The 72,089-nt window shown below is 37.0% G+C and overlaps 3 protein-coding genes across 3 annotated transcripts; 2 read left to right on the top strand and 1 right to left on the bottom strand.

The window, feature by feature from the left end:
* Positions 1-18,195: 18,195 nt before the first annotated feature.
* Positions 18,196-19,842, top strand: LOC115700247 (uncharacterized). The gene is made up of 2 exons (XM_061105801.1): positions 18,196-18,546; positions 18,700-19,842. The coding sequence occupies exons 1-2, from the start codon at positions 18,196-18,198 to the stop codon at positions 19,840-19,842; spliced, it is 1,494 nt and encodes a 497-aa protein (XP_060961784.1).
* Positions 19,843-30,220: 10,378 nt separating this feature from the next.
* LOC115703241 (uncharacterized) lies at positions 30,221-34,501 on the top strand. The gene is made up of 8 exons (XM_030630759.2): positions 30,221-30,567; positions 30,753-31,034; positions 31,353-31,636; positions 31,868-31,996; positions 32,411-32,533; positions 33,416-33,523; positions 33,821-33,999; positions 34,107-34,501. Exons 1-8 carry the CDS (start codon positions 30,417-30,419, stop codon positions 34,228-34,230), a joined length of 1,380 nt encoding a protein of 459 aa, XP_030486619.2. The 5' UTR covers positions 30,221-30,416; the 3' UTR covers positions 34,231-34,501.
* A 412-nt stretch (positions 34,502-34,913) lies between these two features.
* Positions 34,914-38,911, bottom strand: LOC115703243 (peptidyl-prolyl cis-trans isomerase CYP40). Its single transcript, XM_061107155.1, has 10 exons — positions 38,440-38,911; positions 37,139-37,639; positions 36,847-36,934; positions 36,663-36,715; positions 36,343-36,447; positions 36,036-36,111; positions 35,640-35,677; positions 35,472-35,544; positions 35,287-35,391; positions 34,914-35,164 (listed from the first exon to the last, which is right to left on the bottom strand). Exons 1-8 carry the CDS (start codon positions 38,608-38,610, stop codon positions 35,491-35,493), a joined length of 1,086 nt encoding a protein of 361 aa, XP_060963138.1. The 5' UTR covers positions 38,611-38,911; the 3' UTR covers positions 34,914-35,164; positions 35,287-35,391; positions 35,472-35,490.
* Positions 38,912-72,089: the final 33,178 nt, after the last annotated feature.

The following is a 72,089-nucleotide window of genomic DNA, read 5'->3' as shown; positions in this document are numbered from 1 at the left end:
GTCCTGATTGTTTTAATCCATACAATGATCTTTGTAATTTAATTGAGCATATTTCTCGATTGCATGAATTATATGCATCAGGCATCTTAAATCCTTCAGGGATCTTCATGTAAATATCACTATCTAGTGATCCATATAAATAAGCTGTGACTACATCCATTAATCGCATATCGAGTTTTTCACTCACAGCCAGGCTAACCAAATATCTTAATGTTATTGCATCCACCACAGGAGAATATGTCTCCTCATAATCAATACCTGGCCTTTGAGAAAAACCTTGAGCTACAAGTCTTGCTTTGTATCTCACAACTTCATTTTTCTCATTTCTTTTACGTAAACATACCCATTTGTATCCAACGGGTTTCACACCTTCAGGTGTTTGGACTATAGGTCCAAATACTTTGCGTTTAGCAAGTGAATTCAATTCTGCTTGAATTGCTTCTTTCCATTTTGGTCAATCTTTTCTATTTTGACATTCTTTGATAGATTTAGGTTCAAGATCCTCGTTTTCATTCATAATTTCTAGCGCTACATTATAAGCAAAAATATTGTCGACAATTACTTCGAGTCGGTTCCATTCTTTTCCTGTATTGACATAATTTATTGAGATCTCATTATTGCTAATATTTTCAGGTACCTGAATCTCTTCAAGAGATTTGTTTATGTCAACATCTTCCTCGAAATTTTCAGCCTCTTCATTAGGGCCATCTTGATTATTTGCTCCCTTTCTTTTTCGAGGATTTTTATCTTTGGAACCGACTGGTCTACCACGTTTCAAACGTGCTTTAGAATCATTAATTAATTGTCCTTCTGGGACTTCAATTCGAATTGGAGCATTTTCAGCTGGAATATGTGATTTTGTAATTTTCTTTGGGTCAGTGAATGCATTTGGTAATTGATTTGCAATATTTTGCAAATGAATTATTCTTTGAACTTCAAGTTCACATTGATTTGTACGAGGATCAAATTGAGATAATGATTGTGCATTCCATATAATTTCTTTTTCCAGCTGTTTCTTTTCCCCTCCCCCTAAAGCTGGGAAACTTGTCTCATCAAAATGACAATCAGCAAAACGTGCTGTAAATACATCTCCAGTTGTGGGTTCGAGATATTTAATGATAGATGGAGATTCATACCCAACATATATTCCCAGCCTCCTTTGAGGACCCATCTTTGTTCGTTGTGGTGGAGCAATCGGAACATATACTGTACAACCAAAGATTCTTAGATGGGAAATATTTGGCTCCTGACCAAAAGCCAATTGTAGTGGGGAGAATTTGTGGTATGATGTTGGCCTAATGCGTACAAGTGCCGCAGCATGTAAAATAGCATGTCCCCAAGCTATAATTGGGAGTTTTGTTCTCATAAGTAATGGTCTTGCGATTAATTGGAGGCGCTTAATAAATGATTCTGCTAGACCATTTTGTGTATGTACATGAGCAACAGGATGTTCAACATTTATCCCTATTGACATACAATAATCATTAAAAGCCTGTGATGTAAATTCACCAGCATTATCAAGGCGGATTGTCTTGATTGCATAGTCTGGGAATTGTGCTCGTAATCGGATTATTTGAGCAAGCAATCTTGCAAATGCTACATTACGAGTAGATAATAAGCAAACATGTGACCCTCTAGTTGATGCATCTATCAATACCATAAAATATCTGAATGGTCCACATGGTGGGCAAATAGGCCCACATATGTCGCCCTGAATTCGTTCAAGAAATCCAGGGGATTCAATTCCAACCTTTACCGGTGAGGGCTTAATGATTAACTTTCCTTGAGAACAAGCAGCACATGAGAACTCACTGGATAAAAGAATCTTTTGGTTCTTCAATGGATGACCATGTGAGTTCTCTATTATTCTACGCATCATAATTGAACCGGGATGGCCTAACCGGTCATGCCAAATAACAAATAAATTTTTCTGGTTTGTGAACTTCTCGTTCACAATAACATGAGTTTCTATTGTACTTATACGTGTAACGTACAAACCTGAAGACAAACCAGGTAATTTTTCTAATATGCACTTTTTTCTTGAAACAATAGATGTAATGCAAAGATATTCAAAATTATTTTCATCTATTGTCTCAATATGATATCCATTACGACGTATATCTTTGAAACTCAACAGATTCCTTTTTGATTTGGTGGATAATAAGGCATCATCTATAATAATTTTTGTTCCTCTAGGCATCAATATAATGGCTCTTCCGGAGCCTTCAATTAAATTTGCAGTGCCTGATATTGTATTAACAGTTGCCTTCATTCTTGATAAATTTGAAAAATATTTATCACTTCTAAGTATTGTATGAGTGGTTGCGCTATCCACCAAACACATATCATCACCATTATTTGTAGAATCATGTATAGAATGACAAATGTCCATTACTTCATTAACAAAAAAAACATAATAAGTTCAAAATATAAATGCTTAAATAATAAAAGTTCATTACATAAACATGCTAAATAAAATAAACACCTTAAAGTAAATAAATGATAATAATAAAAAAACATAACAAAGAAAAGTGACTAATTGTGGACATTCACATCTCCATTATCGATATTCATGTTGTTATTAATGAGATCTTCATTAAAAAAATCTGCAACATCTAAGTGCGTAATATCCAAAGGCTCTTTGAGAAAACCATCATCTTGATAGGCAAAATTTGCTTCTATTTTCTCATTTCCTTTCACAGATGCTTGATAAAGATCAGCAAGGTGTTTTGCCGTACGACAGGCACGTGCCCAGTGTCCTTTTATTCCACATCTGGAACATAAATTTTCAGAATTTCTATGATTATTATTTTGAGAACCTTTTCCCTTGTTCTCAGTAGTTGTGCTTTTCATTGGAGTATATGAATTTTTATTTTGACCATTACGGTGCCAAACATTGCTTCGACCGCGATCGCGACCACGACCGCGACTTTGATTATGGTCACGACCATGTCTATTACTTCGATTATGATCACGACTACGACTATGATTATGATTGTCAGCAATTGTAGCATTCACTTCAGGGAATGGAGCAGACCCAGTTGGGTGAGATTCATGATTTTTCATCAAAAGTTCATTATTCTGCTCAGCTACTAGAAGACATGAAATCAATTCTGAATATTTTTTAAAATTTCACTCTCTATATTGCTGCTGCAGGAGCACATTAGAGGCATGAAAAGTAGTATATGTTTTATTCTAACATTTCATAGTCAGTAACTTTTTCTCCACACAACATTAATTTAGAAGTGATATTAAACATTGCAGAGTTATAATCACTTACTGATTTAAAATCTTGCAACCTCAGGTGCAACCAATCATTCTTAGCCTTTGGCAATATGACAGTTTTTTGATGGTCATATCTTTCTTTCAAATTTTGCCAAAGCACAAGAGGATCTTTTACGGTTAAATATTCAGATTTTAACCCCTCATGGAGATGATGGCGAAGGAAAATCATAGCCTTGGCCTTATTTTGTTTTGTTTCAGTATTTTGATCTTTGATGGTGTCTCCAAGACCCATAGCATCTAAATGGATTTCAGCATCAAGAATCCATGACAAATAGTTTTTTCCAGAAATATCAAGTGCCACAAAATCAAGTTTTGCAAGATTTGTCATGGAGAAAATTATATCAATATAAAGTGTAAATTATTAGACATATACATAAATTTTGGAAAAAAAAAATACAACAAAATATAGTACAATATAGAATAAGATAATAAGATTAAACAATATAATATGATAAACAAATCAACACACATATATAATATATAAGCATCTATATAGATATATATAAGCATAGACATATATTGTATAAATATTAATTCATAAAAAAAATGACTATCTCGAATGTGTTTCAGTCAGATGAGTATATATATATATACATATATATATAGTGTATCATGACTTTGAAGCAATTCGAGATCATATAACAAAAACATTGTCATACCTTGGTTAGAGGCTCGTGCTGATAACGTATTATAAAATATTAGTATTATGTAATATTATAATTTAGAGAAAGAAAATAGAGAAGAGATGAGAATTTTCTGAGTGTTTTATTCCAATAGGTGATCTCCTATTTATACACATACAAGAGTCAAATATTAAGAAACTAAGAGAAAGGGAAACTAAGAAAAAGGGAATGTTGATTACATTAATGGTAATAAATAAAAGATTTGGACATCCACATAATTAATACTATTTATAACAACAGGAAAATTATATTATTCTATTTAATTTTTATAATTATTAGTAATGCTTATATATATATATTGAGTAATAATTAATCTTTATTAAATCAAATCATCCACAACTAAGGAAGTAATTACACTAGATAAAGAATCCTTATTAAAATGGCAGTCAGCCTCAAAAAGAGAAGTTTGCGCTAAAGCATGCGCAACCTTATTAGCAGACCGCTTAACAAACTTAAAAGAAATATTATCAAAATCAGAAATTAAAGTCCTACAATCATAAAGAATATGGCCATAAGGAGAGACCATATATTTTGTCTTTTGTAAATCACTAATGACTTTTAAACAATCAGACTCAACTATAACACTTGTCCATCCATTCGTTTTACTCGAGGACAAAGCCTCTTTGATACCAATGGCTTCGACTATATGAGGTTGCAAATCGCCCCCCCCCCCCCCCTTGCACAAGGTTCTTGCCGCCATCACTAAACCAGCAGCAGTTCTAGCAACCAAACCCACTCCATACCTCCCCTCCATCCACGTTGACTTTAACGAATGGAAAGTCTGGTGCCGTCCATTTGTCAACACCACCCACAACACAGCTTTCAGCAGCCACAACAAACTTGTTCCTAGCATCAACCCAGTCCACATAGTTCAGTTTAGTAATGTTTATATTTAAATATAATGTACGCATATTATTTCTATCTATCAATATAATTATTTATATTGAATTATCATGTGATTATTAGGAGATATATAATTATTCGTAATCAAAAACATATTATTATAATTATACAAAAAAAAAATTAGAATATTCTACTAAATTTTTATTATTAATAGTAATGTTTATAGATAAATTATAAAATAGGTATATCTTTTAATAAATACAAATACGATTATTTGTATTGATGAGTTAACTAATTTATAGTTTTTTTTATGATAAAAAACTAAGTGATGAAAAATAAAAAATATCAATTACTAATTCTCTCAAGTATAAAAGTATAATATTTATTTGGATAATAAGTTAATGGAAAAAAGACAAGGGTTAAATGAGTAGTTTAATATATAAAAGTTTAAAAGTTTTTTTTTTTTTTTTTTTTGAGAAATAAAAGTTTAAAAGTTAATATGGTTTTTGGGGATGAAATTTATGGCGTCAAGTCAACCAATAGGGTTTAGGTGTAATTTTTTTTCTAACATAATTTGTGAAAGATTACTTTTTGATTCACTAGAAGCAGAAGAAGAGTTTGTTTTTTTCTAACTATTTAATCCCATAAAACACCGGATCAACACCATCCTAACAAAATATATCCCAAAAGTTTTAAGTCTAAAATAGTAAAACAAAACCTTAATTATCAATTTAATAATTAACACCAACCAATTTAATCATCTTCAATGCACTATATATCAACAATATTAAATAGCATTTATATAAAAACAACTGATAAATAATTCCATAAAAATCCCTCAAAAATTGATAAAAAAACTAAATCATCCTACTAGACGAGGTCAAAACCACATTAATTATAACTAAAAGAAAATTAAAATGGTCAATACTCCTAAAAGTAATAGTAACTTAATACAAATTACACCAAACACCTTAACAAAAATAAAATTCTTTTCATAACACAAAAGTCACCTAGCATGGCACAATGAACCCCAAAAAAGACACAACTCAAAGGCACAGAACTCTCACTTTTCGTGGCACTAACCTCTACCCACCTTACTGCATTTCCATCCAACTATTAATCACCTTCCGCAAACAAATTCCATAACAACCATAAAACTATTTTGAAACCAGGATCATTTTCTTAATTAAACTAAAACAAATAATACCGACAAACTAAATTTCATGTAGAACTACAAAATTATGAGAAAAACTAATAAAGACCAGACAACGAACCTAAGAACAAAAAATTGACTGATTAAGACTAGCTAATACAACTTATTAAACCGAGCCCATCTATGAAAAAACTCAAGGAACAGCATAACTAAGCAAAACGAAAAGAACAACTACTAAACCTCTTAAAACAAATGAATTAACAACTAGACAACCTAATAAACAACCCCTAAAGTATGCCCAGTTAGAAGAAAAAATCCACACAAAACACCATAATCAATTCGAGGAAACATACACATTTAAAAGATAAAACTTAACAACCCATAAAATCACATCTAAACGTAATCTCTCTAAAACAAACCAAAACTGAAAAAGAAACCAGTAAACTTTATAAACTCTCCCTCGAAAAACTAGATGGAAAAAAAAAGTACTAAAAACCAATCAAAAACACACTGAACTTCTAAAAAACACAAACAAAAAATCCTACAACCATTAGAAAATTTAAACTGCACCTAACAAAAAACTACTAAAACACCAACAAGAAAAATAGAGAGAACTGAGTCCAAACGGATCAACACCAAGAGCAAACAACACAATACAAAACTAAATTACAAAATGAAACCTAAAATCCAGCAAAAACCAAAAATTAAAAGACATAAACTTAATAAATACTAAAAAACAAAAAAAAAAAAAACAAGGTTTTTTTGATTTATAGGCAGAGGAGTCGTAGCTAGCCGTCTTGCTAGGAAAGAACGATAACAATTCAATTCTTTTAACAGCAGAAGAATTGGAACAAATAAGTAAGGGAGAAAGTTAGTTTGTAAATCTCTTTAACTATACAAATAGTTATATATATATATATATATGAATAATCTAATAGCAAAAAAAACAAACATAGATGTTCTTTTGAAATTAATAATTTCATACTGAACACTAATAAAGTAATATGAAAGCATTCTTCTATTAGGAAACGATTAAAATTTTTCATTTCAAATAAGAAGAAGAAAGAGACCAAAAATCTGGTTAATGAAAAACTCAGATAAAATCAAGGACCTTTAGAACGAATACGATGGAGATAATTAGTTAAATGACCTTAAAAAGTGTTTTTATTAACTGAGTAACCTTCATTTTAAAATTTTAGCTGCACTAGCCTTCTCCTTTAATAAAACTTTTATATCTCAATAATACCCTTTATTATTTTATATTTATTTTTAATTAAAAATAGAAAAGTGATATCATTAAAAAAAAAAAAAATAAATAAAAAAAAAAAAACACCTCCCCCTTACATGGTGTTTTCATGCTCTTTCAATATTTTTTTAAAAATCTTTCAAAATCTTCTGAAATCTCTTCAAATTTGTAAAAAAAATAAATTTATAATACACTTACATATAGACAAGATATTGTCAAGAGAGCGATTACATTCAAGGTAAGTGTGAATGAACCTTAATTTTTTAATTTTTTATTTTAAATGTAAAAAACAATAAAAGTTATATATTTTTTAGCTTGATTCTTATTTTTTTCATATATATGTGATAGAAACAATAATAAAATATTATACTAGCCATATTATTACTATTTTATAGTTTTTGAGTTGAAAATCTTATTTTTGCAAAGTGAACCTGAGGTTGAAGATGAATCGCAGGGAGCTCGACTATGTCAGTTGAGATAGTGATTTTAGTAGAACTCGACTATGTTAGTTGAGATTACAGATTTAGTAGAGCTCGACTGTTGTCGGTCGAGAAGACAGACGTTAAGGTAGAGCTCAACTAGATTTGATCCCAATTTATATTTTTAATTATTAAACTTTTTTCATCGATGTTTGCTAAAAGAGTAACATTCAATAGATATGATAATTCTAATAAAGCTCAACTAGCTCGACCAAACATGGTCAAGATAGTGTTAATACTCAATTATTGTTAAAACTTTTTGATGGACACATTGATAACACTTAATTAAATTTAGTTGAAAATTGGACTTGTTAATTATAATTTCAACATCAATATATTTTAACTAATATCAACCATCTATTTTTCATACGGGAGTGACTCAAATAGTAATCTATGTTCAGTACGATGGGGAGTGGAAGGATGAATAGGGGTCATATAAGTGGTCGCCAAAAGAAGTTATATATATAATTATCGATGATTCGAGCACTACTTGGATAAATTTATAAGAAAATTAGAGCCAATCAAATTTTCAAAAAATAGCTCAACTTAGAGTGGTTGAGCTCAACTATATGTGGTTGAGATTAGTAAATATTGTAATTATATGACTCGACTATAATTAGTAGAGCTCGACCATTCATGGTTGAGATTCATAATTATTAATCAAATTAATTTTTATATTGATCAAATTTTGTAAAGGTTAGAAGTGACAATAGATATTATACCATTTTGCAAATAGATTAAAATTATCAAGATTATTATGATATGTAAAGAATGTAGCAATAGAAATTATGACATTTATAAAATATATAGTTTTGTCTAAAGTAAACATGAAATGTCACAATAATATTTTAGAAATAAATTTTTTTTTTCTTAAATAGATCAAATCATCAAGATTATTATCAATTTTCTTTATTAGTAGAGAATGTGGCAATATACATTATAACATTTATAAAATGTATAGTTTTGTCTAAAATAAATATGAAATGTCACAATAATATTTTAGAACATAATTTTTTTCTTAAGAAGATTAAATCATCAAGATTATTATTGATTTATTTATTTGTAGAGAATATGGCAATAGTCATTATAACATTTATAAAATATATAATTTTGTCTATGGTAAATATGAAATGTCACAATTATATTTTAAAAACACAATTTTTTTCTTAAATAGATTAAATCATCAAGACTGTTATAATTTTCTTTATTAGTAGAGAATGTGGCAATAGACATTATAATATTTATAAAATATATGATTTTATCTAAAGTAAATATGAAAGCTCGGCCATATTAAATCATATAGCTCGACTATAATGTGTAGAGCTCGACCATTATGTTAATTCTATTTTTGGCATATTTAATTGACAAAAATATTTTATTATTTAATGTATTTTCGGCTGGTATGTATTAATATGGTTTCCTTATTTGTGTGTATCTAAACTTGGAAAGAAAGTTGTTTAGCTTTCCTATTTATGGAAATTGAGGTAAATATGGTAAGTTTTGATTACACATTTATTCTTATCTAACCAGCTGTTAATCTGATCTTGTGTTGAGTTTCCCATTTTCTTAGATCAGGTTTCTTGAAGAGAAAACCAGAGCTAAACTTTCCTTTTATAAAAGGAAAGTTGCAGTTACTGCCCACGATTCTGTAGGTACAGAAACAGAAATTCCTGGACTGATTGAAGAATTATTTTAGGGAAGTTTCTAGTGGGTTGAGGTCTTGTTCAGACCGAATGTAAGCTGTCAATAAGATGTATATTCATTATAAATACATCTTATATCAGCGAGGTTTTGTATCTTTTTCATTCACTTTCATATCTTTAGGAAAGAGTGTCTTTGTTATGTAGAGAAGAGTTGTTCGACTCTTACTCTGTTTATTTGTTGTTTGTATTGTCTTGAGTCTGTATTCAAGTCTACAACGAAGAAGAACATCAGTGCACCTTCGGGAGAAGGGTATTTACAATCTTTCGGGAGATTGCTTTTGAAGTCTTGCATCAGGAGGATACAAGCACACCTTCCGGAGAAGGGTTTTTATAAGCTTTCGGGAGATTGCTTTTGAAGTCTTGCATCGGGATGATACAAGCACACAACCTTCGGGAGATGGTTGTATAGGCTTTCGGGATATAGCCTTTAAGCCTTGAATCGAGAGGATTCAAGCACTCTTTAAGGTGATCGAAGGGAGTTCGAGCTCTTGGAGTTTTATCAAGATTCGGTTAGTAGGTGGAATACATCAAGCTTGCGACATACAATAAGAGGAAGTCTATTTATGCATAAGTCAATTACTTTGTATTTTTGATACCGATCTAATGAATCTTATCTCTGGGCGTGGCCCCGTGGACTAGTAACAATCTGAAAGGATTGTTGAAACCACGTACAAAAATCTTGTGTGTTTTTACTTTTATGCACTGTTTGGTTTTCTGGGTTTCTCTGGAGTTACAGAGTTGTATTCTGTAACTACGGAAAAACTGTTTTCAGTACCAGTTTCATTATTCCGCATTTAATTAATCACTTAATTAAATAATCAAACTAGGGAATATTAAAATACGGAATTTCAATTGGTATCAGAGCAAGTCACTAAATTCTTAGTGAGATCTTGAGGTTATTCCGTTTAACTTGTTTTGTGTGAGATGTCTTTGTTTGCAGAAGGAAGCTCTATCTCTCGACCTCCTCTATTGAATGAGTCGAATTATCCTTATTGGAAGGTCAGGATGAGAGCATTCATCAAATCGCAAGATGAGAAGGCATGGAGAGCTATTCTTACAGGCTGGTCTCAACCTACTGAAAATGATGAAAAAGGTAATACTCAGGTAAAATCTGAACTCAGTTGGACCACTGAAGATGAAAAATTGTCTAATTATAATAATAAGGCTTTACATGCTATTTTTAATGGTGTTGGTGAAGGCTTTATAATAATAAAGCATGGGAAATCCTTCAAATTCAATTTGAAGGTACTGTTGATGTAAAGAGATCACGATTTACCATGTTGCAAACTAGATTTGATGAATTGAGAATGTCAGAAACTGAAACTTTAAATGATTTTTATGAAAGATTATCTGATATTTCTAATGAGTTTTTTTGCCTTGGGAGAAAAATTAGATGAATCTGTCTTGGTTCGAAAGATTGTTCGAGTTCTTCCTGACAGGTTTGACACAAAATTGCTTGCAATGGAAGAGGCAAAAGACTTTGACAAAATGAAGGTTGAGGAACTCATGGGGTCTTTAAGAACTTTTGAGTTGAATCAACAGATCAAGAAAAAGAGTAAGCAAAGTCTCTCGAATGAGAAAATCAAAGGTATTGCTTTCAATGATTCTGAAAATATTGTTTCTGATGATGAAAATGATGATGAAATGGCCTTGTTAGCAAAAAATTTCCAAAGATACATGAAATCTGCTGGAAATAAAATGAACTTTTCAAAGAACTCAAATGGTAACATTTCAGGTAACAATCCCTCTAAACCTTTTTCATCTAACAAAGATATCCGTTGCAGAGAGTGTGAAGGGTTTGGTCATATTCAATCTGAATGTGCCAATACCTTAAAGAAAAATAAAAAGGGATTGAATGTTACTTGGAGTGATGATTCTGAAAGTAGTGAAGATGAAAGAGAAAAAATTGCTCTAACAAGTGTTTTGTCAAGAAATTTGCTGGAAAAAGGAAAATTCATGTGCATGAATAATATCTCGATCGATGACAACAAGGAAGAATCTAGATCCGAATCAGATGAGTCAGAAATTGATGAGAATTCTATGGCTGAATCCTACAAGGTAATGTTTGGTAAGTTGATGGAAACATGTGCTGAAAATCGCTCCCTGGTTAAAGATAATAAAGTCTTGTGTAACAACATTAATGAGTTGGAAGATAAACTTAAATGTTGTGAATCTGAACTATCTTTAAAAGAGTCTAAAATTATTTCTTTAACCAAGGAACTTGATAACATTAAAAAGAATGTGAAAATGCTAAATCCAGGTTCCACCATCTTTGAAAAAATTCAAAAATCTGGCCAAACCAATCTTGTTGGTCTGGGTTATGTTTCTAATCAACCTAATTCTAATACCACTTTTGTTAAATCTAATAGTTTTGTTTCTGGAAGAACTGTTTCTACCTCGCAGGTTTCTGTCTCTACAGCAAAGCACTCTGCTGTTACAGAAAAGAAGCACCACGGTAAGTTTGACAATTCCAAAGGGAATGGAAGACGTTTCATCCCTATTTGCCATTTTTGTGGGAGAAAAGGTCACATTCGACCTAAATGCATCACTATGCAAAACATGTTTAAATCTAATTACCTTGAAAATAAACATGTTTTACAAAAACAAAAATGGGTTGTCAAAAATAAATGCTTGGTAGGTTCTTCTTGTTTTAAAACTATTGCTACTAACATGTGGTACTTTGATAGTGGGTGTTCTAGACACATGACAGGTGAAAAAGAATATCTTGAGAACATTAGACCAATGCAGTGTGAAGAAGTTACTTTTGGTAACGGTCTTGTTGGAAAAGTCATAGGGATAGGAACTCTCAATTTCGAAGGGCTTCCTAGACTGAAGAATGTCATGTTGGTTGATGGACTAAAATCTAATCTTCTTAGCATTATTCAAATTTGTGATCAGGGTTATACTGTGAGCTTTGATAGTAATCATTGTTATGTGTATAATATTCTTGGTGAAATTGTCTTGCAAGGGTTCAAATCTAATGATAATTGTTACACCATCACTACCTATGCTACTTGTCACTCTGTTATTAACACCACTGATTTATGGCATGAAAAACTTGGTCATATTCATTTTAAAAATCTGAGGAGATTGTCTAATGCAGGAATTGTTCAAGGATTACCTAAATTAGGTAAGGAGTCTTTGGGAAAATGTGGACCATGTCAGCTTGGTAAGCAACTGAAAATTTCTCATAAGAGTGTTTCTGATGTGAATACTTCCAGAGTCCTCGAACTCCTACATATGGACTTAATGGGTCCAATCCAGGTTGAAAGCTTGAATGGTAAAAGGTATATTTTTGTGTGTGTTGATGATTTCTCTTGGTTTTCATGGGTAGAATTTTTTAGAGAAAACATTGATACTTTTGATGTTTTTAAATATCTTTGCTTGAAATTAAAAGTTCAAAAAGATTGCAACATTGGTAAGATAGTTCGTGGTAAGAGTAATCATGGAAATGATTTTGAAAATACTGTGTATGGTAAATTCTGTAAATCTTATGGTATTTTTCATAATCTTTCTGCTCCTAAAACCCCACAACAAAATGGAGTGGTTAAGGATTCCCACCTTCTCGATCATGTTTTAGATGAGGCTTTGTATGGCTTGAAAGAAGCACCCTGTGCTTGGTATGAGCGTCTATCTGAGTTTTTACACTCTCATGGTTATAGAAAAGGAAATGTTATTAAAACACAGTTCATCACACACATTCAATTTGATATTATTTTTTCATATGTTGATGATCTTGTTTTTGGATCTACTTCTAACTCTGAAGTGCAGGTTTTTGTTTCCCAAATGCAAAAGGAGTTTGAAATGAGCATGGTAGGTGAACTCACTTATTTTCTCGGTCTTCAAGTGAAGCAATCAGATGAGGGAACTTTTGTCACTCAAAGCAAATATGCAAAGAACTTGGTGAAAAAGTTTGGTCTTGAGAAAGCCAAACATATCAACACTCCCATGAGCACAACTTTGAAACTAAGCAAAGATGAACAAGGAGTAAAGGTAGATCAAACTTTGTATCGAAGTATGATAGGTAGTTTGCTTTATCTTACTGCTAGTCGTCCTGACATTTGTTATAGTGTTGGTGTTTGTGCACGATATTAGGCAAATCCCATGGAATCCCATCTTTCTGCTGTGAAAAGAATTATTCGCTATGTAAACAGCACTATTGATTTTGGGATTTGGTTTTCTAAAGACACTAACTCTAACCTTGTTTGCTTTAGTGATGCTGATTGGGCAGGTAATACAGATGATAGAAAAAGTACTAGTGGTGGATGTTTCTATCTTGGAAACAATCTTGTTTCATGGCACAGCAAGAAGCAAAACTCAATCTCTCTGTCCACAGCTGAGGCTGAGTATATTGATGCGGGTAGTTGTTGTACCCAATTGTTATGGATGAAACAAATGATGGCAGATTATGGGTTTGATTTGAAAACTTTAACCATCTTTTGTGATAACACTAGTGCTATAAACATTTCTAAGAATCCTGTTCAACACTCTCGCACAAAGCACATAGACATTCGTCATCACTTTATTAGAGAGCTAGTGGAAAATAAAATTCTAGTCTTAGAATATGTTGAAACTGTTGGGTTTTATGCCCTAAATAAAACTCATTTCAATATAATCAGATTTACTTATTAATATAGATCAGAAATAACATTTAATGTTGCATGGTTCACATAATTTATTTCATGATTATATGTACATAATGTATAAATTCATCTGAAACCCTTTTCACATACTTGATCCTGTTTATTGTGCCGTCAACACATTAGAAAGTAAACATGACTATGTGAATAAAGTTTCCTAGATTTATCAGACACAGGGTTTTACTGATATGATAATCTACAACAGAGTTTACTAGCATTTGGAGAAGTGCTATGTTCTTTCCAGAGCATTGGTTAAAGTAAAGCTCAGGTTGGATGCATGGAGTATGCATCGGAAGGGACCGATATTGAACTTTGACTTAGATTTATTAAACTTACCGTAATATCTATTCAATTCAATATCGCCTAGTTGATCCTAGATCAAATGTTCTTAATCCTGTTATGATTAGGCTCAATCTTGAAAGGCTATTCGTGTTCTTTGATTTGTTAGTTAAGCCTACTTTTAGGTCAGGGTGATACGTACATTTTGGGAACACGGTAGTGCAATTGAGTGGGAGCGCTATCATAAACATGGAATCTATAGCTTCTATCTGGCGAATAGTAAGCAAAGGATGATCTCCTTCGAGCTTGACCAAACGAACATAAATGGTGGAGTACTCATTTCACATAAGCTGAAATATCATTTATACGGGGTCAAGTGTTTTAAGGATAAAATACATTGTAGGGTGTAACGGTAATCTAATCCCTTTACAGTGTAGATCATTCATATAGAGGATCATTGATCAAATTAGGATTATAACAATGGATAACTAATGATGTGTCTATATGGTGGAACATATAGAGCATTCTATATAACTGAGAGTGCAATTCTAAGTTCTATGCGTGGATTCAACAAAGAATTAATAAGTTAGTAAATTTTAGTGCTAAATTCTTGATCTACTTATTGGAAGCTCGGTTATATAGACCCATGGTCCCCGTACTAGTTGAGATAATATTGCTTGTAAGACTCATGTAATTGGTTTTGATTAATCAATTATAATTCTCAAATTAGACTATGTCTATTTGTGAAATTTTCACTAAGTAAGGGCGAAATTGTAAAGAAAGAGTTTTAGGGGCATATTTTTTAATTATGATACTTTGTATGGTTCAGTTAATAAATATGATAAATGACAATATTATTTGATAATTATTTATAGTTATTAAATAGTTAGAATTGGCATTTAAATGGTTGAATTTGAAAATTGGCGTTTTTGAGAAAATCAGATGCAGAATTGAGAAAACTGCAAAATCCAAGTAAGGCCCATTACTGTACATGGCCGGCCACTTGGTTTGAATTTTTAAACTGATATTTTCATTATTTTAATGCCAAATAATTCAAACCTAACCCTAGTGGAATGCTATAAATAGATAGTGAAGGCTTCAAGAAAATTACACTTCTAATTCAGGAAAAAAAATTGAGCCTTCTCTCTCCCTATCTTTGGCCGACCCTTCTCTTTCTCCTTCCCTCTTCAATTTCGAAAATCTTAGTGTGAGAGTAGTGCCCACACACAGCAAGTGATACCTCAATCATAGTGAGGAAGATCGTGAAGAAAGACTTTCAGCAAGAAGGAGTTTCAGCATCAAAGATTCAGAGAAAGAGATCCAGGTTCAGATATTGATAATGCTCTGCAACAGCAAGGAATCAAGGGCTAGATATCTGAACGAAAGGAGTCATTTAATTCCGCTGCACCCAATGTAAGGTTTCCTAAACTTTATATGTGTTTATTTCATCGTTTTAGAAAGTTCATATTTAGGGTGTTAATCAACATACTTGTGAGTAGATCTAAGATCCTGGTAAAATAAATTCCAACAGAAACTAGCAAACAAATTGCAGATATTTTTACTAAAGCTCTTGACTCGGTCCGTTTTATTTCTCTAAGGAAATCCTTAGGGGTTTGTACTGTTTAATGTTTTTGTTCTTCTTAATCCTTGATATTTGAGTTGTCTTAGAGTTCATAATGTCTTGTCCTTGTCCTAGAAGAAAATCTCAACCTTATAAGAATTACAGTCACTATTTTATTGCTAATGTTGTAATGTTATGGTGTCATACAGGTTTATCAAGAAAATTATTCACTCCTCACAGGAATATTCGGGTTCATCAAACAGTGTTATGTAAGCTATCATTTTTGAATAATGTTGTTTAAAAACTGTGTGTTCAAGCTCCATTGGATGAATAGAGCTACCTATCTCAATGTGTGAAAGCCATCTCTGAGTAAGTTGGAACTATGTAATTAGGAGTTATGTAGAAGATACGCTACCATTGAAAAGGGCTACCATTGAGGTAGTGTGACAGCATCTCCTATGGTTACAATTTATCAGAAAAAGTCTTTTTGACATATTGGGCAATGTTCCCTGCTTACACTTTCACACACTTATGCTTCACACAGTTTGGGGTAAAATATTTCTATCCTCGAAAATGGTGTTATAAAGTTGTTACATGCTGTTTGATTTACTTTAATATTCTTGGTGACGGAGTCAATTTTTCCTGTGTAACCGGTATGACCTCATTCTATTACTTCATTAGCTTGATAAAATAATTTCTGACTATTCTTATGAGTTTGATTTTTTCATCAGGGACAAAGACAAGCGGACATTGTGAATTCTGTTGACCAAAAGTCCATCACTCATTTATTTTGATGATAAACAAATATTTGATTATTATTTGTTACTAATATTTTCTTGATCATTTTGCAAGCAAGTTCACAAAGTATCCATATTTGCTCGGTAAAGTCAAACATAATCAAAGAAGTAGATTCAACAAGTATATAAACTACTTCGTACTTCATAAGAGCAAAAGATTCATCAAGGGATCAACAAGTCAAGACCCTATTCAAAAGAGGTCTTCAAAAAGCTCAAAGTCAAAAGTCAACCCGAAAGTCAAAGTCAAATCAAAGTCAAAAGTCAACTCTCGGGAAAAGTCAACATGGGATCAAAACATGCAAATCAAGCTAGGAAGCTCATCTACATCAAGACTACAAACAATCAAATGGTATAAATTTGCTTTAGTCTTGTTAAAGTGATTTGCATAGTATACTAGGATTTATAAGTTCAAAAGTTTGGCTCACTAACTTGTGCGACAAGTTATTTCACAAAAAATGATATCTAAATTTTCTAAATTGATTTTTAAGATCACATATTATTTAACTAAGAGAACGCAACTGGAATTTTTGAAATCGGATAAACGAGTAAAAAGTTATGCACGTTTTAGTTCGAAAAAATGAACCTTTTGCATCTGGAATTCCGGTTCCCATCCGGAATTCCGGTTGCCAACCGGAATTCCGGTTGTAACCAATCCGGAATTCCGGATCATGGCTGAAGTGGCCTCGAAAAATGTGCTAACGGCTATAAACGGCTAGTTTTCATTCCTACACTATATAAACTCGTTTTTCACTCAAAAATGTAGGTTGGTTGAGCTTCTATTCATCATATAATATCATTCTAAGTGTTCTAAACTAAAGAATTATCATCTTTTCATAAACACACCAACCACACACACTTGAGCCAAACTTGTTCTTATCTTCTCTAGTGTGCTTGCAATTCTCTCTAGGATTTTACTTTGTTTTCCATCTTATTAGAGAGAGTTTGCTTTGTATTTCAAAATTACATATTCATTGTATTGAGAGGTGAGGTTGGCACCGGTAGAAAAACAACTCGGTTGTAGGTGAGGTTGACACCGATTTTGTAAACAACCCGAGAAAAGTGAGATTGGCACTTCAACAATCCGGCGAGGTTGATAGTCCTTGGAAGGAAACTATTGTGAGAGGTTTGGGAAAAACCTTGGTGAAAAATTCCCCGGTTGTAAGGGTTAGTCAAGCCCGTTAACTTGGCTCGATATTGGAACTCAAAGCTAGGTCCATAGCTTTGAAGACCAAGGACGTAGGTGGCATAGTTCTACCGAACCTTGTAAAAATCGAGAGTTTGCATCTTCTAATCCTTAAACTCTTTATTTTACAAGTTTGATTATTTGTCATAATATATTGCTTGCCATATTACTTGCTTTTATTTGATTAAGTGGCTAATTGCTTAATTTTGTGTTAAAAGTTTTGATTTACCGAAATTAGTATAAATTTCCAATTCACCCCCCCTCTTGGAAACATATCTTGGGCTAACAATTGGTATCGGAAGCAAGGGCTCAAATTATTTGATTAGATTTCACAATCTAGAGCATGGCGTTTCCAAGTAATTCACACAATAACATGCTAGAAGGTTTAAGCACAAGTAGAGCACCATTCTTTGATGGGGTAGACTTTCCTTATTGGAAAATTAGAATGGAAATGTATCTTCAATCCATTGATTATGATTTGTGGCATATTGTATGTTATGGTCCTTACATTCCTATGCATGTTGTAGATGGTGTAGAAACTGTAAAGAAATATGATGCATACAATGAAAATGATAAAAAGATGATGTCTAAGAATGCTAAGGCTAAGTACGCTTTAATATGTGGATTAGATAGAGATATATTTAAAAATATTGAGCAAGCCTCCTCGGCTCATGATATGTGGAAAATGTTAGAAGTAACTCATCAAGGAACTAGTGCCATGAAAGAAACTAAAATTCAACTTTTAGTTACTCAATATGAAAATTTCAAGATGTTACAACATGATACCATTGCTAACATGTATACTCGTTTCACAACTATTACTAATGGTTTGAACTCTCTTGGCAAGGTACTTACACAAAAAGATATGGTCACCAAGATTTTGAGAAGTCTCACCAAAGCCTATCAAGGCAAAGTAGTTGCCATCCAAGAAGCCAAGGACCTCTCAACTCTACCATTGGAAGAGCTCATTGGTTCTCTCATGAATCATGAGATTTTCATGAATGCTCAAGAAGAAGAGGAAGTCGATAAAAAGAAGAAGAACACCATTGCATTCAAATCCACTTCACATGATGATAGTGAAGCTAGTGAGCATGGTGATAGTGATATGGAGGATATAACACTACTCACAAAGAAATTTAAGAAGTTTTTGAAGTTCAAGAAGAATGCAAATAGATTTTACAAAGGGAGTAACTCAAGGGAGAGCTCAAGAAAAGATGATCAAATTACTTGCTATGAATGCAAAAAGCCCGGTCATATGAAAACGGATTGTCCCTTGAGAAAGAGGAATAGAAGAAGGGCAATGGTGGCTACTTGGAGTGAAAGCGAGAAAGAAAGTTCCGAAGATGAACAACATGAGATAGCCAACACTTGCTTTATGGCCATTGATGATAAGGTAAGTAATCCTGACCATTCAAGTGATTTTGAAAGTGAAAGTGATGATGATGCACTTGATATGTCTTATGATGAATTATCAAAATCCTTTAATGATTTGTTTGTTGATTTTGAAAAATTGCTTGCTAAGAACTCAACTCAAAGAAAGAAAATAAGTTTATTGCTTGAAGAAGTTGAGGCTTTGAAAGTAAAAGAAAATGAGTTTTTGATTGAAACCCAATGCAAAAAGTGTTCCTTATTTGAAAAAGATGTTGTAAACTTGAAAGCTAAAATTGATGATTTAAACAAGGTGGTTTACAATTTTACAAAAGGAAAAGAGAATTTTGAAATGATGCTTGGGAGTCAAAAATGTGCTTTTTCAAAAAGTGGTATAGGATATAACACTAGTGTGAAACAAAAATTACTTAAGAATTTCTTTGTCAAGTCATCTAGTAATTTGAACTTAATTTGCACTTATTGTAATCAAGATGGTCACACTAAATCCTATTGCCATGTGAAAAAGAATGCCTATTTTGGTAAGGCTATTTGGATACAAAAGGTTTTAAAGACTAACATCAAAGGACCCAAAGTCATGTGGGTACCAAAAAGAAAGATATAAGTTTGTTTTGTAGGTATCAATAAAGAGGAACCAAAGTTGGCTCTTGGGTGTTGATGCTTAAAGAAGAATGCCAAGTTCCTACATTACCAACAAGTCTCAAAAAGCATAGAAAAAGAGCATGTCAATTCTTGAACACAACCCAAATTAACAAATTTGGGAATCGGTAATATCATTCTTATTAATTTTACTTATTTTGATGAGATTAAGATACCTAGATGAAAAGAAAATGAAATTTGAAGTGTTTGGCTAATTGACTTGCTTTTGATCCTTCTTGTTCACTCTCTTATGCATACATACATAATTGGTATGTCACATACTATTTCTATGAATAAAAGTTTTGATTAGTTGAGTCTTGACATTCTTGAACTATACATGCTGAAAAATTCAGATTATAGGTTATTATGCAAATTTTTGGTGAACTTTGGACATACCTTTGAACTAGTGAATATATGAATTTTTACATATTTGGCTAGTATATGTGTTTATATGTTTGAACATGTCCAAATGAGTGTATTTAGCATGCCTAAAGGTTTTTCTTGATTGAAATATACTTTGAACAAAATTTTGGTATGTCATTTGCTTATTTTTAACTTTTTAAGGCCATAATGGGTGAAATTAGCCAAAATTTCATATTGTTGAGAAAATTGTTGTTTTGAAAGCTTGTACATCTCTAAATACTCATATATAAACTGTCTCAAAATGAATTTTTCAAAAATAATGCTCAAATCTTGATTTTGGTACTATCTTGCATAATTTTGACTTTTTGAGACCTAAAAGAGTGTTTTTCTCCAAACGTGCTCAATTTTTATTATTTTTCAATTCCGTAAGTTTGTACACCTCACATTTGATATTTTTGACCTACTGGAAAAAGAATTTTTCAATTTGGTTGCATAGAACTCATTTTTGGTAGATTTCTAGTTTTTAAGCAAATCGAAAAGCTTACCGAAAAGTTAGGATTTTTGACTTTTTTCTGATTTTCTTGTTTGCGCATGTTTGTTTTATCATATATCAGCTGTCAAAAAAGATTTTGCATGAAAATTTTGCATAAAATCAATTTTTAGTAAGTAAGTTGCTTAAAATGACCTTATATGACCAAAATGAGTAAAACTTGCCAAAATCTCTCATTTTTGAAGCTTTTTCTATTTTTCCAGCTTGTACACTTCATATTAATCATGTTTAAGCTGATACAAAAAGAATTTTTCAAAAAGGATGCATGAAACTAATTTTTGGTACATATGTTGTTTTTGCTTAAATTTTTGAAAAACTTACCAAAAAGTCTCAATTCTTGTCATCTTAGTGATTTAAGTGCATGAACACGTTAGTTTTATCATACTTGAGTCATAACCATGCAATTATTTACCTGCATCTCTTATTTTCAAGGTTTTTGACATATTTTTTTGGTAGATGAATGTTTAAACTTGTTTTGACTATATGAACTTTCATCTTTTTATGCATTTGAAATTTCTCTTTACCTATTGTGCTTCATTGATACAAGTCATATCTTGTATAATTAAGGGGGAGAAATAGCTTGACCTTGCTTCCTATCCCACCCTTTTTGATGAAATCAAAAGGGGGAGAAATATTAGAATTGATTATTTTGGCATTAATCATATTATGTTTTCAAGTATTAACAACCTTATTGAGTATATGATTAAGGGGGAGCTTTGTCATGTTAAGAAAAGTTAACAATAAATATGCAAAGGTAAAACGGTATAAACAATATATGCATATGTTAAGGGGGAGCTAAACTCCACATGTTTCAATTTACTTTTTCTTTCCTTTAAAATAATCAAATATTTTGATATCATCAAAAAGGGGGAGAATGTTGACCAAAAGTCCATCACTCATTTATTTTGATGATAAACAAATATTTGATTATTATTTGTTACTAATATTTTCTTGATCATTTTGCAAGCAAGTTCACAAAGTATCCATATTTGTTCGGTAAAGTCAAACATAATCAAAGAAGTAGATTCAACAAGTATATAAACTACTTCGTACTTCATAAGAGCAAAAGATTCATCAAGGGATCAACAAGTCAAGACCCTATTCAAAAGAGGTCTTCAAAAAGCTCAAAGTCAAAAGTCAACCCGAAAGTCAAAGTCAAATCAAAGTCAAAAGTCAACTCTCGGGAAAAGTCAACATGGGATCAAAACATGCAAATCAAGCTAGGAAGCTCATCTACATCAAGACTACAAACAATCAAATGGTATAAATTTGCTTTAGTCTTGTTAAAGTGATTTGCATAGTATACTAGGATTTATAAGTTCAAAAGTTTGGCTCACTAACTTGTGCGACAAGTTATTTCACAAAAAATGATATCTAAATTTTCTAAATTGATTTTTAAGATCACATATTATTTAACTAAGAGAACGCAACTGGAATTTTTGAAATCGGATAAACGAGTAAAAAGTTATGCACGTTTTAGTTCGAAAAAATGAACCTTTTGCATCTGGAATTCCGGTTCCCATCCGGAATTCCGGTTGCCAACCGGAATTCCGGTTGTAACCAATCCGGAATTCCGGATCATGGCTGAAGTGGCCTCGAAAAATGTGCTAACGGCTATAAACGGCTAGTTTTCATTCCTACACTATATAAACTCGTTTTTCACTCAAAAATGTAGGTTGGTTGAGCTTCTATTCATCATATAATATCATTCTAAGTGTTCTAAACTAAAGAATTATCATCTTTTCATAAACACACCAACCACACACACTTGAGCCAAACTTGTTCTTATCTTCTCTAGTGTGCTTGCAATTCTCTCTAGGATTTTACTTTGTTTTCCATCTTATTAGAGAGAGTTTGCTTTGTATTTCAAAATTACATATTCATTGTATTGAGAGGTGAGGTTGGCACCGGTAGAAAAACAACTCGGTTGTAGGTGAGGTTGACACCGATTTTGTAAACAACCCGAGAAAAGTGAGATTGGCACTTCAACAATCCGGCGAGGTTGATAGTCCTTGGAAGGAAACTATTGTGAGAGGTTTGGGAAAAACCTTGGTGAAAAATTCCCCGGTTGTAAGGGTTAGTCAAGCCCGTTAACTTGGCTCGATATTGGAACTCAAAGCTAGGTCCATAGCTTTGAAGACCAAGGACGTAGGTGGCATAGTTCTACCGAACCTTGTAAAAATCGAGAGTTTGCATCTTCTAATCCTTAAACTCTTTATTTTACAAGTTTGATTATTTGTCATAATATATTGCTTGCCATATTACTTGCTTTTATTTGATTAAGTGGCTAATTGCTTAATTTTGTGTTAAAAGTTTTGATTTACCGAAATTAGTATAAATTTCCAATTCACCCCCCCTCTTGGAAACATATCTTGGGCTAACAAATTCTAGTTACAAAAATATCAAGGTTATTTTATTTTTTCTGTCTTTTAATCAAAAAATAAAAAAAATAAAAAAATAAATAAAAACTGCGACCGAGTTTGTCAATTGAGCTTTCTTAAAAATTATTGTTATTTTTCTTGTTATGTTTCATTATATTCTTAGACACTATTTTTTGCTCTTAAGTGGTGATTAGTGCTTTATATGTCTCTTTGTGTTCTCTTGTTCTTTATTTGCAAAATTTTTTTTGGGGGGCATTTTTTGAAAAAATTAAAGAAAAAGGGGGGCATATTTTTTTTTTCGATTCTTTGTAAATTTTTTTTTCTTTTATTTTTTCATTTTATGGAAACATGTTTTAATTGTATTCTCTATTTTGTGTTTTCTTTATTTTTGGAGATTTGGTCTTATTTTGGTGTTTTTAGGAAACTTGTCCTTAAATAATTAATTATTTTTGGTTTCCTCTTTGGTGGCATTTTCGGATTTGGTCGGGTCTTTAACACTTAGATTTTGTGGGGATATTTGGTTTCCTTTTCCATTTAAGGAAACATTGACCATTTTTTTTTTAAAAAAAAAAAAAATCTTTTCTGGTTTCCTTTTTTCTCTCCACACGTGATTCAAAGGTAAGGAAGTTACTTTCCTTTTCAGTTTTTTTTTTTTTTTTTCTGAATTTGGGTAAGTAAAATCTTGTGTATATATTCCCAACTACCCACTCACCCACGATCACCACTCTCTCTTGTCTTTCTATTTTTTTCTCAAAGGTCTAATTTTTATTTTCAAAGTGTGAGAGTGTTTGTGTTCTAGGGTTTCAAGGTGATGGCCAAAACTAAGAATGCCCAACCGTCCAAGAAGCCCTCTCGTGGCTCTGCCTCTGCATCTCCGATCTCCCCTCCTGCGCCGCCTGCACCAGCAACCGGAGTTCCTGGTTCGTCATCTGTTCCGATGAAAACTGCCAGAAAGTCGAAGACCAAAGCTTGAAAGTCGACTTACAACCTTGCTTCCCTTGGTGTTACTATTGAACCTGCTGCTGCTTCTGCTTCTACAGAAATGGCTGAATTCAACTTGTGTTTGGGGAGAATGGAGACAAGTCAAGCCTTACTTCTCAGGAAGATGGACAGCATCATGAAATACTTCCGACCCAATGATGATGAATAAGTGGTTCAATTCTCTATCTCTTGCTTTTTATTTGTGAATGCTTAAACTAATATGACCTTGTTCATGGTTTTTGCTATCTTTGGCTCCTTGATAGACAAAAAGGGGGAGTAGTACTTTTTTTTGTTTTTTTGGATTATGTGTTACAACTCTGGATCCTTGTTTTTAGAGTGAGTTGTCTTGTTTGTAGTTTTGCACTTTTCCATTTAAAAAGTTGCTGTGTTTTCGGTTTGTAAGTTTTTCCGTCCAAAAAAAGTTCTTTGTTTTATGTGTTAGAATGCTTTCATGCAGAGGGAGTATTTTTTATACTCTTGTATCTTTAAAAAGCTATTTGCTTTGGTTTCTAACACTTGATGCAGGTTTTCTCATAATAAAATATTTTGTCAATCAAAGTGCCAAAGGGGGAGATTGTTAATTCCATTTTTGGCATATTTAATTGACAAAAATATTTTATTATTTAATGTATTTTCGGCTGGTATGTATTAATATGGTTTCTTTATTTGTGTGTATCTAAACTTGGAAGGAAAGTTGTCTAGCTTTCCTATTTATGGAAATTGAGGTAATCTGATCTTGTGTTGAGTTTCTCATTTTCTTAGATCAGGTTTCTTGAAGAGAAAACCGGAGCTAAACTTTCCTTTTCTATAAAAGAAAAGTTGTAATTACTGCCCACGATTCTGTAGGTACAGAAACGGAAATTCCTGGACTGATTGAAGAATTATTTTAGGGAAGTTTCTAGTGGGCTGAGGTCTTGTTCAGACCGAATGTAAGCTGTCAATAAGATGTATATTCATTATAAATACATCTTATATCAGCTAGGTTTTGTATCTCTTTCATTCACTTTCATATCTTTAGGAAAGAGTGTCTTTGTTGTGTAGAGAAGAGCTGTTCGACTCTTACTCTGTTTATTTGTTGTTTGTATTGTCTTGAGTCTGTATTCAAGTCTACAACGAAGAAGAACATCAGTGCACCTTCGGGAGAAGGGTAGTTACAAGCTTTCGGGAGATTGCTTTTGAAGTCTTGCATCGGGAGGATACAAGCACGCCTTCGGGAGAAGGGTTTTTACAAGCTTTCGGGAGATTGCTTTTGAAGTCTTGCATCGGGATGATACAAGCACACAACCTTCGGGAGATGGTTGTATAGGCTTTTGGGAGATAGCCTTTAAGCCTTGAATCGGGAGGATTCAAGCACTCTTCAAGGTGATCGAAGGGAGTTCGAGCTCTTGGAGTTTTATCAAGATCCAGTTAGTAGGTGGAATACATCAAGCTTGCGGCATACAATAAGAGGGAGTCTATTTATGCATAAGTCAATTACTTTGTATTTTTGATACCGATCTAATGAATCTTATCTCTGGGCGTGGCCCCGTGGACTAGTAACAATCTGAAAGGATTGTTGAAACCACGTACAAAAATCTTGTGTGTTTTTATTTTTATGCACTGTTTGTTTTTCTGGGTTTCTCGGAAAAACTGTTTTCAGTACCAGTTTTATTATTCCGCATTTAATTAATCACTTAATTAAATAATCAAACTAGGGAATATTAAAATACGTAATTTCACATTATAAAGTATATAGTTGAGCTGTATGAGTTGAGCTCGACTGTATATGGTTGAGATTTTTAAAAAGTTTAATTGTCATTAGTAGGGTCAGACTGTTTATGGTCGAGATTTGTAAACAATAAACAAAATTAAAGTTATCGCTTGTCTGTAAAGAGTAGAGCTCAACTATATAGGTCGAGATTTGTAAACATTGAACAAAAGATTAGTAAATTGTTCAATTGTTATTAGCCCGACTATATGTGGTTGACATTTGTAAACACTAAACGAAATTCAAGTTATTGCTTGTCTGTAAAGTAGAGCTCAACTGTATAGGTCGAGGTTTATAAACATTGAACAAAAGATTAGTAAATAACTAAACACATATTACTAAGGGTCCTATTACTGACAAAAAATATCTATTGCCATCTTCCTTGTGTAGAATGCCATTCTATCATCTGATAGGCTTTCAAACCTATGACCAGCCATGTCGAACTCAATGAACTTAATTGCATACACCGCACAATCTTCTCTGTTATAAGAAATTTTTGAAATCAATAATACATATATGTTTGCAATAAATATCAACTAAGAAAACATGTATGAATGGACTTATAAATATACTAACGTTGAATTTTGTAGAACATCAAGTAATCGAGAAATCTTTTCCACCTGCAATAAATTAAACATAATCTTTCTACTATCTGAATAAAATAAGAAAAATAATAATAAAATAAAGTGAACAAATTCAAAAAATACCGAATGTGTTTTCTCTCGTGACATTGATGAAGGTTCTAATTGTTCTTGTCCATCTGATTCTTCTTACTCTTCGCCATCGAATTCTATTTGTTTATCTCCATTAGATTCAGCTTGTTCTTCTCCATTCGATTATGTTTCTTCTTATATACTTGATTCTAATTTTTCTTCTCTATTTGTTTATGATTGTTCTTCAAAACTTTTCATTGACTGATTTAAATAAAAAGAGATAATATTATATCAATCGAGTACAAACATAATAGTCAAGCTTTACCCACAAGCGGTTGAGCTCAACTCAAAACAGTTGAGCTTTGTACTAACATTATAAGAATTTAAAGACTACATCTCCACCATAAAATGGTCGAGCTCTACTCCGTACAGTCAAGCTCTACACTAATATTTTAAGACTTTTGACTACATTGGTCGAGCTCTACTAAAAGCAGTCGAGATTTATACTAACATTTTAATTATAATCTCGACCATTTATGTTCGAGCTCTACTAACACCAATCAAGCTATATAATATATCAAATAGACTTTAGAAATCTCAAACATATTTGATGAAGTTCTACCCATTTACCTCATCATTTAATTGAGTTGTTGTGCATGGGGGAGGAGTTGGTTCGTTCCAAATCAACTTTCGTTGGATTGGTTGTTTTGGATCTATAGGTATTTTGCTTCGTGCCATTCAATTACCAAAATATAGTATGTTAGAGTTGAGCTTGGGTGATTGAACAATTGGATAACCTAAAAATATTAATCATAAGTAAATATGCATAAGAGCCAATTGGTGCAAAACTGAGAAAATATCCCTCTTGTCTAAGAAAACACAATATAATCTTTAATTTTAATTATTAATTCATAAAATAATGTGATATTAATATAGTAGTGTAGTTATTTAAATTTAGATAACAAAACAAATAAAATATGATTTCTTCATAAAATAAGAAAAAAATACGTGAATTAAAGAACCAAAATTCAACCAAGCCAAAACTTAACTTTAAATTTAATATATATATAAAAAATTAACTTTAAATTTAACACAAAAAAGAATGAACAAAATCTCAATTTATATTCTATTTATTTTACACTAATTGAAGTAGAGAATGATGCTCGTGAATATGTATATGTATTGTTTATCATAAGAAAAAAAGAATATGTATATGTATTATGTTATGTGGGTATATATATATAATATGATATATTTATTTAAATTGGAGAATATTATAATAAAACTTACTGAAATGGTGATTAAACTAAAAGAATTTCTTAGTTTTATCTATAGAGATTGGATTGATTACATATTAGGGTTTTATTTTTAGGGATTTTAAGAGAGTAGATGATAGATTTAAAGAGAAGAGATGGAGATGGGTTTATGGAAAAAAAATCTTAAGAAAAAATAGTGAGGTGAAGAGAAGAAAAAATAATAGTTAAGCTTATTATTAAGGTTGGTTGAGATAAAGAAATGAAGAAGAGAAGAAGAGATGAAGAGATGAAGAAATGAAGAAGAGAAGGTAAAAATGGTCTTAATGGTGGGGATTGGGGCTGAGTGTTTATGTTGTATTTAGGTGGATGTATTAGTCATTTACTTTATTAGTTAATAAAAAAAATTAAAAAATAAACATAATTTTATAAGAAGGTTATTTAGCAAAAGTAGTTTTGAAAGAACGTTATTTAACTTAATATTCCGAAAACGATGGTGAGGTTGAGATTGTTCAGAGATCTGACCAAGTCCGTGAATAATAGTGGCAACACTGTGTTATAGCACAAGAGGAAGAAGAGTCTCCATCACAACAACCGGCATCATCATTCATCTTCTCCCACCAACCAGGTATGGAGCCCAAAGCAATATCAGCCTCAAACCTCGTGAAAATTGAGTTTTTACAAATACCAATAATAAATACAAAAATATAAAATTGCATACGTCTGCAGAAGTAGAATGTAATTCTGTTACTGCAGAAACCAGTTTTGCAGCGACAAAACAGAATAGACAGAATATAAAAATAATTACAGAAAATTAAATCACTTGACACAAGAGATTGTATGTTGTATCAGTGTTCTTTCGAACACTCCTAGTCCACGGGGCCACGTTCAGATAATGAAATCAATTAATAAAGTATCAACAATTACAAAGACAATTGACTTAAACAAGTTTAGAATCCCTCTAAATCATTGTCGCAATCCTTTGTAATGCACTTTAGGAATCTGACTTCAGAAACACCTTCAAACAGTGACTCCCTTCGTCTTTGAAGTGTGCGTGCTTACTTCCTCCCGAAGTAAGACTTGAACAAGTCTTCTCCCGAAGACCTCTCTCTCTCTTGTTCAATCAAGTTGTTCTAACTAATCCTAAGACAGAGTAATAACAGATATGAAAAACACTAGAACTTAGATGAACAACTAGGTTCTCACAAAAATAACTCTCTCTTCACAAAATGAGAAAAATGCAAAAAATGAAATCTAGAAGAGTTGATTCGAATGGCTGCTCTTTAGGTTCTATTTATAGAACATAGAAACCTTAGAGACAGTCACAAAGTCGAATCTACAGCTGTACAATAATTTCCTAAGAAAAACTTGATTTCAGCATCAGAACCAGATTCTGTCGCAGCAAATCAGACCAGAAAAGGAAACTTACCAAAAATGAGTCCGATTTTGTATTGGGTCTTGATACCTGCCATAAACAGTGTGTATAATCTGATCTTATCAAGACACAATCAAACTTATTAAGGGAAATAATAATAATCAAAGTTTCCTTTAAAAACCAACTTTCCATAAGAGAATTTCTTCTCTTACAAGAAGTTTCCATAAAAGAAAAATCCAGCTGAAAATCACTCTTTCCTAAGATAGAAAAGAGCAATAAAAATCGAATAATAAAGGTGAGAAAATCGGTTATGAATGCAAAGAAATCTCACTATAAAATAAAAAATATTTTAGCATCTAAATTGTCAAAAAGGACTTTACACCTCGCCCCAATCAATCAATAGTCTTGGGCAAGCTTTTTGAACACAAGCCTCCATTGAAACCTCAAACAACCCAAATCTCCCCCGACTAATTACCAACTTCAGCACCATCGAGTAACTAAACCCTTACCCTTTCATCTTCTTCTCCAAATGATTCAGAATGCTGGGGTTTCCTTACCTTCCTAACGTCTTCTTTATTTCATATTTCTTTTCACTTGAGATGGTGGAGGCAAAATTTTCCACAACACACGTGTGGCGAGGGACGGTGTGGTAGCTGAGGCAGCACCACCGAGGGATGAGAGGAAGCCAAAGGTCGAACTAATCCTTCTCACATTTCTTTCTTTCAAAAACAAAAGCTTTTTCTCTCTCTACACTCGCTGGTCGGCAAAATCGTCACCACGCGTGGACCTTTCCTCTCTGCTTATGTGACGTCGTTTCACGGCAAATCAGTGCAGATCCAGGGGTGTTTCGAAAACATATATTATAATAGTGACATTTAGAAATGTCACTAAGATCCCCTACTAAACTTTAATAAGTTAAATAAAAATTGACATATAGATTTGTGCATATCGTAAATTTTTTTGGATAAGGCAAATTTGCAATTAAAATGTAAGAAATTCCATTAAATATAGGCCGAGAGAATTGGGCTAGTTATTATTTTTGTTTGGGCCATCTAATTCAATGCAACCGTCACCCTCGATTTGAAATCAAATAGAACGCTCTTTCCGTCTCTGCTCTCTGTGTATTATTAAGAGCTTTCACTTCTCCCCTCTCTTCCAGTGAGATTATCACATTTATTTTGTGATCATCGTGAATCTTAATCGTCCATTTGGACGGCAAGAGAAGCACCACCGGAGATGTCTCCACCAACGAATGCGGTCCGTACTATCTCTCAGGAGGCGTTTGACGAGCTTGTGAAGGAGAACATGGACGACCTTGGGATGGACCCAGCTGAGTCCCTTCAAGATGCCATCGAAACTCTTACCCTTCAGGGTGTCGATCTCTCAGGTCCGGTCTCACATCTAAAACCTCTCGTATTTTCCTCATTTTCCTGGGAAAAGATGTTGAACCTCTGGTTTCTCTGCTTTCCCGCAACTTTTCAACATCCACACTCACCCCATTTCTTACGTTTTAGATCTATAGCAAAATAAATTTAGTTAGAAGGTTTTTGTTTATCTGTGTTTGTATGGCAGGGATTGTTTTTAGCGTACCAGGAGAGGGTGGTGTAGATGATAATCCAGTGATACAGTGTTTAAATAAACTGAAAGCATTTCCCAAGGATCAAAATTTGGATTCAGTGGCGAGATTGTTTGAAAATCTGGCTGAACTATGTAGTGTACAAGGATCTGGAAATGCAGCAATAGCTACTAAAAATGGAGCGGTTGAATTAATTTGTTCCCTGTGTTCTGAGATTCAAATTGAGCAGGAAAAGGCTCTTGTTTCGACCTTAAAGGCAATGTCTTCTGTTCTTCATGGTATGTCGGCATTTCTTGTTATGGAGTTCATACTGTTTGCTAATCTGATGAGCTAAGAATATTGCTCTTTTTTAGTAAAAGCTGTTGGATTTCAAATTGGGGAGGAGCGATTGAACCATTTATAGTGGGACATATTAGAATGTGAAATGTTGAAACAAGAATATCTTTAGTGGTTATCTATGGAGGTACTCGTTAGTCAATTCTGATTGCTTTTGTTTGCTCAGTCTAGTTTTAGATAATTCACCCTGAAATTTTTGGACATTATTAGGCTCATCTCCTTGGTGCTGTTTATAACATCTATTTCCTTCTCAATTCTAGATCTTCAAAGTACAGAAACATTTCGGGCTAGTGGCGGACCATCAATTGTGGTGAATATCTTGAATGGTGGTGTCCAAAATTTAGATATCTTGAACAGTGGTTTCGCTGTAGTTGCTGCAGCTGTGACTGGTAATGAGGTTTTAAAAGATGAATTTATGGAGTTGAAAATTGATGAACTTATTCTGCATGCATTGAATCGCCCGGGTGAAGGCAGCATTCAAAGTTTGTATGATGCTATTCGTGTTCTCCTAACACCTGATGATAACCGTGTTTTGGCTTCACAAGTAAGTCGGCAGTTCTCAGAAATATGTATCTGACTCTGATTGGCATACAGTTGCAAAGTTGGCCAATGCCCTCAATTCATATGTATTCCCTTTTAAGATGGATGTGTAGGATTAGCATCACATTTGGTCATGCTCTTTTTAGTGACAGTGTTTTCCAGGGAAACCACTAAATGCCCTGAATAAGGTTTTTGTTTCAAGTAAATCTAACTTCTAGTGTTGTGTGAAATCCAGGTTTATGGTTATGCAAGGAAATTTGCAAAGATAGGAATTGCAGAAGCTCTGGTGGCTTCATTGCAGACTGAGCTTAGCTCACCTAGTCTAGTGTCAGCTAGCATTGCTTTAAAGGCTGTTGCAGTTAATGTAAGTGAATTGTCATTCTTTAAGACATCAATGGTGCGTTTGGTTGATAGCAATAGAAATAGGAATGAGAATAGAATGGAATGGACTTAAATTTTATAAGTTCATGTATAAAAAATAATAATTATTATTATTATTATTTTCAAATTGCATTCAAATGGCCTTTTTACTAATTTTGAAATGGAATAGTTATTCTACCAAAATATTGGAAAAGTCTATTGAAATGACATTCATATATATTAAAATGCACCCAACCAATAAAATAAAATAAAATTTGATTGTTTTTCATACCTCCAACCAAAGGCACACTTAAGGTTTATCAATGCATTGACTGACGTTCTCAGTGCTACACTTTTATCACTTATCACTCGTAGGAAATTTATTTGTTTGATACTGAGGCAAATTTCAATTTCACAGGATGAAATATGTAGATCCATCGCTGAAAATGGTGGAATTGATGCTTTGCTTCGATGCATTGATGACAGTGGGGAACAAGGCAATAAAAGTGTCGCTAGAGTTTGCTGTTCTTTGCTCTCTAAGGTCTAAAATTTAACTGATTAAGATAATTGATTTTGATCAAGTAACAATCATTTATTTAATTGTTTTGCATCTAAAATCTTATACAAGGTTTCTGATTTTTATTTTGTCTTATTGTGAAATATATGATACTACAGCAAAACTTCTATGAATATTTTATTCAAAATAATTTCTGTAATTAGTTATAATTTTTCAAGTCTTGTATTTCTATATAAGAATAATTAAATATATATATATATGAAAATATAGAATTAAGAATTTTATTTCACATTTGTGTGCAATATATGTATAATATTATGTCCTTATTATATTTACTGAAAATAATTTTATTACAATAAGATATTTATTTTTTCTAATGTAATATATGATGTATAAATATTAGATACTAAGGATTTCTTATTGTTATTTTGGTTACTTTGATGCTTTTTTAGTGTTTTGATTATGTTTTTTTTAACTAATAACTCTATTTATTTATTGTTTCCAGAAAAAAAAAATAATTCTATTTAGTTATAATTAGTTTGATCCCAAAAGTATCAGTAAAAGTTTTACTGACTGCATAATAAACAAAAAATATTCTTGAATAAGGAAACGGACTGAATTTGTTTAAATTTCGATAGAAAAACGAAAGTTTAAAGCAATTTTCTTGCCCCTAATTGAACTTTTTATTATAATATTAAGATGATACTAGATAAGAATAATTTTACAAGCAGTATTATAGAAATTTAAATCAATTTTGTTCTTGGTGTTTATTTATATTACTGATTTCAGTGTCATTTTAGATTAATGATTTCCAGTGTTATTTTGTTTTCTGAATCTAATTAGTACCTCTTATGTCTCTTACAACATTTTATTTTTGTTGTTGAATAATCTCTTGTAACTAATTAGTTGGCTGGAAGTGACACAAATAAAAACGTTATCATTGAGAAAGGAGGTTTGGACAGGCTAATCAAACTCGCAGCCAGATTTTCTGATGACCCTTCTGTCCTACATGAGGTAAGAAGACAGACAAGTCTTAATATTAAGGTCATATTTACATTGTATTACAGGCACATACATAAATATAGATATTTATATATAGGGTTTTCTGCAGTAGGAACTCTGTTTTGGACCTACTGATAGGAACTTATCTGTTTAAAGCACATGAATTAGGGTTAGATACGTTTATTTAATTTTTTTCCTCAAATCACCCTCTTTTTTCACAGTGAGAATCATTATGAGTTGGAAGGATAAACCATGCAGTGGGCGTACCATTACCTATGTTATCTCACACTTGTTTACTTATGTTTACAGGTTATGTCAATTATCTCTATACTTTCTTTGAGGTCACCGGAAAGAGCAGCACGGGCAATGGAAGCTGGGTCTGGTGACCTTGCCATCCAAGCCATGCAGAAGTTTCCAGCAGCACAACAAATGCAGAAAAGTGCCTGTCTCATGATCCGTAATCTTGTTGCTAGGAACCCTGAAAACAGGTAAGTCTCTCCCTCTCCCATTTGACATACCCCCATTTGTCCAATCTGCTTTTATGAGATTTCCATTATAGATTGCAATCTAAATTAAGAATTTTCACTTTTGACAGAACTATTCTGTTAAATAATGGCGTTGAGAAGCATATAAGGAAAACGAAACAAAACCACGAGTTCTGTAGGGAGGCTGCTACTGACGCTCTAAGGGATCTGGGACTTGATGATTACAACTCATAATTCTCGGTCACTGCCTTATTCACTTCTTTGCTAGGACATGTTTTTTCCTCTCTACTTTTTACGTTTTTTCCTTTCCATTAAAATGTGTGCGCTTTATTCTGTTCCTGTACGCTCTAACTTGATTATATCCATAAAGAAAAAAGGTTCAAGTGTGTCAAGCAACTACGGAAAAGGTAGAAAGGAAAAACAGTGTAGTCATATTGACTGATTGATGTATTGGGCACTGTTCAGATTCTTTATGTCTGGGCTAAGAGTTTTATTTGGCCTCTCATTGCGTTCAACTTACCTACCAGCTCTTATAAATTTGAAAGGTATATTTTAATGGCACTCAACTGAGACAGGCAGGACAATAATGGTAAGCCGTTACATACTTTTTCAGAAATTGCAGCACTTGTGCACAAAAACAGCTTCAAATTGCAAGACTGCCTTGGCATTGTTGGCAATGGTTCTGGTTTTACCTTGTTAGCTTTATTGGACAAGCATGTATAAAAACAAAATTAAGTTGGCCACCATTCTATGTTGGAATACGTTTGACAAAATTATACATATAAAAGTAGTGAAAGAAGCATATTAAGGCCAATCATAAAGGTTGGTGGGCCTGATATCAGAAGGTACCAGAATGCCATGAAAACTTTTGGGCGTTACGAGGAACATGAACATAGTAGATTCCAACAAATAGCCAATACAAGATAAAATCAAAATTTCACATTATATACCCAAAATCCTTTCCCAAATGGAATATGACAAAATTCTTGATTTATAATAATCCAGTAAAAGTTAACAAGTTTCTCTAAGCTAGAAAAGACTTCCCACATGAAGAGATGAACAAAAACGAACTAGAACTCTATCAGATTTGGTTCAAGCCTCAGAATTTTTACAGTTTGTATATATCCTGTGGGGAGCGGTTTGTTCTCCATTCATATTAAAAAAAAACCTACCAAAAAAAGCATTGGTAAGTATGGTCATAACAAGAAACAAAGACCTAATTGCTTGAAAGAAAACCACAGCTAAATCATTCGAGAACAATGATGTAGACTATTCTTAACAATTTATTACCTTAATCTCCTCCAGAATGTGGGTAGTAGCCAAAAAAGCCTGAACCACTTGACTCTAACTATTAAGTTCATGAAATCTGATACATTCTCTGAATTTGTGGGCAGCCTGCATAATAAAAACAACATAAGGAATCTACATACCAAAATGGAATTATGAAATGAAAATAACAGACATTATAAGAATACCGGTTTTCCTGCTAAAATGCTATTGAAACATTTTGCTGTATGCTTTTCTCTCCAGATCGCGCCTATCAGCAATCTGTAATAGTTCACAACATTTTACATGTAATTACAATGAAAAGTAATTCTTTCTAGCTATTTAAAAATCAAAAAATTTGGTTTGAAGTTACATACCCTCTTCTTAGCAATGGCGAGTTCTTTTTTTATTCCAGCTGTAATCACCAGATAGATAGAAGGTATTAGCAAGTTTCAACAATTTAATCTAAAAGGTAGGTAATGAAGATAGAAATCACTTTATTGTGCCATTATGTACTTTATTTTATATAGCAAGAAATTAGAAGACCTGGTCAACTATTAGATGCTCAGAAATTAAATTGGAAGTCAAAAACTAAATTACAAAGATTTGGACAATGCAAGACCTCCACACACAGTAACCAGGATTGTTCAAACAGATTTCGACACACTCAATTTGAGTACACACAAAATTATAGTTTGAAAATTCTAGTTATTAGGTTGTTCGATTTTCTAACAAAAAAAATGACCAAAAGACAGACTAAAACATTCACTAACCATCATTTGGCTCCAAATCTATTGCCTTCTTGAAGCTTTCAACTGCAGAATCAATGTCATTAAGGGCCATGTAAGCCTGAAAAAGAGGGTGCCAAATTGTTAAGATTTGAAAATATAATGTTAACCGTTAGAATCAACCATTTCAATAACAAGGCCCAAAAGATATGCTTTACATAGTTTATAGGGAAAAAAAGAATTAAAGGAGCACAAAATAAAATAGACTAACGGGGGAATGGGAAAATTTCATAGACTATATATATGAGTGGCTCAACTAAAGTTCCTTCAGTTGATAATGGAAGATACCAACCTGACCTTGGCGAAACAGAGCTTTCACATTATTCTCTCCATCGCGCATTGCAAAGTCTGTGTCTAATAGTGCTCCTTTCAGATCTCCTAATTTCAGCTTACAGGCCTAAAACAAAATTTCCAACATTCATTTATGGTTAACAGAAAACAGTGGACTAAAGAAGAACAACCAAGTGGTTTTCTTCTTTTTATCTTTTTAAAGAAACTTAACAGAAATGATTTCCATAGTTAATTTAGATGACAATTCACAAACATCTTCAACTATAGGCTGAGAAAATGTTTTTTAAACATATTGGAATGACATAGAGAGGATGAACTTACAGAGCTGTTTGTAAAAATCTGCGACTTTGTCTTTCTCAAAGACGAACTCCTCCCTATTTTTTTTTTAAAAAAAAAAAACAGTGTACGTACAATGAGTAACATAAAGAATATTGAGTCAATGAAGCCCTTTTCACTCAGTCAAATATTTGGGAATGCATATTTTTATGGTTGAAAGACATGCTACCTTCATCAATGCCATCTTTCTCCCAACATATATCCAGATAACGCAAGGCCTTCCTATACTTTTTAAGAGCCATCTTAAAGTCTTGTTTCTGTGTCCAATAAATTGTTTTTGTTAACAAAACATAAACATAGAAAGAGAAGTAAGAATCCAAACATTCATGCACTTTGATTTGTTTCAATAGACTTCAATTGAAGATTACTATAATGATGTATAAACTCAATTCATCATAACAGAATATGAAAATCAACTTAAAAATTAAGAACACAAGTAAAGAAAGGCAAGTATTAAATACCTTGTATGAGTCATTACCAAAGGCCTTAACTGCTTCAACGGCAGTCATCCACCATGACAAGTCACTAGGACTCTCATCGAGATCAGCTGGCCAGTCCGGATATATGTCACCATCATTGAAAAAATTACAGATTCCATCATCCTCCCCCTCGGGAATCTCCCCACAGTCTGCAATGATGGCCTCAGCAGTTGGACAATCTCCCTCACCAATTGTAATGTGCTCAATTGACCGTACGACCCCCATTCCTTTAGTTACCTTCCCAAAAACAACATGTTTCCCATCCAAATGAGAAGTGCGAGTTGTTGTGATGAAAAACTGAGAGCCATTTGTGTCTGGACCAGAGTTAGCCATTGACAACATCCCCTTCCTTTCATGTTTCACTTCGAAATTCTCATCTTCAAATTTCAAGCCGTAGATAGATTCTCCCCCAGTACCATCTCCCGCTGAAATATCCCCACACTGAACCATAAAGCCCTTGATAACTCTATGAAAACGAACTCCCTATACCAACAACATAAATAAGAGTAGAATCAAGAAAGGCACCATAACTGAAGCGCAAGTAGCTATAGCCATTTGAAAAGCACAAGAGAATCACTTTATCACATTCCTCATATGAAACCATTAACACTACGCCAGGACAAGACCAAAATACAAAGATAACTTAATCCATTTTAGATTAAAGATATCCCATTATCTCATTACTAAATTCTACTAAGCAAAACATCGATATATCATAAAAGCAGTGTAGAACAACTATAAGAACAAGAAGTGATTTTTAAAAAAAAAAACTAAAACTTCACAACTTTAAAACATGAAACCATTGTCACCTCTATCGAAATCAATAGAGTTCATTACCAAAAAAAAACCAAATATTCTACTTTTAAGAAAAATAAAAAAAAGACACCACTTTATAATTAAAACACTAGAACAATCAAATACCCTGATGTTAATAATATGATCAAATAAAAAGCTAAACGAATATAACCAGTCAGACAGTGGTCTGTCTGGTCTGGTCTCTTCATCATCAAGGGCATCACCGTCTTTTCCTCACCCCTAAAACGAAAAAACTAAATCCGTACATTGTGGTCAATGACAACACAAAAAAATGTAAGTTGCAAAAACAAGGAGGGGTTTTTAAGTTCATACGGGCATTCTCGATTTCTTCTCCACCTATCAAGAACAAGAAAAATGAACCCTTTTTTTTTCTTTTACCAAAACCATCATAAACCCAGATGCAAACTTGCTTATAAACACATAACATGTACATATGGATTATATAGGTCTCTTATATAAAAGGAAACCTTGTAGTGGAGTGGGACACCAGTGTTGGGACCAATGCCCTTCTCTCCGGTACAAAGAGCCCTGAAATTTTCGGCGGTTTTGGGCACCACATCGTCATATAGCTCCACCACTATCCTGCCTTCGAGCTCTCCTCCGATACTAATATCAAGAAAACACCTTGGCTTCCCCATTATATGCAGCTCTGCTTTCTCTCTCCTTGCATATAAGTATATATAGGCAAAGGGGTATATACGTTTGAGGAGGAGGTTTCTAGAGTCTTCTTGGTGAAGTTGTGTTTCGTTATAGTGAGAAACAAGAGACAGAAGTAACTATTCAGAACCCTATTAAGTCATCCCCACCACCCTATTTATTTCGAAATGCCTCTCTCCCTCTTCTACTACCTCTCTCTCTCCCAATCTGCCAATTTTTTCAAAGTCTCGCAAATCTGACCGTACACCGTATACTTTTTATTTTATTCATACCCTTTGTCCTCTTCTGTATTTTACTTTTTACTCCATTGCTTGTGTGAGACATAATAATTTGGTGGAAAAAAAGAATAAAGTAGGAGTATTGCTATAACACAATCTCTAATGTTAGGAGGTTAAATTTTTTTACTATCACCTAAAAATATATTATTTATTTGTTTATTTTTTGAATGAAAATAATTTTTATTAGACAGATATATCCGTTAATACAAAAGACTGAAGAGTAAAGGGAATATCACTCGACGACCTGACCAATAACAAGCACCACGTGCCATACAGTGCACAGCTTTGTTAGCAGACCGATTAACATGACCAATAAAAACATTACTTAAAAAAGATAAAAGAACTTGACAATCTTTAACAAATAAACCAAAAATAGAAGGCATAGATACCGAACTAAGAATAGCTTGAACAACTAAAATACAGCCTGTCTCTAAAATGACATTTGACTTGTTATTCCTCTTTATCCAACTAAGTGATTCTTTGACACTGAGAACTTCTACAATTTCGGGTTGGCAGCTGACAGAAGAAATAGTTAAAAACGCCTCCATCACTCGGCCATCGCAGTCCCATGCTACAAAACCCGTGCCTATCTCATTTGTGGCTTCAAAGACCGCCCCATCCACATTAATTTTTAACTGACCAGCAACCGGTTTGGACCAGTAATTTCTTGTGTCAGTGTGATTGGAAACCAGAGACACTGCGCCCAGCCGCTTAGACTGAGCACTCGTCCATTGGCGAAGAGTGGTACGAGCCAGCCAAATAACATCAGCAACACTATGTTGGAAATTATTTTACCAGGATCTTAGATCTACTCACAAGTATGTTGATTAACACCCTAAATATGAACTTTCTAAAACGATGAAATAAACACATATAAAGTTTAGTAAACCTTACATTGGGTGCAGCGGAATTAAATGTCTCATTCCGTTCAGATATCTAGCCCTTGATTCCTTTCTGTAGCAGAGCATTATCAATATCTGAACCTGGATCTCTTTCTCTGAATCTTTGATGCTGAAACTCCTTCTTGCTGAAAGTCTTTCTTCACGATCTTCCTCACTATGGTTGAGGTATCACTTGCTGTGTGTGGGCACTATTCTCACACTAAGAATTTTGAAATTTCAATGAAGAAGAAAGAGGAGAAGAGGTCAGCCAAAGATAGGAAGAGAGAGAGGCTCGATTTTTTTTTTTTTTTTTGAATCAGAAGTGTAATTTTCTTGAAGCCTTCACTATCTATTTATAGCATTCCACTAGGATTAGGTTTGAATTATTTGGCATTAAAATAATGAAAATATCAGATGAAAAACCCTACAAAAGTGGCCGGCCATGCATAGTGGATTTGGGCCTCACTTTTTGCAATTTTGCAGTTTTATCTTTTCTGCATCTGATTTTCTCAAAAACGTCAATTTTCTAATTCAACCATTTAAATGCCAATTCTAGCTATTTAATAACTATAAATAATATTGTCATTTATCATATTTATTAATTGAACCATACAAAGTATCATAATTAACAAATATGCCCCTAAAACTCTTTCTTTACAATTTTGCCCTTACTTAGTGAAAAATTCACAAATAGACATAGTCTAATTTGAGAATTATAATTGATTAATCAAAACCAATTATATGAGTCTTACAAGCAATATTATCTCAACTAGTGCGGGGACCATGGGTCTATATAACCGAGCTTCCAATAAGTAGATCAAGAATTTATTACTAAAATTCACTGACTTATTAATTCTTCGTTGAATCCACGCATAGAACTTAGAATTGCACTCTCAGTATATAGAATGCTCTATATGTTCCACCATATAAACACATCATTAGTTATCCATTGTTATAATCCTAATTTGATCAATGATCCTCTATATGAATGATCTACACTGTAAAGGGATTAGATTACCGTTACACCCTACAATGTATTTTAATCCTTAAAACACTTAACCCCGTATAAATGATATTTCAGCTTATGTGAAATGAGATCTCCACCATTTATTTTCGTTTGGTCAAGCTCGAAGGAGATCATCCTTTACTTACTATTCGCCAGATAGAAGCTATAGATTCCATGTTTATGTTAGCGCTCCCACTCAATTGCACTACCGTGTTCCCAAAATGTACGTATCACTCTGACCTAAAAGTAGGCTTAACTAACAAATCAAAGAACACAAATAGCCTCTTGAGATTGAGCCTAATCATAACAGGATTAAGATCATTTGATCTAGGATCAACTAGGCGATATTGACTTGAATAGATATTACAGTAAATTTAATAGATCTAAGTCAAAGTTCAATATCGGTCCCTTCCGATGCATACTCCATGCATCCAACCTGAGCTTTACTTTAACCAATGCTCTGGAAAGAACATAGCACTTCTCCAAATGCAAGTAAACTCTGTTGTAGATTATCATATCAGTAAAACCCTGTGTCTGATAAATCTAGGAAACTTTATTCACATAGTCATGTTTACTTTCCAATATGTTGACAACACAATAAACAGGATCAAGTATGTGAAAAGGGTTTCAGACGAATTCATACATTATGTACATATAATCATGAAATAAATCATGTGAACCATGCAACATTAAATGTTATTCTGATCTATATTAATAAGTAAATCTGATTATATTGAAATGAGTTTTATTTAGGGCATAAAACCCAACAAACTCCCACTTGCACTAATATAAAACAAAATGTGCATTTCAAATAATCTCAACACCTTGATATACAAATCAAGTGTAGTAGTAGTAAACTCCTCGTAATAGGATCTGAAAGGTTGAATTAAACACAACCTTTTCTCCACCATTACTCTTCCTTAATCACAATATCATTGATAATGTGAAATTCCTCTCTATATGTCTACTCTCTTGGGATACTGGATTCTAGACTGAATAAGTACATTTCCTGCAATTTTAACATTCAGTCCCTTTCTGGTAGACCTAGAGACTTCAGAAAGGTTTTTACACTTCTCCAAAATCATTATTCCACCCCCAGAGTAATCACCATCTTATCAGAAAGATTTTCTAGCATAAAGGCAAATTTCGAAATCTGATATGGTGTAGTCTAAGAGTTTTAAACACACCCTTATAGACTAACATATAGTTCCTCTTCTTAATCTTAGGATTTACTTGATTGTCTTCCAATGTTCTTCTCCTGGATTAATCTGATACCTACTCATTACTCCCACTCAACGAGTGTCTGGTCTAAGGCATACTAAAGCATATCTGAGACCTCTCACTGTTGATTTAAGAAATTCTTTCATGGCTTTATCTTTTCTGGAATAGTTGAGACTTTTCCTTAGATAAATAAAATATATGCCTAAGAAGTTGTCAAGCTTCTATAAATTGCCATTAGAAAGAAAATGCTTCAGCATCTTACTAAAGTAAGTTGCTTGCATTAGAGTAAGTAATTACCAGGTATACCACAAGCCATAGGTTTAGATAAACTCAAACCTATAATACTGGGAACATGAAGTTTTGTTAAGTCCATTGAATAGACTTATATACGAAATTTCCTTTTATGTCCTTGTAATAGAAAAATTTAGGTTATTCCATGTGAATGGATTAAACCATAGTTCTATTGGCTTTTCTTCTTCGTTTCTTATCTTGACAATCCATTAATTGTTTAAACTCACAATGGATTTTAATCACTAGTGTCTTCCAAGAAGGTGAGTTCCTAGAAACTCTCCCACTACGACAAGGTATTGTGAATTATGTCTAAGAAAACTAAATGGTATTGACCTCTTCGGTTGTGACAAGACAACAGAGGCAGTGGGATCATCATATGTCATATAAGATGATAGAACACTTTTGGAATCAAGAAAAAATATCTCCTTTATTTGCTACTTTATTTTCAGACTAGTCATTTTCTTAGAAAAGTAGTATTTGTTTGAACAAACACTTTCTCATCTATTGACAATGGGATGGTCCACCCCTAATCACTTAGAATAGCTAACAAACCATGGTTAACAGTTCTAGCTTTTCTTAAGATTTTGATTAGGACATCCATGAGTCTAGTAATGATTTACATTAAGTATACAACCATTACATCATTCTGAAATTGTATTACCATAGAAGGAATTAGGCAACGACTAGTAACTAATCATCAATATGCAACTCAAAATTTCTGGAGAGGTAAGTTTGGATATAATTCAAAAATCAATTTAATGATCTTTGAACTGCATATCTATTAACTATTTTTCCACCCCTATCAGTTCGCAAGATATTTAACCACTTACCTTGATGATTGCTAGAAATTTAAGAAACCAGTCAAAAAAATTGTTTGCTGTGGAATGGCCAACACCTAACGCAGATCGGAGCCAACATGAATGAGCAAAGGGGTATTGAACCAAAACATGGTAAATCGACTCTTCCCCATAGCTGCACAACACACAATGTATCCCCACCTGAACATGTTTACTAGACAGTTGAGTACGCGTAGGCAAACAACCCGAAAGAGCTTTCCAAACGAAATGTAAAACCTTAGGAGGGGCTTTAAGCTTCCACAACATCTTCCAAACATCATCCTCCATAGAGGAGTTCCAACTACCATTGACCGACTGTAGATGATTGTAGGAGCTTTTGACAGTGAAAAAGCCAGTTGGATCCTTATTCCAAAACCAACTATCACTCGCAAGATTAACACTAAAAGGCACCTGTTTGATGAGCTCAACATCACGGGAATCAAACAAGTCCTCAATAAGCTCCAAGTCCCATTGTCTACTACCTGGCTTCATAAGTTGAGACACTTTACAATTGGTCAGTGTCGGATGATTAGAGACCACACACGGATTATCCTCAGACAAAAGCCAAGGCGTGTTAAGCACCTCAGTAGATGAACCAGGTCCTATTCTCCTACGAGCACCATCTTTGAGCAGCGTTTGTGACTCAAAGACACTACGCCATATAAAACTCGGATTGCCACCCAACTCGGCCTCCAAGAATGTACAAATAGAAAAATATCGAGCCTTATATATCCGACCCACAATCCTGATACAGCAGTAACCGCCAACCTTTCTTACCCAACAAAGACATATTATTTTTTTATATTATTTTTAGTACTTTTTATTTAATAATAATTCAATAAACATCTTTTAAAATTATTAAAATAATATTATATTATCATTTACTACATATTAAATAAATAAATTTTCTTTATAATAAAATAATAAAAAAAATATAATAGATGCTATGATATGACATTCTTTTGTGGTATTTTTTTTTTATGAAATATCAACTTCATTAAATTAATATTTTGAGTACAAAATAATTTAGCATACCAACTGGAGCATTAGACACAAAAATACTATGACCAGAGAAGGATTGTGACATCCTAACAACAACATGTGCTAGACGATTTGCTGATCGTTTAACAAAACAGATTTTAATTAAAGGCAAAGAAAGGATAAGAGAATGACAGTCTTGAACCAAATTCCCGAAAATGGAGCAAAGAGGCGAATGGCTGCGGATGGCTTGGATGGAGACTAAGCTGTCTGATTCCAGTTCAACATGTTGCCAGCCTTGACGTTTGATCCAACTTAGAGCTTTTTGATGCCCATAATCTCTACAACCTCAAGGGCGAAGACACTGTTGAGACAATGAGCTTTAGCTTCGACGAGAGATCCTGAGTTATTTCTTGCAACCATACCATAGCCATATTGGTTGTCACTAGCAAAAATCGTAGCATCAACATTAATCTTGATTGTATTTGTTCTTCGGTTTAGTCTAAAGCTCAACTCCATCATCACAACTACAAGAGTAGATGTAAGATAGAGAAGTGTTATCTTGAGCTTTACGCCAATGATCAAGAGCTATGCGAGCTGTGTTGGGTTTTGTGCTCTAAATAAAACTCATTTCAATGTAATCAGATTTACTAATTAATAAAGATCAGAAATCGCTTTTATGGTTCACATGATTTATTTAATGATTATGTTTAATGTATAAATTTTATTAAGTCCAGAACATATATAAATATGTATATATTTGTTCATGAGTATAGTGTCGTCAGCACAGTGGAATATAATCATGATTATATGTTCAAAAATTTAATTCCCATGATTTGTCAGTTCACTGGATTTAGACTGGCATGATAATCAGCGATAAGGTATACTTACACCTTGGATAAGTGTTATGTCCTTTCTATGACATTAGTAAACTTTACCAGTATCGGATATATGGAGTATACATTGGAAGGGACCGATATTGATCTTAGATAAGATATCATAAACTTACCGTTATATCTTTCTAAGTCAATATTAATGGTTGATCTTAGGTCTATGGATCTTAATCCTGATATGGTTAGGTTCAGCTTAGTTGTATTATTTGTGCTCTTTGAGTTGTTTGTGGAAGTTAACTTTTGGTTCTAGTGGATAGTTACATCTTGGGAACATGGAAGTTCAATTTAGTGGGAGCATCGATCATAGATATGGAATATATAGCTTCTACAAGTCTTTAAAAGTGAAACGATGATTTTTTTTAGCTTGGCTGAATAGAGATAAATGATTGAGATCTCATTTCAGTAATTATATTAGTTTACTGAAATATCATTTATAGGTAGCTAAGTGTTTTAAGGATAGATAAATTGAAGGGTAGAACGGTAAATTTGTCTTTATTCAATGTAGATCATCTATAGAGGATCCTTGACTATTAGGATTGTAACAATGGATAATCATAACGTATCTATATCGTGGTACATATAGAGCGTTCTATATAACTGAGAGTGCTATTCAATTTTAAATCTATAGTGGCGCAATGCGGAATTAATAAGTTAGAGAATTTACTTAGTGAATTCTAGATCTACTTATTGAAAGCTCGGTTATATAGGCCCATGGTCCCCTCACTAGTTGAGATAATACTGCTTGCAGACTCAGTTTATTGATTTTAATTAATCAATTATAATTCTAAAATTAGACTATGTCGTATTTAAGAATTTTAACTAAGCAATGGCTTAATTGTGAAGAAAAGAGGTTTTGGGGTCAATTAGTTTATTAAGAGACTTTGCATGGTCTAATTAATAAATTACATAAATGATAATTTTATTTAGTAATTAATTATAATTATTAAATAAATAATTTTGGCATTTATAGGATTGAATTGAAAAATATGGTATTATTGAAAGAAGAATAAGTAGTTGAAATAAAGTGGCAAAATTGTAACTAGAAAGTGGTCTTATTTGAGTGTACGGCCATAAAGTATTTTTTGCCCAATATTTCATTCTTTTTTAATCCATATAATTCAGCCCTAATCCCTAGTTGAAACATTATAAAGGAACATGATACTCTCACTCATCTACTTGATGTCTTCAACCAAATCAAACCTAGTTTTCTATGTCAGACAACGAGTTGATGATGAGAGAGTTCCTTCTATAGTGATTTCAGCCTCCTTAATTGTCCATCCTTTTTCGGCCTATAGTGAGTGAGTGACATGCCCACACATAGCAAGTCAAGTACTCAATCATAGTGAGTAAGACGGTGGTAACCAAACCCAAGGGAGAGAAAGAGATCCAGGTTCAAATCTTGATAACGCTTTGCTATAGAAAGGAATCAAGGGCTAGAGATCTTGAACGGAAGGAGTCATAATATTCTGCTGCAATCAATGTAAGGTTTTCTTAAACCCTTATTTGTTTAATTTCATTGTTTCAGAGAATTCAAATTTAGGATGTTAATTCAACATACTTGTTAGTAAATCTAGATCCTAGTAAAATATTCCCAACAATAAATGCATTCAGAATCGAGAATCCACTCCTTGTTATTGAAGACTCTGACATAGAGAACAACTCTCCGTTTGTGGAGCAGTCGTCACTATCTTCAGCGATTGCAGCAGAGTCTTCCCATGATGGTGGTGCCAAAACTCCTTCCTATCTCCATTGTGAGATTTGTTGAAGCCTTGTTGTTCTTTGTACTTCTTGCAAAATCTTTGCAAGTGTTCAGACCTTCCATAGAAGTAATACTTCCCTGTGTCCTTCTCTCTTGACTTCGATCTTGATTGAGAGTGATGGTGTTTATTCATTGAATTCACTTTCTTAGGTGATCTTCCTCTTGCCAAATACACTTCTTCTTTCTTGGATTCCTTTTCCAATTGTAACTCGAAATCTTTTGACTTAAGTGCAGCAAGAACATCTTTCAATGCAATAACATCTCTGCCATACTTGATATATGGCTACCTTGACTTCCAGATATGCGATTGGAAGTGATCTCAACAGGATGATGGTCTGGCTTTCTTCATCGACCTTGTGATTTATGTTAGCCAAACCTGCATTAATCTCACTATATCAATATTCTCATCTGAAGAAAGGAAAGAAATTATTCTAAAACCGTATAATCTTTCTAGCAAATTAAACTTGCTAGCTGTTATACTCGAAATTCAGTAAGCACATCAGAGGAAGACACGTGTCGAGTTGGGAAGAACAATAAACTCAAACACGCAAATGAAAGGTATACTTAGCATGGAACAACTCGTTGGAAATATAATTCGCAGGGTATGTTTATAACTCGGTTGGCTGAATAGCCTTCTGCGAGATAGAAATGTACGAACTGCTAACTTATGTATTGACGAGAAACCATGTGGGTGCACGCGTTCATGACGAGGCCTCAACCTCGCTGCGTGAAAGAGAAAACGACAACACTAAAAACACTTAGCGTATATTATATGATATATAAACTGAGTATAGATAGTGGGACGAGTCAAGATAACAGACAGTGAGGCGTTTATCTCGTTAGAAGATGATATGCATGCGAGGGAGATCATCTCGACTCCAAAAGCTATAGTTATCAGACTTAAAACAATAATAGTCTCAAGAAGCCGAAATGATAAGCAACTGCTCGCTATCAAGGTTATCTTAGCTCCATTCTCGGTGAGGCCTCCCTATGAGATAAGGCTTACCGTATATATTTGATTACGCGTTCATCTCGGCCCAATAAAAGTGGGTTACTCATAGCTGTGTGAAAATCTCATTTATTTGACTTGATTTGTAATAAGATCCCACGATTTTAGGGATAATGGTTGTAAACATATTTTGGTCAGCTTTGCAATTAACTGCCACTATGCAATTATAAATAGTGGAAGACAAGATCAAAAGAAGGGGGGACAAAAAAAGTCTTATGAAAGAGGCCCTGAAAAAAATACTCAGAAATCTGAATATGATTGACTCGTGGACTATGCAGAATTTTAACGGCAAAACCACGTAAAAAACTCGGTGTTCATTGAGAGCCTCTGTAAACAAAAGCTTAGAAAAAAGCCTCCTGACATAAAAGTGATGGATGACACCAAAGATAATAATTCTCAAGAAGGAATCAATCATCGTCCCAAAAAAGAACCATTGAGTCCTCAGGGATCTACCGAGTCATCGCATGAACAGAATGCAAGCCCCAGGAAGATCTAGTATTGGGGCCCCTGGCTTGACGGACCTTGGATGGGCAACAATCGATCACTCCCTAACCAGGTTGATGAGGATGGCGCTTACGACCCAACTAGATACATACCAATCGTGGAATTAGAAAACTACCATCTTAGGCGTCGATTGGAGGAAGTAAACTGGCGTAATGCCGAGCTGGAGCGTGAAATAAGTGCAGTAAAGGCAGCGCGGGAAGATGGTACCCAAAATCAACCTGACCTTGGGAAAAGAGATTCACAAGGAAAACATCACGGCTCGCAGACCAAGGGGCAGAGAATAACCCAGAGATATACTCAGAACCCTCAGGAAATGCAACCTGAGGGAGCTGAGGAAAACCTGGAGACACAGCCTAAGATACATGGAACATTGGACGAGAATTGCCAACCCACTATTCAAACTCATAAGAGTGAAACTCGTGCAAACCCTCATAGGAAGAAAAAGGTGAGTCAAACCATGAGAGCAAGGGCAAGGTCTGACCACAATCATGACAAGAGTGATCTACGAGAACATCTGAACATGAAAAAGCCTGACCTCCTTCAACGACTCGTTTCAAGGCAAAAGGATTCATTCCATTTGCGAATGAGTGAGTTGGAGGATAAGTTCCAAGTGCATCAAGTCACGAAACCCAGGAGACAACCGGGGCATGATATTGTTGGAAAACCTGATTTGGAGGCCTCGGGATCAAAGAAAAAAGATGATTCTAAAAGGCTGCTCAAGGATAAGAAGCCCAGCAAGTATATCCCTCTTTATGCCGAATATACCGAGCTCAATGAAACTCAAGAAAAAATCTACCTCGCACATGTACAAGAAGCCGTTTTTGGCGAGCCAAGACCTATGAAACATGTGAGGCACAAGAGGGATTCAAATAAGCGGTTTGAATATCATGGTGATATTGGTCATACCATGGAAGAGTGTCTTCAGTTGAAAGATGAGATAGAAGGTCTCATATCGCAAGGGCACCTTCAACGATATATAAAGGGGCAGGAAGATGCCTATGATCAGTTCGATCTGCCCAATAACTCGAGCGACTGAAAATTATAACCCTCTTTCGTGAGAAGAAGGCACACTTTGGTTATCTCGAGAGGAAGCGGGTCACAAGAATTCAAAGGGCAGTTACTCCGGTAAAGCAATTGTGTACAAAGAATTGCAACGTGAGTAGATATCAGCCCACTGTGGTTGCCATATCAAGCTACTACGAGGAATGCTGGATGTCAACCAGTAGCAGTCGAAGACAAACAACTAAAACCAAGATTACTTTACCTGGAACCCCGTTATATGTGAGGAATTGACCCTTAATATTGAAACAATTGTGGGAGTATGTTGGGGATTGACCCTGGACATAAAAATCCATTTTATCAAAACCAGATCCTCCTGGAAGATCGATAGAATAAGCAATTGAGCTGGGGAAATTAATGATTGTAAAATCACATTACTGATGAGACATTTTGAATTCCAGTTGTGAATTAAATAGTCATTTCTTTCAAACAAGTAATTATAAAGTGTAAACCCTTTAAAATTACTTGAGGGGCATATATGTATGATTAACCAGAATTGATCTGGAAATAAATAGTACAATGCAAACCCATCATTTAACAAAAAAGGGCCTCGACCAAACCTTTTTGACGAAAGAAGGGTCGAACTGTTATAACTCCCTGACCAAACCTTTTCGACGGAAGAGGGGTCGAATCGTTATAACGCCTTGATCAAACCTTTCTGACGAGAAAGAGATCAAACAATTGTAATTTTTGATTTATAACCTATCTGACAAGAAAGGAAAATCAAAAGTTATGACTAGCGTATAAAGTTGAATACTAACAGCTCGCGCTAAGGGAAATTATTGTTATAGTGAGATTTCTCTCACCTATAAACTCGAGACCAGACTCCTATTTAAAGGACACGCATATTCAGATTTCCATTGAAAGCTGGAATGTCCATGAGAGACTTCTCGAAGTTTAGACCTCGCCCAGGGTAAAACCTGCGAGGTACTGCGAGTACGACCAAAGTCGGATCGCGTAACTGTAACTCGCGTTATGCAGGATGAGAGGAGGGATCCAACTCGCATTCGTCGGGACATATGCGAGTATCCTCTCTATACTTCTGCGAAGGCATAGAGATCAACTCTCTATGATGTGATTTGGTCCCAACGACCCAATAGCCTTTGATAAACCGATATAGACTCGCATGTCTAAGTTCTATCAGCTCGACATGCGATGTCTACAAGAGGCGATTACCTAAGAGCGCAGACGTTCCAAACGTACTGATGACCCTGCGAGCTTAACAACGGAACATGAACAGTCAACTCGCAGATGCGGAAGACGCATACGTTGATGGACTTAGTAACTGTCGTTCATTTATTAATGTTAACGTAGTTTGGGTTTAATTATTGCAATTCAATATGTAAATAATGGATTAACAATGAATATGATCCTTGTGTAACCGATTGGACACCTGCTTTGTATATAAAGGGGTGATCCACCATGAAATGGGAGCTACGAATCCTTTGCTACAGTGGACTAAGCAGATCACAATTTGACTGAACCACTATAATTCTTTGTCTTACTGATATTTTCCAGTTTTGTTGATTGTTCTCACATTCCCAGTCCAGTACTCGCCGTTCTAGGTCGAATACTCGCACTTGTCGTTTCTCTGAAAATTCTCTTTTGTATTAATCAAATAATATATTTTGGTGTTGCGAAATTCACTCGACAACATTTGGCGCCGTCTGTGGGAATTCGACTAAAGATTTCATTCATTTCAAAGAACACTAATCATCATGGCTGGAAATCACGTTAACGGAGCTAACAACAGGTCCATTAACATTGGAATGATGAATGTACCACTGTCTGGAGCTGGAGTGCCACCTGTGGACGTCATTAACGGCGGAATAGGGAGGAGCAATATCAGACCTCTCAACCTATTCCCAGTAACGACTGGCCCTCAAGTTGGGGACACATCCATGCCACCAGCAACCATGCATTTTCCCCCCGTCACTCCGGCGGTGGTATCCGAGGTAATGATCCAGCTCACCACTGATCAATATGCGGCGATTCAGGATCAACTGCGGGCACTACAGGCCGAAGTAGATGGACAGAGCCGAGCTCGACGCCCTCCTTGAGTTCCCGCTATTCGCACCGATAACCCTCAGGTAACGACTTCTAGACGTCATACTAACCGTGTACGCAGGGAACGAAGAACTAACCCTGAAGGTCTGGACCTGAACCATCCAATGTCAAGGGATCAATCCGCGAGGTTTCCAAACCAGAGCGCACAAATCGATGAAGATCCTGAGCGCCGTAATCCTCGCAGCCGACCATAAAGAGACAACGACGCAGAATCAGCCTCTTCGTCGTCGCATGGTCGCACTCCAAGTAGGTACACAAGGTCCGGCTCTGTACAGACACAACAGGGAGGACGTTATCAGGTACACCGAGGTGATCTGCGTGATCATCTCAACGCAGTTTTCAGGGCACGCTCTCGCGGCCCACATAATACCGAGACACTCCGTGATCCCCATGCGGGCGATCAGGGTGCCAACACTGAGAATAACCCGCCTATCGCGCCGATCGCGACCACTTGGATTAATGTCCCAGCAAATCTTGCCGCAGTAGTTGCGAGCCCCGCAGTTGCAGCGACTCCGACTCCTGCGACAGGAGGAATTGACCAAAGTATGCTTCTGCAGGCTTTGAAAATGCTCGAGCAGCAACGTAAGCCTATATATAAGTTGCATGGCACCTCGCCTTTTACTACAGAGGTGCGACAAGCTCAACTTCCAAAAGGGTTTCGTCTATCTGAGTCCCTCAAATATAAAGGTACTTCTAACCCGATAGACTATCTTGAAAAATTTAATACTATAATGGAAGTGGACCAGGTACTGCAGCTCGCAAAGTGCCGCATTCTTGCGGCAACACTCAAGGAAAATGCTCATGATTGGTTCACCCAATTACCCGAGGCATCGATATCGACGTGGGAAACCTTCGTCGACCTATTCCTCACACATTTCCGGGCCACAATGACGTATAGGCCACCTTATACGATTTTGGCCAACATCAAACAAGAACCTGGTGAGTCTTTACAAGACTATTTCAAACGTTTTAACGCAGAAGTAACAAAGGTCGAGAAGGCCCCCGAGTCTTTGCTTGTTTGCATGTTGATAACAGGTATCTTGCCGAGGACCGACTTTTGGAAGGAACTACAAGCTCGAAGGCCCGAGTCCTTAGTAGAGTTCTTCACCATGGCTGAACCTCACAAAAGAATTGAGAATTCTCTAGCGGAGTTAGAGAAGGGAAAGGATAAGCGCCGGTCACCCATACCGCGGTCACGATCTCGCAGTCCGTGAGGGAAGAACTCCAGGGGCCGAAGCCCAAGAAGACGCAGCCCGCGAAGACAGCGAAGTCCGAAGCTGGCCAAGTCTCCTCCAAAGAAGGAGTCCTCGCCAAAAAGGAAGGGTGGACCTCGCTTCATCAATTATACTGAACTCGCAGTCCCTCGAGACCATATCTACGCGATTGAAGAAAGAAACGGAGTCTTCAAGAAGCCGCCCCCCATCAGGGGAAATCGCGACCGGAGGGATCCTAAAAAGTTCTGTAAGTACCACAAGGACATTGGTCACACTACTTTAGAATGTTGGGTTTTGCAGGACGAAATAGAGGAGCTAATCCGGAGAGGGAAATTCGACAAGTACAAAAAGAGCGAGGAAAGTCGTCCCCAAGCGGATGACAAAGGAGAAAACCAGAATGCGAGTGGCTCCAGAACACCTCGCAATATCCTGACTATAATTGGAGGACCTCACATCGCAGGCGACTCTCGCAAATCACAAGAACGGTATGCCAGAGAAGCCAAGGAGAAGTCGCTTACCAATGTGAATAACCTTGGTGAACGGCCCGAGAAGCTCTTTAAGAAAGAATGCGACGACATCACCTTTATGGAGAGTGATGCGAGATGGGTCCATCACCCACACTCTGATGCACTGGTGATAGTCGCCAATATTGGTGGGGACAATGTCCATCGCATACTGGTGGACAATGGGAGTTCAGTGAATCTGCTGAATTTCCAAGCCTTCAAACAAATGGGGTTGCAGGAGAAGGATTTACGACCTATGACGTCGAGCATTTATGGCTTTTCGGGAGATGTCATAGTGATTAAAGGAATGATCAAGCTCCCGATCACTTTGGGAACTGCCCCAGTGACTGCCAAGTCAATGACAGATTTCGCAGTAGTCGACCAATATTCAGCGTATAACGCCGTAATTGGTCGACCAATCCTGAAGGAGATGAAGATCATAACTTCGATCTTTCATCTGACAATGAAGTTCCCTACTCCCGCTGGAGTAGGTTCGGTGCGGGGAGTCCAATCCGACTCACGAGAATGTTATAACGCAGCTGTAAAACTCGCAGAAAAAAGGACGGTAAATGTTATCTACCTTTTGGAAGCACCACCTCCTCGCCAGGAGATCCTCAGAATCGAGGAAGTGCCGCACATAGACGAACCAGACTTGGATTCGAGAATCCTCGATCACACCGCCGCAGCCCAAGCCGCGGAAGACACAATCGAGGTACCTATAGATCCTGTAGATAATAACAAGGTTTTAAAAATTGGTTCTACATTAAATTTACAGCTGCGAGAATAATTAACGACCTTTTTAAAGCAAAATCTTGATGTCTTTGCCTGGAAACATTCAGATATGGTCGGGATATCTCCGCAAGTCATGTGTCATCGCTTGAACATTGACCCCGAAGTGCGAGGTGTCCGACAAAAGCGCCGCAAAATGGACCCCGCGAGGTACCAAGCGCTAAAAGAAGAAGTCGACCGCCTCCTTGCCTGTGGCTTTATACGGGAGTCGTTTTACCCCAACTGGTTAGCGAACCCCGTACTTGTGCCAAAGCCTAATGGCTCATGGCGCACATGTGTTGACTTTACAGATCTAAACAAAGCTTGTCCCAAAGACAGCTTTTGTAACACCCTAACTAATTTAGGCGTATTACGTGATTTTTAAACGTACTGTGCAGCTCATTGCTAATCAACGAGGTTTATGGAAAAACGTGATTAATTAAAATTTTGCTTTTTCATTAAACTTATAAACCATATTATAAAAAGTCTCGGGATCCCGATTTATAAAAATATTTACAAACGTTTTTACTGTTTAACTTTTACATCAAAATAAAGTCGTCTAACGACATTTACAAAATCTCAGCCGTGCTGTCCCGAGGATCGTACGCTCCAGGCCTAACCGCCCCGACATGTACAATCCCATAAGCTCGCTCACGGTCCATCAGCAACTGCCTTGCCTTTACCTACACATGCAACGTAAACTGTGAGTCGACAGACTCAGTAAGAAAAGCATAATAATATCATACATAAAACTGACTGCCGTGTCCAACACGATGCGAGTCCCGCTTGCCATGTCCAACATGGTACTGAGCACTACTGCCATGTCCAACATGGTACTGAGTTTTGAACGTTCAGGGGACGGCACCATTGACAAGTATCCTCCTGATCGGTCGAACCGGTCATACTCCGGCTGCTGGTCATACTCCAGCCTGTACCGACGGGATAGGTCAATAGCACTGAACCACCAACCAGTGTCAGCCTGATCGGTCGAACCGGTCATACTCCGGCTGCTGGTCATACTCCAGCCTGTACCGACGTGACAGGGTTGGGTGGTTCGAAGCCTAAATACATATCTAATGTAAACTAACAGGCTTCCTACATGCACGCTAAACATGTAAACTACATATGCATACTGTTATACTAATCTTACCTGGATTCGATTTCGGGTGTGCGGGTCAACCCGACCGGAACCGAAGGCCGAACGGCGGATTGCGGCTCCTAAACCATAAAAATCACAACGCTATAAGTGACACGCTAAATCACTTCCCGGGGACTAAAACTCGAAACTAAAAGTTTCCCTATCGATAAAAAGCATGGCAATACCCCTAAAAACCCAAAAACGAGGAAAACTAGGGTTCTGAAAAATCCCCCATCCGGAAGTCCGGTTGCCCAACCGGAATTCGGTTCGAAAATCGAACCCCCATCCGGAATTCCGGATGCTCAACCGGATTCCGGTTCCTCGCGAGCGACAACCAAAAATTCCCATATCTTGACCAATTCGAACCCAAATGGTCCCAAACTTTCCAGACCTCCTACATAGGTCCCAAATGACCATTCCAAGGCCTCAAACCTACCCAGAAACCTCACAAGCAAATTTCACCATTGAAGACCAAGCTTTGAGTTCAAGAACTCAAACTTGGTTAAACCCTCTAGCATGCACCCTAGCCTAGTTAATTCTACTTAACTAAGCATTAAAACACCTCTGCAAACTAACAATAACAACCAGCAATAACACAGAAACTAAACATGGCATTTTCTCACAAAAATCATCAATTTTCACATATAATTTAAAAGCTTGAACAATCTAGCTACTCATGCATCACACAACTCATTTAACATCAAAAATCATGCTTTGAACAACATAAATCAACAACCAAACACGGCGAAACAACTCTCAAAAATCACATGCATTATCATCCATTTTCATCATTTTTCTTCAAGAATTTAAGGAGAAAGGGACTAGGAAACACATACCACACAAGAGATCAATAAAGTTTGCAAACCCAAGCTTGAATCACCACAAAATCCAGCTCTTGAACCCCAAAGTTCTCGGTAGAAAGAGAGAGAGAAAAGAGAGTTTCTTTTTGAAAATATTCTATTTTTTTCTAAGTTAAATGAAAATGAATAAAAGGAGTCTTTACACACTAATTCTTTCAGCCAAATAACATGCATAAATTAAACATTTAATTTCAATTAAAAGTCACATAAGACAAAATATCATTGGGGCAAAAAGACCATTTTGCCCCTCCATACAAAAACCACATAAATCATACTTAAGGGGTATTTTTGGGACATTCTAAATTCCCGGCCATTCCCGACATTCCCAATGTCTAAAACCCGTCCCCAAAATACTAACATACTAAGTTGTGATTTCTACTGAGCCAAACGCCGCGTTCCAAAATACGGGACACGGAAATGCGAAATATAAAAAGCTCGATAACATAATTATGCATATCTGAATTCCATAAATAACAATGATAAATTATTTAAATAGCTATAAATAATTTCCTGATTAACATAAATAACTGCTAATTTCCAAATTAACTAAGCGGGCTTTACAACTATCCCCCCCTTAAAAGGATTTCGTCCCCGAAATCTAACCTGAATAACTCTGGATATTGAGCTCGCATATCTGATTCTAGCTCCCAGGTGGCTTCTTCCACCTTACTGTTTCTCCAGAGAACCTTGACCAACGCTATGGTCTTATTCCGAAGGACTTTATCCTTTCTATCCGGGATCTGCCTTTGGTTGTTCCTCATAGGACATATCGGCGAAGTGAAGGCTCTCATAACCGATTATATGAGAGGGGTACGAAACGTATTTTCTCGACATGGAGACATGAAATACGTTGTGCACTGCTGATAAAGCTGGAGGCAATGCTAACCGATATGCCACTTGACCTATCTTCTCGAGAATCTCGAAAGGTCCTGTAAATCTAGGGCATAACTTGCCTCTTTTCCCGAAACGTTTAATCCCCTTCATCGGAGATACTCGCAAAAACACATGGTCCCCTACTCGGAACTCAACATCTCGACGTTTCGGATACGCGTAACTCTTACATGTCTGCTCTGGGAGGCAAGCATTCTAGCTTTAATCTTCTCTATTGCCTCATTGGTCCGCTGAACTGACTCCGGACCTAGATATTTCCTCTCCCTGTCTCATCCCAGTGGATAGGGGATCTACATTTCCTACCGTACAACAGTTCATAGGGTGCCATCCCTATCGTACTCTGATAACTGTTGTTATATGAGAACTCTACTAACGCGTAGGTATTTATTCCATGAACCCTCAAAGTCCATAACACGAGCTCTCGGCATGTCCTCCAATATCTGAATTGTCCTTTCGGACTGACCATCTGTCTGAGGATGGAATGCTGTACTGAATTTTAGCTTTGTACCCATTGCCCGTTGCAAACTTTGCCAAAATTTGGAGGTGAACTTCGGATCCCTGTCCGAAACTATAGACTTCGGTACCCCGTGAAGTCTCACTATCTCCCTGACATATAACTCTGCCAACTGATCCACTGTAAACGTTGTTCTAACCGGCAGAAAATGAGCAGATTTCGTAAATCGATCCACCACTACCCAGATGGAGTCATACATACCCGTGGTCCTAGGTAACCCGACCACAAAATCCATCGTAATATCCTCCCATTTCCATTCTGGTAGGGTTAGAGGCCGCAACAACCCCGCCGGGTCTCTGATGTTCAGCCTTGATCTGCTGACAAGTGAGGCATCTCGAAACGAATTCTACCAAATTCTTCTTCATACCGCTCCACCAGAAGTACGGTTTCAAATCTTGGTACATCTTGGTGGTGCCGGGATGTAGAGAATATGGAGTAGAATGAGCCTCCTCAAAGATCTCGTTCCTCAAGTCCACACTGTTCGGGACGCAAACCCTGGCTTTATACAAAAGCATCCCACTATCTGACACTGAAAAGTCCTTGGCTTGACCAGCCAATACCTCATCTCGGATCTTCACTAACTCCGGATCTGTCGTCTGAGCAACTTTTATTCTTTCTAACAGGTCAGATTGCAGCGTTAAGTTGTGTAGCTGACCTACCACAAACTCAATGCTAGACCTGACCATATCCTCTGCTAGCTGAGGAGAGATCTGAACCATGCTAGCTACCTCCCCGGGCCCCTTTCTACTCAGGGCATCGGCCACTACATTGGCTTTTCCGGGATGATAGAGGATCTCGCAATCATAATCCTTCACTAACTCCAACCAACGCCTCTGTCTCATGTTCAAATCTTTCTGAGTAAAGAAATACTTGAGACTTTTATGGTCGGTATAGATCTCGCACTTCTCACCATACAAGTAATGCCGCCAAATCTTCAGTGCAAAAACCACTGCGGCCAATTCTAAATCATGAGTCGGGTATCGCTGTTCATAATCCTTTAACTGACGGGAGGCGTAAGCGATAACCCGATCGGCTTGCATCAATACGCACCCCAAACCCTGTTTGGATGCGTCACAATAGACCACGAACTTCTCCTCGTCCGAAGGCAAAGCTAGTACCGGAGCAGTAATCAACCTCTCGTTTCGGCTCCACGAAAACTAGCTTCGCATTTATCGACCGGATAAATCGGCCGATTCTTCTTTGTAAGCTCGGTTAGGGGCATTGAAATTTTGGAGAACCCCTCCACGAACCTACGGTAATACCCGGCTAATCCCAAAAGCTTCGATCTCCGTCATCGTCTTCGGTCTCGGCCAATCCACGACGGATTCAATCTTCCCGGGATCCACCTTGATCCCATCTTTACTCACAATGTGCCCTAGGAAGGACACCTGAGACAACCAGAACTCACATTTCTTGAACTTGGCGTAGAGTCTATGTTCTCGAAGTCGTTGCAGTACCAATTGAAGATGTAACTCATGCTCCTCTTCTGATTGAGAGTACACGAGGATGTCGTCGATAAACACAATCACACAGATATCGAGGAAATCCTTGAATACTCTATTCATCAGGTCCATGAATGCTGCAGGAGCATTGGTTAGTCCGAATGACATAACCAGGAACTCGTAGTGTCCATACCTAGTGCGGAAAGCCGTCTTTGGAATGTCCTCCTCTCGGATCCTCAACTGATGATAACCCGAACGGAGATCAATCTTAGAGAAGACCGTCTTCCCCTGAAGCTGATCGAACAAGTCATCGATCCTAGGTAATGGATATTTATTCTTCACCGTCAGCTTGTTCAACTCTCTGTAGTCGATGCACATCCTCATAGAGCCATCCTTCTTCTTCACGAACAAAACCGGGGCTCCCCAAGGTGACACACTGGGCCGAATGAACCCTATGTCAAGCAACCCCTGAAGCTGAATCTTTAACTCCTTAAGTTCAGCTGGAGCCATCCTATACGGGGCTTTAGAAACCGGATCCACCCCTGGTGCCAAGTCAATCACGAAGTCAATCTCCCGATGAGGTGGTAACCCTGGAAGTTCTTCGGGAAAAACGTCCAAAAATTCCCGAACCACTCGATGTCCTTCCGGCCGAATGGTGTACGGCCGAGTGGTGTCCACCACCACGGCCAGAAACCCTAAGCACCCGCCGTGCAATAATTCTCTCGCTGACATAGCCGAGATCACCGGGATCCGAGATCCCTGAACCGAACCCACAAACACGAACGGTTCTTCACTTTCCGGTTGGAAGACCACCATCTTCCTCTTGCAATCAATGCTCGCCGAATATTTAGATAGGAAATCCATTCCTAAAATAATATCAAATTCGACTAAGCTCATCTCTATCAGATCAGCGCTCAACTCTCTACCATCTATCCTGATCGGCATAGACCTAATCCACCTATTGGAGATAACCAATTCTCCGCCAGGTAACAGGGTTCCAAACCCTGACTCATATCTATCAAAGGGTCTACCCAACTTACTAAAGACTCTGGCCGCCACATAAGAACGTGTAGCCCCAGAATCAAACAACACTGAATAAAACGAGTCGTTAATAAGAATCGACTGTAACAACCGATGGGCCGGCATCCGCATCGGCTGCGTGATCGCGAATACCCTGGCTGGAGTGGGCATCGCTGGAGCTCTCGGTGCCTCTGGCCGGAGCTGGGGACATTCCCTCTTGAAGTGCCCGGGCATGCCACAATGGAAGCATCCCTGCCCCTTGCACTCTCCCCGATGATGCCTCTTGCAGATAGGGCACTCGGGATAGGAGAAGCGAGTCTCATTACCACCAGGACGACTCCCTCTGTTCTGGTTCCCCCGGAACCTCTTGTTTTGACTCGAGCCGCCGGAAGCAGTGGGTGCCCTCTTCCTCTGATCAATGGCCGAACCACTACTCCCCCTGCTAAAGCCTGATGCAGGAGGGGTAGGAGCTCCGCCACCAACCGGAGTACTGGCTGAATCTGACATACATCCCACTGCGCCCTCAGCTCGCAGTGCCTTCTCCACCATCTGAGCGTAGGTGGTGCTGTCGTCTGTGGTAATCATCAGGTCATGCCTGATCTTGGGATTCAACCCGTCCAGATACTTCTCCTTTCTGCTGAAGTCGGTCGGCACAATTCCCGAGGCTAACCTCGCCAACCGGTCAAACTGAGTAGTATACTCAGTGACGCTCATGTTCTCCCGCTGGGTCAGGTGAACGAACTCTTTCCTCTTGGCGCTTCTGACCGCCTCATTGTAGTATTTCGCGTTGAAGAGTTCCTGGAACCTTTCCCAGGTCATGGTGGTGACATCGTGAATCTGAGACACCATGTCCCACCATACCAGGGCATCCTCCTGGAACTGAAATGTGGCGCACACCACTCTGTCGTTGCCGGTGACACCCATAAAGTTCAAGATTCTGGTGATCACCGTAAGCCACTGCTCGGCTTTCGACACATCTGGACCTCCCAGGAATACCGGAGGTGCTTGCTTCCGGAACCTCTCATACAAAGGCTCCAATCTATGGGCCGCCACTACCATCTCGGCCTGGGCAGCAGGGGCAGGTGCCGCTGGAACTACTGGCACTGGAACTGCAGGAGCACCCTGCTGTCTCAACCTCTGAATCTCGAGGTCTTGTTCTTCGATCCTGGCTTGCATCTCCGCAAACCGTAACTCCCAATTCGGGGCTCCCTGATCGGCTGGGGGAGCCTGGGCAGCCTGTGGCGGGTTTTCATCACCCCGGCCACGAGCCCTGCCTCGGGGACCTCTACCTCGGCCCCTAGCAGGTGGGGGAAACCGAGCTCCCTCTCCCTGATTCGACCCCACTGAGTTGCCTCGACTCCTGGTAGTCCGCCTGGCGTCCATCTAGTTAGAACCGCCTGCGAAACCAAGAGTTGGCATATCAGGTCGTATTCAAGGCGAGCTTACTAATGCCGCTTAATTTGGAAATTAGAAATGAAACATGCGCCTATTCTACTATCAGGCTACTAACATACTTCCTAACAGGCTTTTCTTTTTTTTTTTCATAACTGAATAAAATAAACTACTAAAGCAATAAAGGCTTACTGAACCGTGAACCGAGCTAACTGCTGATGATGATTGTACATGTCGTGACGATCTTCGGAAGACAACCTGGCGGCTCTGATACCAAATTGTAACACCCTAACTAATTTAGGCGTATTACGTGATTTTTAAACGTACTGTGCAGCTCATTGCTAATCAACGAGGTTTATGGAAAAACGTGATTAATTAAAATTTTGCTTTTTCATTAAACTTATAAACCATATTATAAAAAGTCTCGGGATCCCGATTTATAAAAATATTTACAAACGTTTTTACTGTTTAACTTTTACATCAAAATAAAGTCGTCTAACGACATTTACAAAATCTCAGCCGTGCTGTCCCGAGGATCGTACGCTCCAGGCCTAACCGCCCCGACATGTACAATCCCATAAGCTCGCTCACGGTCCATCAGCAACTGCCTTGCCTTTACCTACACATGCAACGTAAACTGTGAGTCGACAGACTCAGTAAGAAAAGCATAATAATATCATACATAAAACTGACTGCCGTGTCCAACACGATACTGAGTCCCGCTACTGCCATGTCCAACATGGTACTGAGCACTACTGCCATGTCCAACATGGTACTGAGTTTTGAACGTTCAGGGGACGGCACCATTGACAAGTATCCTCCTGATCGGTCGAACCGGTCATACTCCGGCTGCTGGTCATACTCCAGCCTGTACCGACGGGATAGGTCAATAAGATCGAACCACCAACCGGTGTCGGCTGATCGGTCGAACCGGTCATACTCCGGCTGCTGGTCATACTCCAGCCTGTACCGACGTGACAGGGTTGGGTGGTTCGAAGCCTAAATACATATCTAATGTAAACTAACAGGCTTCCTACATGCACGCTAAACATGTAAACTACATATGCATACTGTTATACTAATCTTACCTGGATTCCGATTTCAGGTGTGCCGGTCAACCTGACTGGAACTGAAGCTGAACGGCGGATTACTGGCTCCTAAACCATAAAAATCACAACGCTATAAGTGACACGCTAAATCACTTCCCGGGGACTAAAACTCGAAACTAAAAGTTTCCCTATCGATAAAAAGCATGGCAATACCCCTAAAAACCCAAAAACGAGGAAAACTAGGGTTCTGAAAAATCCCCCATCCGGAAGTCCGGTTGCCCAACCGGAATTCCGGTTCTGGGAAAATACGAACCCCCATCCGGAATTCCGGATGCTCAACCGGAATTCCGGTTCCTCGCATGAGCGGCAACCAAAAATTCCCATATCTTGACCAATTCGAACCCAAATGGTCCCAAACTTTCCAGACCTCCTACATAGGTCCCAAATGACCATTCCAAGGCCTCAAACCTACCCAGAAACCTCACAAGCAAATTTCACCATTGAAGACCAAGCTTTGAGTTCAAGAACTCAAACTTGGTTAAACCCTCTAGCATGCACCCTAGCCTAGTTAATTCTACTTAACTAAGCATTAAAACACCTCTGCAAACTAACAATAACAACCAGCAATAACACAGAAACTAAACATGGCATTTTCTCACAAAAATCATCAATTTTCACATATAATTTAAAAGCTTGAACAATCTAGCTACTCATGCATCACACAACTCATTTAACATCAAAAATCATGCTTTGAACAACATAAATCAACAACAAAACACAGCAGAAACAACTCTCAAAAATCACATGCATTATCATCCATTTTCATCATTTTTCTTCAAGAATTTAAGGAGAAAGGGACTAGGAAACACATACCACACAAGAGATCAATAAAGTTTGCAAACCCAAGCTTGAATCACCACAAAATCCAGCTCTTGAACCCCAAAGTTCTCAGCCGAAAAAGAGAGAGAGAAAAGAGAGTTTCTTTTTGAAAATATTCTATTTTTTTCTAAGTTAAATGAAAATGAATAAAAGGAGTCTTTACACACTAATTCTTTCAGCCAAATAACATGCATAAATTAAACATTTAATTTCAATTAAAAGTCACATAAGACAAAATATCATTGGGGCAAAAAGACCATTTTGCCCCTCCATACAAAAACCACATAAATCATACTTAAGGGGGTATTTTTGGGACATTCTAAATTCCCGGCCATTCCCGACATTCCCAATGTCTAAAACCCGTCCCCAAAATACTAACATACTAAGTTGTGATTTCTACTGAGCCAAACGCCGCGTTCCAAAATACCGGACACCGAAAATGCGAAATATAAAAACTGCTGATAACATAATTATGCATATCTGAATTCCATAAATAACAATGATAAATTATTTAAATAGCTATAAATAATTTCCTGATTAACATAAATAACTGCTAATTTCCAAATTAACTAAGCGGGCTTTACAGCTTTCCTCTTCCTAGCATTGACCAGCTTGTCGATGCCACTGCAGGTCACGAACTCTTGAGTTTCATGGATGCATACTGGGGATATAATCAAATCCCGATGTATGAACCAGACCAGGAGCATACCTCGTTCATTACTGATCGAGGATTATACTATTACAAAGTAATGCCTTTTGGCTTAATAAACGCAGGTGCGACTTATCAAAGGCTAGTGAATATGATGTTCGCAGATCTCATTGGAAAGACCATGGAGGTATATGTTGACGATATGCTCGTAAAATCACAACATGCGAAGGATCATATTGCCCACTTACAGGCCATGTTCGATATACTGCGACGATACAAGATGCGTTTAAATCCACTGAAATGCGTCTTTGGGGTTGGCTCTGGGAAATTCCTTGGTTTCATGGTTAATCAGCGAGGAATAGAAGCCAATCCTGCGAAGATCAGGGCATTGGTAGAAATGCCATCACCAACCAAGCCAAAGGAGGTTCAGAGCCTCACAGGTAAAGTCGCAGCTTTAAACCGCTTTATATCCAGATCTTCTGATAAATGCAAGGAGTTTTTTCAGATTTTGAAAGGCAACAACAGGTTCCATTGGAATGAAAAATGCGAGCAGGCCTTTCAAAATTTAAAAACGCACTTGGGGCAGCCTCCGATCTTGTCAAAGCCATTGTCCGGAGAAGTCTTGTCCATCTATTTGGCTGTCTCAGAATATGCGATTAGTTCGGTACTAATACGCGAGGACCAAGGACGCCAATACCCAGTGTATTACGTCAGTAAGCGGTTACTGGATGCGGAGACACGTTATCCCCAAATGGAGAAATTGGCTTTCGCCTTGATAATATCCTCGAGAAAATTGCGACCCTACTTCCAGGCTCACAGTATTGAAGTTTTGACGAACTTCCCCTTAAGACAAGTTCTAGCGAAACCAGAAGCATCAGGGAGATTGTTAAAATGGGCGATGGAGTTAAGTCAGTTCGACATAAAGTATAAACCGAGAACTGCGATCAAGGGGCAAGCCTTGGCAGATTTTATACTTGAATTCCCCAGCACCGAGGTGGCAGTCGTAGAGGACAGAAGCGACATTGCTGTCGCAGGCAGAGAAACATGGACATTGTACGTCGATGGAGCCTCAAATAGCGAAGGCTCTGGTAGTGGGATCTTGTTAATCAGTCCCAATAATTTCAAGGTACACGCTGCTTTACGTTTTGAGTTTTCTGCATCTAACAATGAAGCTGAGTATGAGGCTTTAATCGCAGGATTGAAACTTGCCCTTGAGATGAAAGTCGAGTATCTTTAGGCTTTTAGCGACTCCCAAATCGTGGTATGCCAGGTGAATGGAGAATACCTAGCAAGAGGTGGGAGATTGGTTAAATACTTAGCCATTGTTCGTGAAATAATGCAGAAGTTCAAAAATGTAATCGTGTCCAGAGTACCGCGTGCTCAAAATGCCCACGCAGACGCATTGGCCCGTTTGGCCTCAACTAGAGAAGCTGAATTGCTCGATGTGATTCCGGTAGACGTATTGGCTCACCCAACCATAAATCAAGAAGTAATCATGGAGGTAGATGCCGTTCAGGAGATTACCTGGATGACTCCTATCCTCGCATATCTGGAAAAGGGGCTCTTACCCGATGATAAAGTATAGGCAAGAAAATTGCGACAGCGAGCCGCTCGTTATGTAATATATGACCAAAGGTTGTATCGCAGAAGTTTTAGTCAACCGCTTCTCAAATGTATCAGTGGAGAGGATTGTGGTTACATACTTCGTGAAGTACACGAGGGGATTTGTGGCAATCATACCGGAGGTAGTTCCCTTGCGTTAAAAATTATGCGGCAAGGGTATTACTGGCCAACATTGCGACAAGATGCTCTCGCGTTTGCAAAAAAGTGTGACAGGTGTCAGCGAATAGCCACTTACACCCACCAGCCTCCGAGTAACCTCCATTCTATCACAAGTCCATGGCCCTTTGCAATATGGGGAATTGATCTAATCGACGAGTTACCCAAAGGAAAAGGCGGAGTCAAATATGCGGTAGTCGCAGTTGATTACTTCACAAAGTGGGCCGAAGCCAAAGCACTCCCAACCATCACAGCAACGAAATTGCGCGAGTTTGTCTATACATCCATCATTTGTCATTTTGGCATTCCGCATAAACTCATTTCAGACAATGGAAAACAGTTTGACTGCAAAGAGATGCGACAGCAATGCGAAGATTTGGGAATTAAAAAGGCTTTTTCCGCAGTTGCTTACCCGCAGAGTAATGGACAAACTGAAGCCATTAATAAAATAATCAAACACACCATAAAAGGGAAACTAGAAGATCGCAAAGGAGCTTGGCCAGACGAGTTACCGCAAGTCCTATGGTCTTATAATACGACCCATCGATCTACAACTGGCGAAACACCCTTCTCACTTTCTTATGGGTGCGAGGCCATGTTGCCAGTTGAGGTTGGGGCAGGTTCCCTACGCAGAGATATTTTCAACATCTCGCAGAACAACGAGAATCAGCTATTATGCCTTGATCTTTTGGAGGAAAAGCGTGACCAAGCGCACTATAAAAATGCTGCTTACCAGCAGCGAACTGCAAGATACTTTAACTCCAAAGTGAAAGTAAAAGTCTTGCGAGCAGGAGACTTGGTCCTTAGAAGAGTAATTCCAAATACCAAAAACCCGTCGCATGGGGTATTTGGGGATAATTGGGAAGGACCATACCTCATCGCAGAAAAAATTGGTGATGCCACGTATCGACTCGCAACACTCGATGGAACTGCGATTCCACGAGCATGGAATGGCGAGAGTTTGAAATTTTATTATCAATAGTACTCGCATTATTCGACTATGTTCACTCTTGTACTTATACTTAGATATTTTTTCATGCAAAGAAAAAAAAATCCTAAGTATAGGGGGGTATATATGCCCGAATGTACTATTGATTATATGAATGAAATTGATTTTTAAATTTTCAAAAGATATTTCTACTTATTACACCAAGCTGTAATTAAAGTCGCAAATATATATATATAAAACGCGAGTACCCATGTACTGTGAAAATATTAAAGGATAATTATCCCCGCGAGGATATAAATTTGTCCAAAATAAAAGGAAATTTGTCTAAGTACAAAAGCGCGAGTACCCCTGTACCGCATATAAAAAAAAAAAGAGATAAGTAAAATTAAACATAGAGGAAAATTAAACATCTGGAGCAGCAGGAGCAGTCTCATCCGCGACTTTGCTGATGACCTCGTTCTCGACTTCTTCAGCATCCGCGCCCTCGACCTCATCAGGAAGGTTCCCTCCACCACCTTGAGTCTGAGTAGGCGACATGGCACGAAAAGCCTCGGCCATCTCAGCGGCTTCTGCTCCGAGGAGAGAGAAGTCGAAGTTTGGAACTTTGGAAAGAGTGGTATAAATATAATCAGACACTGCCTGATCATACTGCTTCTTCCCATTCTCTCTCTCAGTCTCCAAATCGCAGGTCATCTCCTCGATCGTCGCCTGCGATTTCTTGACCTCAAGCTCCGCCTGCTCCTTAGCCTTGCTGAGTTCTTCGAGCTCCTTCTCCTTCCTAGCCACTTCTTGCTTCAGCCTTTTTATGTTCTCCTGAAATTGGGCATTTCGCCTCTTCAGCGAGTCGGCTTCCTTCGAAGGAGTAGCAGCAGCTTTTATGAACAGAGTCATCGACTGCGCGGCCAACTCAGCAGAGCGCGTAACAAGCTCCTCATAAGGGATCTCGGCCAGGAACTTCTCTTGCATGGCTAGAAAGTCGCGAGCTCGAACAGGTGGATCGATTACGACTTTCTTCCCCTTGTCCTGTGCGGTTTTGGCCAGCTTCTTGGAAGAGTCTGTGGCAAGGGTAGCCATCGCATCGCTCTTCCTCTTTTGGGCGACAACAGGCGAGGTCGTCGTTGCTCCACCCTTCGGCTTGATCTTCAGGACAGGTGCGGACTTCAAAAAAGTCATATATACGAAGATAAATGAAAGATAAGTATAAGTCAAACTCTACCTATTAGTTTAAAACAAGAGATAAATTACCTGAGATTGGTCGAGAAGTTTGCTTAGAGAGGCGTTTGTCTATTCGTTCTTGTTGCCTCTCGGATGGTTCTTTGTATACTGGCTCCCTTTGAAGACTTGCGTTCTCAGGAATAAGCTGGTGTTCTCACAACTTCGCAGTTGTACACAGTAATCGCCAGTCGCGATCTTGTACCGGAAGGCTCCCGAGGATTTCAGCTGTCTCTGTGCTAGTCGCGTCAAGCGTCGGTCGAACTGGTCTATCTGCGAGAGCAACAAAGAGCGAGGAAGCAAAAAAGATCTCAAAAGTAATTCAGAAAATGTCTAAGTTAAAAAATACGCGACTTACTAGGTCTGCGATTAAAGTCAGTTCTAATCCCAGGAACTTTGAAGACATAAAACCACTTCGATTTCCAATCCCCCATGTTCGATACCATTCCTTCTACTCCATTGATCTCAGAAGTCGCCCATTTGCTAAAACAGTAGAAGCCATTATGAAGACCTACGCTTTTTATGTCGTAGAAATAGCTGAACTCTTCTACTGAGGGGGCCCTATGAACATACTCCATGTACATCGCATAGAAGGCTAGGGCAGTGCGGTAACTGTTTGGAGTTAGCTGAAAAGGCGATACGTCATATCGCCTGAGAATAGCTGCGATGAAGGGATGGAAGGGGACTGATACCCCACACCGAAGGATGGGTATTGAGACTACCACATCCTCTGTGGGTATGATCGCAAGGTTAGTAAATGGAAGATGCGCCCTTTGGGACGGTTTAGGTCGCTGAAACGCAAGTCGCAGCAAATTTAACCTCACAAAGGTGGTGAAGTCTGATTTGGAAACCCTCGAAATTAGATTCTCACACGCGAAGGGCTCATTCAGCTGGGTATCGTCAACCGAATCTGTCCCACTCCCTTCCGCCTCCTCTTCGTCCTCACCTGACTCGCGAACTGGGGTCGTCCATTCATCGTCCATCTCCTCAACCTCGATGTCAGGAGCATGCCTCGAGTGGATAAGGTAGTCGCGGGCCGACACCGTGGACTCACTGTCTCGAATGTCGATGGTCCCAGGTTCTGCGAGTTCCTGCACCATCCTTTCGATGTCCACAGAAGACATCGGGCCTAACTCTATTGGAGCGGCCTCCTCTTCGGAAAGCGAGGTTGGGAGAAAGCTGTCCTCCTCCTGGTCAACTTCACCGTCGAATGCACGGCCTCTAGAGCCGAGCTGTTGGCTATCCGACAAGTCGCTCATCTGAAAGATAGAAGATCTTTTCAGCGTGATGTGTGAAAAAGCAAGATAAGTGATCTCACCCGCATTAAACTATAAGGTCGCACCTGATAGAATGGTCAGCATCCTTATGAATGCTGACCATCCCGTTCATATGCGAGTAGAGATGCGAATAAGTCACGCATCCTGGGCCAAGCGATATACCTCCAGGAACGGCTGGGAGAAACTCAGTTACTCAAGGGGCATGCGTTCTCGAGCATGACCCTGAAATTACTGAGTTACTCCCACCGTTCCGAGACTACCTATATGCCAAAGAGTACGATCATGTGAGTGTCATCGCATATTGCAAATGGCTGGGTGTACCTCAGTATCTCAAGGGGCATATAATCGCATATATGACCATTAGAATACTGAGATACACCCACCATTTGGAAACAGCGATTGATACCCTCGCAACTCAACCCACGACATATAAAAATCCTAAAAGATCTAGCCAATAATCAGAAGTAAATAAGTTTTGTCAGTGTGCGAGTATTCAAACTGTTCATCCGAGTACCCGCGAGTATTCAAAGTATGAAACATCGCCTATTTAAATATTTCTTACACAGTATGCGGTTATTCCAATTTACAGGTCATTTTTCATAAGATTACCCAGTTTTTTACCCAAAAAACGTAACCTCATACATATCCCTTACAAACATACATTCCTAAAGAGCCTCAAAATACCAAAACCCAGAAAAACATTCTTTCTCAGACACAGAAAACAAAAAATACAATGGAACTCGAAACTAACCTTTAGTTTTAGCGAGTTGTTCCTGCGATTGCTCTCGATCACTTCTGAGATTGAGGATATTTTATAAAAGAACGGTAGAAATCTGGGCAAAAGATGAAAACGGTTTTGAAGTCTCTGTAAGGGAGGGAAGAAGGAAGTTAAGAAACAAGAGGGAAAAATGGAGGATTTGATTCGTATCAAAGGGTTTAAATACCCATATCCCTCATTAATTGGGATCACGACACGTGGCAGCCAGAATGCCTAAGGTCGCCCAATCCAACGGCTAACGATGGCCACGCCTACATGAAAACCGAGGAGTTTTTGTGACGTGGCACTATAAATGCAATAAAAAGTAATAATTACAGCCGTCATTTTTCGAAACCCTCGATGGGACAACCAAAAGGTCACCTCCTCGTGACAACCCTTCACCTATCTCTCGAGCAATAGTTTCCCTCTGTGACCGCACCTGTCACATCGCGAAACTAGGGGCATGTGTTATAGTGAGATTTCTCTCACCTAGAAACTCGAGACCAGACTCCTATTTAAAGGACACGCATATTCAGATTTCCATTGAAAGCTGGAATGTCCATGAGAGACTTCTCGAAGTTTAGACCTCGCCCAGGGTAAAACCTGCGAGATACTGCGAGTACGACCAAAGTCGGATTGCGTAACTGTAACTCGTGTTATGCAGGATGAGAGGAGGGATCCAACTCGCATGTGTCGGGACATATGCGAGTATCCTCTCTATACTTCTGCAAAAGCATAGAGATCAACTCTCTATGATGTGATTTGGTCCCAACGACCCAATAGCCTTTGATAAACCGATATAGACTCGCATGTCTAAGTTCTATCAGCTCGACATGCAATGTCTACAAGAGGCGATTACCTAAGGGCGCAGACGTTCCAAAGGTACTGATGACCCTGCGAGCTCAACAACGGAACATGAACAATCAACTCGCAGATGCGGAAGACGCATACGTTGATGGACTTAGTAACTGTCGTTCATTTATTAATGTTAACGTTGTTTGGGTTTAATTATTTCAATTCAATATGTAAATAATGGATTAACAATGAATGTGATCCTTGTGTAACCGATTGGACTCCTGCTTTGTATATAAAGGGGTAATCCACCATGAAATGGGAGCTATGAATCCTTTGCTACAGTGGACTAAGCAGATCACAATTTGACTGAACCACTATAATTCTTTGTCTTACTGATATTTTCCAGTTTTGTTGATTGTTCTCACATTCCCAGTCGAGTACTCGCCGTTCTAGGTCGAATACTCGAACTTGTCGTTTCTCTAAAAATTCTCTTTTGTATTAATCAAATAATATATTTTGGTGTTGCGAAATTCACTCGACAACAATTATTAAACGAGACATCCAAATATCTTGAAAAAAATACTTAAACCCTAAATATGAACTTTCTAAAACGATGAAATAAACACATATAAAGTTTAGGAAACCTTACATTGGGTGCAGCGGAATATAATGACTCCTTCCGTTCAGATATCTAGCCCTTGATTCCTTTCTGTAGCAGAGCATTATCAATATCTGAACCTGGATCTCTTTCTCTGAATCTTTGATGCTGAAACTCCTTCTTGCTGAAAGTCTTTCTTCACGATCTTCCTCACTATGATTGAGGTATCACTTGCTGTGTGTGGGCACTACTCACACTAAGAATTTCGAACAAAAGTGGCTGGCCCTATACTAGTGGATTTGGGCCTCACTTTTTGCAATTTTGCAGTTTTATCTTTTCTGCATCTGATTTTCTCAAAAACGCCAATTTTCAAATTCAACCATTTAAATGCCAATTCTAACTATTTAATAACTATAAATAATTATTAAATAATATTGTCATTTATCATATTTATTAACTGAACCATACAAAGTATCATAATCAACAAATATGCCCCTAATAACTCTTTCTTTACAATTTCGCCCTTACTTAGTGAAAAATTCACAAATAGACATAGTCTAATTTGAGAATTATAATTGATTAATCAAAACCAATTACATGAGTCTTACAAGCAATATTATCTCAACTAGTGCGGGGACCATGGGTCTATATAACCGAGCTTCCAATAAGTAGATCAAGAATTTAGCACTAAAATTCACTAACTTATTAATTCTTCGTTGAATCCACGCATAGAACTTAGAATTGCACTCTCAGTATATAGAATGCTCTATATGTTCCACCATATAGACACATCATTAGTTATCCATTGTTATAATCCTAATGTGATCACTGATCCTCTATATGAATGATCTACACTGTAAAGGGATTAAATTACCGTTACACCCTACAATGTATTTATTCCTTAAAACACTTGACCCCGTATAAATGATATTTCAGCTTATGTGAAATGAGTACTCCACCATTTATGTTCGTTTGGTCAAGCTCGAAGGAGA

The sequence above is a fragment of the Cannabis sativa genome, chromosome X, assembly GCF_029168945.1.
Source record: "Cannabis sativa cultivar Pink pepper isolate KNU-18-1 chromosome X, ASM2916894v1, whole genome shotgun sequence".
NCBI classification, from domain to species: domain Eukaryota; kingdom Viridiplantae; phylum Streptophyta; class Magnoliopsida; order Rosales; family Cannabaceae; genus Cannabis; species Cannabis sativa.
This window is presented reverse-complemented; position numbering and strand designations above follow the sequence as displayed.

Coding starts and splice junctions, on each gene's coding strand:
- LOC115700247 (XM_061105801.1), top strand. CDS start 18,196: ATGGCGTTTCCAAGTAATTCACACAATAACATGCTAGAAGGTTTAAGC. Junction 18,547..18,699: donor ATATGTGGAAAATGTTAGAA/GTAACTCATCAA, acceptor TCTCTTGGCAAG/GTACTTACACAAAAAGATAT.
- LOC115703243 (XM_061107155.1), bottom strand. CDS start 38,610: ATGGGGAAGCCAAGGTGTTTTCTTGATATTAGTATCGGAGGAGAGCTC. Junction 36,935..37,138: donor TTGGTAATGACTCATACAAG/GTATTTAATACT, acceptor TATTGGACACAG/AAACAAGACTTTAAGATGGC. Junction 36,448..36,662: donor AGATTTTTACAAACAGCTCT/GTAAGTTCATCC, acceptor ATTTTGTTTTAG/GCCTGTAAGCTGAAATTAGG.
- LOC115703241 (XM_030630759.2), top strand. CDS start 30,417: ATGTCTCCACCAACGAATGCGGTCCGTACTATCTCTCAGGAGGCGTTT. Junction 30,568..30,752: donor TCAGGGTGTCGATCTCTCAG/GTCCGGTCTCAC, acceptor TTTGTATGGCAG/GGATTGTTTTTAGCGTACCA. Junction 31,997..32,410: donor TAAAGGCTGTTGCAGTTAAT/GTAAGTGAATTG, acceptor TCAATTTCACAG/GATGAAATATGTAGATCCAT.